The sequence below is a fragment of the Gossypium hirsutum genome, chromosome A06 (genome assembly GCF_007990345.1).
Source record: "Gossypium hirsutum isolate 1008001.06 chromosome A06, Gossypium_hirsutum_v2.1, whole genome shotgun sequence".
NCBI lineage: Eukaryota > Viridiplantae > Streptophyta > Magnoliopsida > Malvales > Malvaceae > Gossypium > Gossypium hirsutum.
Genome location: NC_053429.1, coordinates 16,196,079 through 16,268,167, shown reverse-complemented (window position 1 = coordinate 16,268,167; position 72,089 = coordinate 16,196,079). Strand labels below are relative to the sequence as shown.

At 32.7% G+C, this 72,089-nt stretch overlaps 1 protein-coding gene across 1 annotated transcript; it reads left to right on the top strand.

The window, feature by feature from the left end:
- Positions 1 to 30,576: 30,576 nt before the first annotated feature.
- Positions 30,577 to 33,616, top strand: LOC107962736 (pentatricopeptide repeat-containing protein At2g22070). Its single transcript, XM_041115213.1, has 2 exons — positions 30,577 to 32,815; positions 32,930 to 33,616. The coding sequence occupies exon 1, from the start codon at positions 30,708 to 30,710 to the stop codon at positions 32,793 to 32,795; it is 2,088 nt and encodes a 695-aa protein (XP_040971147.1). The 5' UTR covers positions 30,577 to 30,707; the 3' UTR covers positions 32,796 to 32,815; positions 32,930 to 33,616.
- The last annotated feature ends 38,473 nt before the right edge of the window (positions 33,617 to 72,089 follow it).

The window sequence follows — 72,089 nt, the reverse complement described above, 5'->3', positions numbered from 1 at the left end:
CGGCTTGGCCGATGAGGCACTATGTGCCGTACTGTACTGGTGTGATGGTTGGATTCGTGTATCCGTCAGTGTCCGAGTCATGTTAATAGGGGTAAATAAAAGTACTAAATGACTAGCTATTACTGAATAATTGATCGTTACTGAATAACTGATTGCTACTGAGCAAATGATTATTCCTGAATAACTAATTGCTACTGAATAATTGAATGTTACTAAATGAAACTGATAAATTGAATGACACTGAAAAATATTGACTGATATTGAGCTTGGATTATACGGGTTACTGAATGAAATGTAATAGTTGAATATTATTTACTGAAATTGAATAGTGAATAGAAGTGTAAGTGAGACATATGAATAGAAAATATTATTGTTTTAAATGATTTGTGAATTTATTTTGAAAAGCTAATCGGGTTAATAGATGATAAAGATTGAATGAGTTATAAAGAATTTATCCATGAAATGAATAATTGAATATTTATGATTATTATATGATTTTAAGTGTATGTTATGTTTATCGAAACCATTTTTTTGGAAACGGGAATCGACTTATTTTAAAAAATGAAAATGGGAGTTGCCACCAATCCTTTTCATTTAGGTGTGATCGGATCACCTAGAAATTTGGTTGTTTTAATAAAATATTTCGATTTATTAAAACAAATTATTTTGGTCTACAAGATTTGAGAAAATAGGTTCGGGAGTCGATTACGTGCGAGGAAGGATTAACACCCTCGTCACGCCCAAAATTGGTACCTAACTGATTAATTAATGTCTTAATGTCTAGAGTTGAAAAGATTTTAAAATGTGATCCCTTTTTTTTATCAATGTTTATTTTAAAAAGACTTGAGTTTAATTGAAACGAGCATCAAAGGCCAACTCGTCCCGAGATAACAAAATGCCACATCCCGTAAGTTAGGATGCGACGTTTGAACCCTCAGGACCAAGTTTGCTTTTAATTTTTATCGAAGCTTCGTGTGTTTTGAAACCTAAAAGGATATTTGGCTATTTAGGTTTAACGAGAAAATCGAAACCCCATAAGTTAGGGTACAATTTCTCAAATTCCCGAAACGCGAAATATTGCCTTATTTTGAGGATTTTCCTTTTGAATAATAACGAGCATGACGTTTAACGATATGCGTTTATTTTGTTTGAAATAAAAAATAAAACGGTCTATATTAGATAAATCCATTTGAGCTTAATACGCGATATGATTTAAACAAAATAAAAAAAAAGGTAATATAGAGCATGGAATAGTAACGCATGAATACAATATTATACAAACGAATGACAATAATATGAAAATACAAATGAACGAATTATAATACACAATGGCAAAAATCACACAACACATATTATTTAGATACCAACAATAATGATCAAAAGAATGAAATAAATAACATAAAGCCATTTAAAATAAATAATGAAACAACTTTAAATAAGTGATATATAAAAAATAAGTTTAAAATAGATATTATAAAAAGCAATTTAAAGTGAATAGTATAATACAATCTAAAATAATTAATACACAAAATAATTTAAAATAAAATAATGCAACTTAAAATAATAATATATAAAACAATTTAATATAAAACATAGAAAGTCTAAAATGAATAATATGTAAAAAAATAAATTTAAAATAAATAATATATAAAAATATATAAATCAATTTAATATAAGTAATATATGAAATCTTAAAATAAATAATGATAAAAGGTTTATAATAAATAATAAAAGAATTTAATATAGTTTACATATAAAATAGTATAACAAAATAACATATCAAAACTTAAAATAGATAATATATATATTAAATGGTTTAAAATAAATAACGTATAAAATATTTAGAATAAATAACATGTAAAAGAAATTTGGAATAAATAATGTATAAAAACCGTTTAACTAGAAAAATATATGTATATGAATAATCCAAAATAAATAATATATAAAAGTTTAAAGTAAGAAGATATATAAATAATTTCAAAATAAATAAGGTATAATAGTTTGAAATAAATAATATATGTAGAATTCAAAATGAGTAATAGTTTAAATATATATAATAAAAAAATGATTTGAAATAAATAATATATAAACTTAAAATGAATAATAATAATAGTTTTTTTTTAAATGAAAAAAATAAATAAATCAATCAATTAAACAGACTAAGGATTAGGCTGAAATAGAATTAAAATTTAAGGTAAAAATTGTAAATAATGAAAAGAAGGCAATCAAGGATCGAAATGAATCACGCTGAAACGACGAGGGACTGGCTAGGAAATATTCCCAGCCCTTATGCGCATCATTTCAGCAGGGACTCAAATGTAGTCAGAAGTAAATTATGCGGCTAGATTTATAAAAAATAAATAAAGTGAATGAAAGGGCCAAATTGAGGCGCGCACAAAGGCGGAAGGACCTCGTGCATAAATATCTCAAGAATGGGAAACACGCGAATCCTGGTGCTCATGCGGGTCGGGTTCGGGTTGGCCCCCCCAAAACGACACTGTTTTGGGCGTATGGGGGGCCTAATGAAACTACGTCGTTTTATGCTGCTATTTAAACCCATTTTTTTTATTTTTCATTTCAGCCCTTATCCCTTAAAAAAAACTGAATCACTCTCAACTCTCTTTCACCCTTCAAAATCCAGCCTCGGTCCAGCCGAACTCTAGCATCGGGCCACCGCCCGTACGCCGCAGTATATGGCGGCCGAAGTTCCAAAATGGCCCATTTTTGGCTGATTTGACCTTCTCAACCTAGATCCAAGGGTAAAATACCCAAATCACCCATTAAAAATCGAAAATAAAAGAAAAAAAGAAGAAAAAAAATATATGGACCCCTCGGTTTCCTATCAACGCCGACGATATTTTCGGTGAACCAAAAGGTTCGGCCACTCCGTTGCCCGGAGAAGGAGACTCCGACCACGGCGTTAAAGGTAACTAATTTCTTTGACCCCTTTTTTTATTTAAAAGATTTGTAAAAAAATAATAATAAAATAAAAGAAGCAAGAATACGAACAAAGAAGATCAAAACAACACATTTTCAAACTTCTATTTTGCTTTTTGATTTCTTAGTATGCGTAAAAAATAATACAAAGGACTTATTTCGACTTTTATAGCCGAGTCATAAACTGTTTGCTTTCATTTTTTTTTGTCATTTCTGCTTGGCTTCTTTCGTTTGCATGTTGCAGGTGGTTCTCAAAGACATCAGATGCGTGTGACGAAGCGGCGCGTGTGGTGGCCGAGGGTAGTGTGTGGGAGGAGTGGCGACTGAAGGCATGTGGCTAGGGTTTTTCTGCTGAAGGTGTTTAATTGTGGGCTAGGGTTGATTTGTTTTGGGCTTTGATAATTTGGGCTGGTGTGGGTTTTAATTGTAATTTGGAATTTTAAAATTTTGGGACTTTTTATTTATTTATGTGTTTGGGTTTCTTGATAGGCTGGACAAATTTGGGCCCGTACAATGTTATTAAGTGTTCAAATTATAGAAATACTACTGAGTTCATACTCAGTGTATGGTTTGTTTCCGTGCGTAGGATAAGTTAAAAAGTCAGATCGTTGAATCAGCATCCCAGGCCGATCCCAAACTGTAAGTGGAGATTTATGTAAACTATTGGTAATGGCATGATGTCAAAGTGGTCATTTTAGAAAAACTATTGTAAATGAAGTTATAAATGATAATGGTTGAGCACATAGTGTAATTAAGTTAGGTATAAAGATGCAAATTTGGGAATAATTATAAATAGGTTTGATTAGTAAATTATCGCTAGGTTTTGTCGATAAAAATTGTGGTACCAACGAAGGTACATTGGTTAGACAATTAAGATGGTCGATTTAATATGTTTTAGATATGTTTGATCATAATTTGAGTAAGTTAAAAGATTAGAAATTATGTTGTTTGTGGTTTATGATTTGCAAGGTTGGTAAACTTGAATTGTAAGACTCATTTTGAGTCCACACGGCTTGGCACATGGGCATGTGTCTTGGCTGTGTGAAACTAATTTGTTCATAAGTAATAAGTCTGAAAGTTACACGGGTAAAGGACACGGGCGTGTCCCCTAGACCACACGGGCGTGTGGGTACTGTTCGATAGGAAAATTTTGAAATTTTGAGAAAAATTCGTAGTGATTTTAAATTAGTCCCGAATTGATTTTACTGTTCATATTGGACTTCGAGGGCCCATTAAAAGGATGATACATTAAATTTAGGATAAGTGTAAACAATTATATTAATTAATGTCTATAATTGAACTGTATTGACTAATAATGTCCCGTAATCCTATTCCGGGGACGAATAAAGGTTAGGGGGTGTTACAATTATCATCCATTACAAGATGTATCATCCATGAGAATTACGCATTAACCAAAAATTCATCTATCATATTAATTTCTTAACTATTTAACTATTATGCATATCATCAAATTACTTTAGTAAGACATCCTCAAGATGACCATTCCCAATAAACACACATACATATATATATATTCAATATTTTTAACCTTAGAAACTGAAATACTATTAAGACACAAAATGAGCATTACATATATATATAAAAGAAAATTTTAAGTACATGCCAAGATCAAAAGAACATTTCACTAACATTTGAGTTCGGATGTCTGTTGGATGCTGAGTTGATGATTAAACCGCTAAATATCTAACCTGCACATGAAAAATAAAATCATATGTTGATGAAAAATAAAATCGTATGCTGAGTATAACTCAATAAATTTTCTATAATCAGAACATTAAACATAAAATAAGTCAATAAAATACAAAACATAAAATAAGTACTAATATGCAAAATGATAAATCAAATAAACCAATGTACTTATTCATCGATTACAATTAGTAATTTCTTTTTTACGAATACCAAGTCATGGTAAAATAATTTCATAAGACATTAAATAGTTCATTTCATATATGACACTTTCCATCATCATTTCCAATTTCATAACCTCATTCAACATAATTCAACATGATTTCCAATTCATTGCACAAGAACATATACAATCTCCTTTCTCATCCATTTGCTATTTCAAAAATTAAATAACTTACTTTATCATTCATTTCTCTATTAACTCAACTCAGACTCGAATAGATACACAAATTCAACCAACACATTAGTTTGGCACCCAGTGCCTCATTAAACAAATTTAACGCAAATAAATGTGTCCAATGCTATAAGTAAGTTGACACCCAGTGTCTCATCAGTTAAACTGAAATAAATTGACACTCAATGCCTCATCGACTCGTAGTTGAAGTAATCCTAAACTCTTTCTATCCTATGGCATGCCATCTATATCCGACTCAACCTAAATTGTTAATTGGGTAATCATTTCATATTTCAATACCAATCAATGTTTCAATTTCACCTTTATTCACAACATATATACATTGATTCAATTTAGTAACATCCACAATTTTTGCATAACATATATTCAGTTCATGCATTTATATGAAAGAATGTACATATATTTCTCAATTATATATAATTGAATCCTCATAACATCACTTGATTCAAATCAACTAAATTGAACAAAAAATCTCACCTCAATTACTTACCATGAACAATTAAATCTAAATGCATCCATTTATGATTTAGTTTGAATTATATAAATACAAATCGTAAACTCCGAGTTACTCGTCGATAACTTTGTCTTTCCCTTTCTTTTTCGAGGAATTCAGGTCGATATTAACTGCGAATTAAAACAAACATAATAATTTATCAATATACAACCAAATTCACATTCAATTTCTAATTTATGCAACTTTTGCATTTTATTTAATTTAGTCCCTAAAACCAGGACTATCATAACTTTCAAATTAAACTCCCAATTTTTTATACCATTTTCATAATACGTCTAATTTAACTTCTTATTTCACATTTCTTCCCCTACATTTTGAAAATTTTGCTATATGATCCCTATTGCACAAAACCAACAATTGACTTCACAATTTAGTCCTTTTCACTTCTAACCTAAAAAAATCTATCAAGTTAGTCCCTAAAACTTTAACTAATCAACAATGGTAACATTCTCAAACTTAAGTAGTACCGAGAAATAGGACATGGGTCAAAGTACTGACATTCCGAAAACATAAAAATTAGAAGAAAATAACTAAACTGTACTAATCAATTTTGAATTTGAAATTTTTGAACCAAAGGTCGAATGCTCCTATTCTTTTCTTCAGTTGTTTTCGGTTTGCATGAAAAATAAAATAAAGAAACGGGTTTTGTTTTGTTTTTTTTTTTTATTCCACCATCCATATTTGAATCATTATATTATATTAATTAACACAATAATAACTAAACTTTATAATATTTAAAATAGTAACCCGCCACTAGCAACATCACATATCTAATGGTTTATTTATTATGTAAGTCCTATATATTTAATTCTATTTATAAATCCTATTTTATTCAATTATACAATTTAATCCCTATACTTTAATTAAACACTCTTTCATCAAAATTACCTAATCGAAATTCAATTCACTTCTAATATAATTCTGTAAATATTTAATAAAAAATATTTATAAATCTGATTTACAGAAATGAGGTCTTGAAACTAAACTTTCCATTACCTTTAATTTTTGGGTCGTTACAATCTTAATATCAAAATTGTTGTTGCTACTCATTTGCTACTGCCTGCTCTCTCTCTTCTTCCTTTTTTCCAAAGGTGCTCTTCAATAACTGCCCCTATCTAGTTGTCTCCCTTCATATCCTTTAGGAAACTAACATCACAATAAAATAATACCATAAAAGATTAAAATAGGCACAAATGAAACTTATCCGAGGCCCAAGTAGAGAAATAATTTTGTTATAGCATAATATGAAATGAGCAATAATAGTTTTTCCAACACTGACTTTGGTTAAAATGAAAATATTAAAATACTCTCAAATAATATAATTTATTTTAATTATGAAAATATATTTTTATAATTTCCTAAACGAGTTGATACCTGATTAACTCTTGAGATTAACTCAATTAGGAATATTGTTAATAGTATACATAATAATTTTTAAAACCAATAAAAAATTAAAACCTGAATTCTTTTAATATGGAGTTTTTATAAAAGAAATATATATTATTGTAGTTTGTCCATGGAAAGTGTCCAAAATGGCCAAAGTAATAAAAATATAACAAGCAGTGGGATATTTGAAGTTATTTTATCTAACTGTTTCAATCATGACACCCCCCCCCTTCCCACCTTAATTATATTTTTAGAAAAGAAAATCAGGCCTTAAATTTAATATTGACTTAAGGTGCTCCTTAACAAATAGTTATTATTTTATTAGTGAGTCATAGACACGTTTGGTGTACTTAAATATGCGCTCCACCTTCCACAATCATTGTTAAACGTTAATTAGTATAAAAAAATAAAATAAAATAATATACTTTTTAAATAATTTTTTTATTAGAAAATATTTTAATATAAGTTTTGTTTGTTATTTATGATTAAGGTATCTTTTCCTATGAATTCAATATCCAAAATTTATCGGTTTCATGTATTAAAAAGCGATGGTTAAATTAAAGCGATAAAATAGAAAGTACAACTTTATTATTATTAAATTGGATAATTAATTTATTAATATGAATATGGATGGTGACCCATCATTATTAAGAAGAAAAATATTGCTTTACCTAATTCTGTTTGCTTCTTAAATTTTGTGCATCAAATCAAAATCATATCTTCATTGCAGTCAACATCAAAAGTTAATGGCCAATCAAATTTCCCATTTACTTTTTCTTTTATGTATAATGTCTCATCTAACCTTGTTTTGGCTGTCTAAATTATTCGCAAAATAAGTTTTTTTTTAATTTGATTTTTACATTGATTTTAAATTTAATTAGCTGGAAAGTTCTCTCTCCTAATGGTAGGATTTTTATTTTATTAGGGTTAGGGTTTTTATTAGAGTTTTGGATTTTAGGAATTTTAAAAGTGTTCAGGGTTTTTGACTGAAAAGGTGAAAATTCTTAAGTAATTTTGAGAGGCTAAGGATGTGATAATGCACCTTAGTACACATACAATTTATATGTCATTGTGGGATATGATCATGACCTCAAAAACCCATCATGGGAAAATCCAATTTTGGGGTAATAATGTTTGATACAATCAAGGGTCGAATTCAACGTGAAAGTCCCAGTTGACAGCCGTGATGCGATCACGGGTTCAGATATGATCTGGGGGCCAAGTGACGATCGTTACGCGGTCAAGAGTTCAAGATTTTTGGATACCCACAAACAATGTCCTATATATACCATACATAAGATTGATGCCATAATCATACGGAAAAAATCTAGGGACTTCCGGTGTAATCAACGTAATTTTTTCTCTATTTCCAAGCAACCAGTATATCTAACATTTCATTCTTGTCCGAAGGCCGACATTGAAGTTGACACAAGAGAGCTCTCAAGAGGAGAGCGGATGTTCCGACATAGTAAAGGTCAAACTCAAATCAGCGTGACAACAGTTATAGTTATTAATGGGTTGTGTAATAACGACAACTGTCATCGCTCTAAAAGGAGCATCACCTTTAATGCACTGTAGCAGCCGCTTCCATCTGAGAGCCCTCTTGCGTCAACGATGGTGCCGACCTTCAAACAAAAATAAAGGTTAAAGGTACAGGTTGCCCGAAAATGAAGAAAAAAAATACACCGATTATAGCTAGAAGCCCTAGAGTTTTTCCGTATGAATATGCCCTCAAACTTCTATATGGTATTTATAGGGCATCATTTTTAGGTATTCGAAAAGATTGAACTCGTAGCAACGTAATGACCATTAACTAGCTCCCCCATTATACCTTGATCCATTACTGCATAACAGCCATCAATTGAGACATTCACGTCGACTTTCACCCTTGACTATACAAAGCAAAATCACTCTATAACTAACTTATCTAGGATAGCCTTCAGAGGAATTGATCCCATCTTGACATGATATATGAAATGTGTGGTTTAGACTAATATCGCACCATCGACGACTCAAGAATACCTCGAACGTAAACAAAATATCCTTTGCGGATAGAATTTTTAAGATCAAGAAATTATTTGTAGTGGAGAAATATAAATGATTAGAGAGAAATTATATGAGTGAAGGATGATGAATCTTGGTATGTGAAAGCCATTTTATAGGCGCATGGAATGGTCTATTTGCAAAGGAAAACCTTCAAAGCGTGCTAAATCATATTTTAAATGTGTTGAAGTGTTTAAATCGTTCGAAATATTCAAAGCACCAAGCTTTTCGGCTTGGGGAATAGTAAATTTGTTAGAGAAAGCTCACCTAGCTAGGCTCACTTTCCTACCATGTTAGCAAAAAAGCCCTCCAGCTGGGTGAGCTTTCTCTAATGAATTTCTTATTCCCCGACATAAAGTACATTTTTATATGACTGTTGTACATGTTATTAAGTGCAGAATCTCGATAAAATTATTTGAGTTTTGAATGCGTGATTAATATTATTTGCACCATACACTATGCAATAAATGTGTGCATTCATAAAAATAATTCATAGCACGTATTCTCATTCTCTCTACATAATTCTCTTATAAAAGGGGTGTAATTTTCATAACATAAACACACATCAAGTTAATATCAAACAACTCTCTACTTTTCTTTTTTGAGTTTATTCATCCAAGCTGTGACCGATATTGAAATGAGCTGACAGTGAAATCCGTTATATACTACAACGATTAAATCCGTTATTATTCAAATGCATGAGCTACAGACTAGAATCAGGAGAAAAGTTGAGGGATCGAGCCGGGGAAGAATTACGAGGTTCTAATGTAGATTTCTTGCATATATTGACCCCTATAAGTATGAGCTATTCGATGTGATTAGCGAGACGTATATTGAGACGGTGATATCATCGCACATCTCAAGCAAAAATGTTGTTATTGAATTATATGTTGAGTTCGCAGATACTGATAGATCTGGCCCATCTTTGACCTTAAGCGCGACGAATACTGGTACCGAAGCTCAAGCATAAAGTCCTACTACACAGTTGTGCATGTTTTCTAGCCTCCTTCAAAGCGGCTACTATAATATTCCTGGAACATGTATGGCCAGACATTCATCAGTCTCCAGCATCGATTTAAACTTCGAGGATCAGTACCAGTCAGGGTATCAACATGAACCAAATGTAAACACTCGGGCTGGACAAATAGTGGATGACAGAACATTCTGTGATGACGTGATGAAAAAGATTCGATGAAGTACAGTGAAAGCGAACATGATGTATGTAGTGTACCACTCACGTTGTAACCTCGATTTTTGAGTCACCGAGTATGCTAGATCTAACCAAGAAATGTCAGGTGCATCATATCGTGTGAATCTCATGGAAAGCTTGTGATTGTAGGAGCTACCAAGCACTTTGGTTTCTATATGCACATATAATTGCCGCATGTGGGAACATACGGATTGAGTACGTGCCTTACATCAATGACGTCAACCGATTACAATGCATTCGAAATGTGTGGAGTTTTGAATTAACACTCCTCCTAGATGAGAGTATTTGGCTGCCTTGTACAGTGTGCCGTTCGAGCTAGTGCCAAACAAGGACCTACGTTGCGTTCCGAAAGGTCGCCTGAATTTCACCCAAATAAAGAACAATATAAATATTCGAGAGAGGCATGATCAATAGAAATTATGTAGGTATTGTAGAAATCTAGGGCAAACGAAGCCTACTTGTTCGCTATACAGGGAAACATTGGGGCCCTAGCATCGATAACATTGCTTTCAACTAAATTTTATATGGTCCTAAGTGTTTGTTGTATTTAGTATAACTATAAAGGTCGATGTTCCGTATTACGTTTGGTTTTAAGGACATGCAATTTATTTAGTTGTCGATAACAAGATAAATCCAAAAAATTTCATATTCAAAATAATATGTCGATAATAAAATCTGACATTTGTTATTTATCAATGAAACATAGATAATAATAATGATAAATGGTTTGTTTGAATGAATAACATCAATTTTTTTATTTATGACATTTTTATATTTACATTAAAAAAATTAAAAGAAAAAATACAATCTATGGTGTCATCGGGGAAAATGTGAGCCACAAGGCAGTAGATGGTGATCGCGTGGAGAATTTTTGCATACAACTAGCTGTGCCGCCGGAGGTGCATTCGGAGGTGTATCCGTAGGTACCGGCATATAGACTTCTTCCTTGTCGTCTTCATCGCCTGAGTATGTAACTAGTACGGCCCCCTAGGTAATGCTATCTTCGGTATCGATACTGTCATCATCTTCCTCTATGGTCGATTGTTGCATTGTTATCAAATGCCATCGTATATCTACCACTCCCTCATCTACTGGTTGTAACAATGAGCCATCCCCGTAAAATAGTGATGCACGCAGTGTTTGGGTCACTATAGGCGTGAAACCATAAAGTGCTCCAAATTTTGGGTATGTCGAAAAGGTACCGAGCATCGCCATCGCTATCGACTACTGTATGTGCGCTTGCATTGGTGATGGTGGGCACGTCGACGACTGTCCCGGCACAGGGTTTGGCATTGACATCTGAGTAGGGGTGTAGTTTGCGGGGGACGTCAGTGGAGTGAAATATGTACCTGTGGAAACAAAAAAAATAGCCACGTGTGGCGGTGGTTTGTAGTGCAATGGTAGTTAAGAATAAAACATAGGGTTAGTTAATTGAATGATAATACCTGGAGGGAAGTAGCCTGGATATTGCGTAGCCATACGTGACGCATCTTCTGTCAGAGTGGATGATAAACCTGTCGTGCGATCGCGTCCCCTCCTAATATACTGTGGCGAGCGATATGATCTCTTTGCCTGAATTTGTTAACTCATCTCATTCGATGATAGCAAATACGGTTTACCGATGGCTCTGAACCATGTCAAGTAATCATCAACTGTTGTTGTGTCCGCTGAGAAAATTTGTTCGCGAACGGTTATAGATTCTATCCCACGCTTCGATGTGCTCCCTATGCCGAACTGACCAGTTGATGTTGTCTTACCCTCGTATGCCCACCTTGTGCAGTTCCTTTGTGTTTTACAATAGCGGTGAAATTCATTGCCCCCACCCAAACTGCCTCAACACCCGGTCTGTTTCTTGTATTTTCATCATTGCATACATTATCAATGGCACCTTCGCGTCCCACATCTGCTAATTTCCCAACACTTCCAATGGAATGCATGATATGACATCGATGTCGACGTACGACATCTATTCAAACTGATAAGAAAAATTGTAAATATCGTTATTTATGAATTTTTTTACAAATCATTATGCAATTAATATAGGTTCGAAAGAATAGGTAACTGTAATGACCCAAAATCCACGGGCACCGGAAAAGTGAGTTATAGGGCCTCCGTCTTAGTGAAATAAGTTCGAAAATAATTATTAAAAATATTTATGAGCCTAGTGGTGTGTCAAATTAGGATTTAATTAGGTGAAATTAGCTTAATTTAGAATAATTAGCAAAAAGAACTAAATTGAAAAAGGGGTAAAAGTTTAATTCTAAAGTAATAGAAAATAAAAAGGATCAAAATGGCAATTAAGCCATTTACATAAATTGAGGCGGCAAATGGAAGAAAAATCAAGATTTTTCTTGAATGTATGTATTATATATATTAAAATTATTATTATTATGGTTTTATAATTATTATGATTATTTAATGAATATCATATTTTAAATAAATTAAATAGTTGATAAATATATGGTAATAAAATATACATGTGTAAAAGTTATATTGGTACATTTGTAATTTAAATACTAAATTACTTATAATTTAAGTAAAAAGATATTTGTTAATTAAATAATTAAAATTTTAAATTATGAGATTTTTGTTTGAGAAACAAATTAAATAATGACAAATGTAATAAAATTATTGGTACAAATGTAGAATTAAATATGTGTACAATTGTAAAATATGTAAATGATGTTAAAATAGATATTTAAAATAAATATATTATAATATATGCTAATTAAATAAGTAAAGCAAATAAATATAAAAGAGAAATAAAGAAACAAAAGGGAATAGAAACAGAATTGAAAACGGGAAGCAGAGGAGTAAAAGAGAAAGAAAAAGGGAAAGAAAAATAAAAGAGAAAATTAAGGATTTGAAGCTTGGTGTTAATTTGGTAAGTCAATTAAGTCCTTTTTAGTTAATCTTGATGTTTTAGAAGCTTTGAAACAAGATTTTGATGAAATTAAGTTGATAGTTCAAGAGTTCATATGTTTCCAAATATGGTTCATGTTGGACAAATTATGGAATTAGGGATTTAATTGAATGAATTCTAAGTTAGAATTGATTAAGGGGTTAAATTGTAAACTAGGCTATAAGTTTTATGTTGTAGGGACTAAATTGAAGAAATTTTGAAATTAGGGAAATATGCAGGAAATTTTATAGTTAAATATAAGTTTAGACAAAATTTGAATAGAAAAAGAGAGTGAATTGGATTAAGAAAATAATTAAGTTTAGTTAGGATTAAATTGGGAATAAGGTAGGAATTGTTTAGAAATTTAATTATTTATTATAATTAATGCTGTAAATAATAATGTAAATTACTATTATTTTCGTAGCCAACAAAGAACCTGAAGCATCAACATCAAAAGGAAAGGAGAAAGTCATCGAGGACTAAAACGGGAGAATTACGGTGTGTATTACTATAATTCGAATTTTAATTATTATTGATTGCTGAATTTTTAATTGTTATGTATGGTAAGTAAGACTTAAGGTAAGTATGTGAAATTGATATGAATATTGAGTGAAAATGAAAGTAATGCAAATTGAATAGAATAAGTGAATTATGAAATATGTGATTATTTGAAAAGTGTATTGATTGAAAAATGAATGGTGATTTGAATTGTGAATTGAAAGTGATATAGAATTGAGAAAGTGAATTGAATACCCTATTAACTAGTCGGGCTGAGTCGGATATAGTTGGCATGCCATAGGATTAGAAGTGTTCAGGGATGCTTCGACCTCGAGTCGATGAGACACTGGGTGTCACTAAATTTCTTCGGATAGATTCGATGAGGTACTGGGTACCAACTTTACTTTGGCTAGGCCGATGAGACACTGGGTGTCAACTATTACTTCGAACTATCCGATGAGGCACTGGGTGCCATATTGGTGTGTTTGGTTGGATCCGTGTATCCGCCAAAGTCCGAGTTACGTTAATAAGGTGAAAAATTAAAATGTGAATTTAAGGCATTGAAATAAAAAAAAAGAAAAAAAAAGAAATTGAATTATGAATAGAAATTGGAATTGTGATAGAAAGAGAAAAGCATGAGCTAAATGTTCATAAGTGGTTTAAATTCAAGTTTGTGAAAAATACATTGATTGACGAATAATTAAATTGAATTGTTATTATGAAATGATGAAAATAAAAATAAAAATAAAGTATGAATTAGTATTTAAGAAATTAATTGTTATGTATTTTAATATTTATATTTTTATTATTGATGATATATTTTGAATTATGGTAATACCACTGAGTATATCCATACTCAGCGTACGGTCGTTTCCGTGCGCAGGTTAGTAGAAGTCAAGTGTCTCGGGTCAGCATCCAGAACAATTCCGACTCCAACACAAATTTGGTGATGTATATTTTTCTTTTGGGTAAAGGTGGCATGTACATAGGTGTTGTTTAGTCACTTGAATATGTATATTACTTTGGGTAGTGAAGGATGAATTATAAGATTTAGATGGTTAAATGAATGAAGTTTTTAATCAATTTAGAATGATGCTATGATAGTTATTAAGTTAAAAATTATGTTAATGATATAAATATTAGTTATATGAATGTGAAACATTGGTGTTGGTTGTTTTGGTTTGAATTTGCAGGGGGTTTTAGGTAAAAATAAGCAGAAATGCTGCCGAAATTTTTTATAAAAAAAAATTCCCGGAATACCCGAACAAGTCCCGTTCTACTTTTAATACGTGTTTGAACTTCGAGAGTCCAATATAGGGACTTAATTATTATATTATACTATGAAAGTTATATTAATTGTAAATTATTCGTAAGTTGTCTAATATGTCCGGTAATGCCTCATAACCTCGTTTTGGCGACGGTTTGGGGTTAGGGGGTGTTACAGTAACTAACCTCGGTTTCTGACTATTGATCTAACAATAGCCTAATATCTTCTAGAACCTCGAGTAGTCCCACATAGCTCAGCCCATGGTTCCACCAGTACAAGCAATATGTTAGTTAAAACGTATAATAATAAAAATTATTGTACAAACTATGTATTTGTTAATAAATGACGTTTACCTCATCACCAACGGAAACATATATAGGTCGGTTACCTTGAGATGTAGAAACAGTAGTCGCCACTATGCCTACGACTGCAGTAGGAGCAGACAACCATTGATTGATGCCGACTTCAGTTGCGTGGCCCAACACATCTCTCAGTATAACATAGACAATATGACAGATCCCCAACTTAGTTTCTCACAGTCATTAAAGTCTACTAATAGTAGCCATCTTACGTGCACCAAATTTCAAGATTTTTCGGGCATTAAAATGCCTCTAATTAACCTCATTATGTATGCTCGAGCGTATTATTGTATGACCTCATTCATTCAGTCTTCAGGGAGCTCGTCAAAATTATCTTTCAACCAGTTTATCGATATTTGACCACCTTCAAACTTGTCTGGAACTTTTCCCAACAATAAATGATAGAGGGTCACTTTGTCCGGAACGATCCCAGATCCTGTGATGACTGGCCCATCCACTGGTAGACTGAGTTGTAGCGCTACATCTTCGAGTGTGATTGTACACTCGTCATATGAAAGGTGGAAAATGTGTGTTTCGAGCCACCATCTTTCCATCAATGCGCTGATTAGTTACAAATCAAGTTTGTAGCCCTCAGACATGTGAGACACATGTAAGAATCCTGCCACTTGCAAGTGACCACGAATTTCAAGAATCGTAGGCTTTCCTATATTATGGATGAAGCCCTCCAGAACACGATCTATAACACCCCAACCCGTATCCCTCGCCAGAACCGAGTTACAGAGCATTACCGAAGTTTACAAATCAAACAGACAGAAATTTCAACGCTTTATAAAACATAACATTCATGTCAAAAACCAATTAAACTCATACACACTGTCCCTTATTTGAGCCCTCGAGGCCCAAAATATGCATTAGAAAAAAGTAGGAACTAATCTAAAAACTCAAAAAATTTTTCGAAAAATATTAATAATTTTCAAACCTGCAGGGTTCACACGGCCGTGTGGGCATTCGAAATAGAGACACACGACCATGTCCCAGCTCGTATCCATGCCCGTGTAACTCTCTTACTTGGGTCACACGGCCAATCCACACGCCAGTGTGCCAGGCCATGTACCCATTCAAAAGGGCCTCGTATGCTCATGTGCTAGTCGTGTGTCTCACACGACCGAGTCACAAGGCCCTGTGTCTGGCCGTGTAAACTCAGAATGTACCTTAAACAACAAGTTTACCATTCCCTATAGGCTTGGACACTAAGTAATTCAAAAAACCATTCGTTTAACCAATTCAAAACACAATCAAACACATTCAAATCATGTCAAAACAATCATCCTAGGTGTCTAACCAATGTACCCTCATTGGTACCACATTTATATCATCAAAGCATTATTCAAGTCCAAATAAGCATACATAGTTTAATCCATTTTGACTAGTTTATGAACACTTAAACATCAATTTAATATGCCATAATAAATCTTAAGAAACAAAAACATATTTATATGTATAAAACCAACCAATATTAAACTTATAATCTCATTTACATTCAATCCACAAAATAACTATTATTTAGACACCCTAGGTACAAGCCGACAGAAAAGGTAAACATCACCACATTTGAGTTCGGGATCGTTGTTGGATGCTGAATCGGCAATCAAAAGTTAAGTACCTAACCTGCGTACGGAAAGTAAAACCGTACGCTGAGTAAAACTCAGTGATATTTCTATAATCCGAATATTTAAAGACATAATAATAATATACACATATTAGTTATAAGCACAATTGACTAATTAAAACCACATTGATTAATACAATGACATTAGCTATTTAATACTCAATTCATAAATGCACCATTTCATACCAAACTCAATTCTCATCACTTGCTATATAATAGCTTTTCACAATTTGATCCACATATCATTTAATCAATAACATTATCTATTCCATATCCAATTTATGTATCTCAATTTCATGTTTCAATTCACTATCCCATTTTTAGTTCACATACAATATCATCCAATATCAATCATAGTACTATTTTATTTAATTACCCCTATTAAGATGACTCGGACTTAAACGGATACACAGATCCAACCAACACACCAGTTTGGTACCCAGTGCCTTATCGAATAAATCCGAAGTAATAACTGCACCTAGCGTTATATAAATTTGGCACCTAGTGTCTCATCGGTTAAACCAAAATAAATTGGCACCCAGTGCCTCATCGACTCAAATTTGACTAAATCCCTAAACTCTTCCAATCTATGGCATGTCATCTATATTCGACTCAACCCGATATAATTAATAAGTTTAATTTCACTTTCCAAATGCAACCAATATTCAATTATCATATTTGCACACATATATTCATTTCAATTAAAATAATCAATATATTCATAATATATATATCAATTCAATCCATTCAATCAACTTCTAATTCAATTCAATGTCAAAATGTCAACTACTCACCTCAATACTTACCGTATGCATTAAATAAAAAAAATACAACAATTAATAACTAGTTTCGGATTATAAAAATACAAACCAGGAATTTCGAGCTATTCCACGTCAACTTTATCTTTCCCATTTTTAGTTGAGGATTTTGGTACGACGTTAGGTATGGAATTAAAACAATTAAAATTCATCAATACAACACAGTTCAATTTCATATTGAATATTTCAATTTTTATTCAATATTTGCCTAAATCTCAATTTAGTCCCTAAATCGAAACTAAATCTTTTATTCTTCACATTTAATTCTTTATTTTCATGCAATTTCCACTTTAAACTAAATTTAGCTCCCTATTTTCACTTAAATTCCTAAATTTTAAATTTTTTACAATTTAGTTCCTATTACTCAAAATTTACAATTTATTCTACAATTCACTCCTTTTTCATTTCTAACTTTTAAATCTATCAATTTAATCCCTAATACTAAAATTATTCAACATTTAAAAACTCAATAATTGCTAAAATTTCGACAGAGGGTGGGTAGTACTAAACACTGGGATTCCAAAAACATAAACATTACAAGAAAAAAGGGACTAAATTGAATAACAAATTGAGCTTGGAAACTTTTGAAACCCCTAAACCTTGTGTCTGTTTCTTTATTCTTTTCTTTCTTTCTTTCTTTTTTCTCAATTTTGATTTTGCTTTTATCTTTCTTTATTTCATTTACTTATTTGTTTTATTATATTTACTTTATTATTATGTTATATATATTTTAACTTTAATTTATTAATAATATATATAATAATTTTACATCTTATGCCGCGTCACTAAATAAAAAATGGCATAATTTTTCTTTAGTCCCTTTAATTTTTCTTTAATCTATAATTCAACTTTCACCCTATATGCAATTTAGGTCTTATACCTAATTATTCTTAATTCATGAAAATTTACTTAACCAAAACCTAATTAACTACACCACTAACTTCGTAAATATTTATTATTTACGAGTCCGATTTACGGGAACGGAGTCTTGAGAATTCATTTTCCGACACCCCTGACTATCGAGTCGATATACAATCATCTGCCTATTTACACCAAAAAAAATAAAATTATAATAAAAAATTAAATTTAACATTATTGAAATTAACGAAATTTAAATTTTGGCCTTACCATTATTAATTGGGTGGCGGAAATATGCTTGTCGTCGAAACAGATTAAGAAGGCGGCCATTTGTGATAAATCAATTTAAAAGAATAAAAATGATATAATTTAAAAAATAATATTTTTAAATAAAAATATAAAAAATTATTAAAAACGAGAGAGTTGAGAGACTTGAGAGGGTTTGAGAGAATTGAGAGAGTTGAGAGAAGGATGTGAATAAAAAAAATGAAATTTGAGGGGTATTTATAGGGTAAAAAAAGTTACCGTTTTTAGGGTTTTAATGTTTTTACCGTTAGCGGCAACTTTCAAAAAGTCGTTAGGATTACGCGCGTTCCAATAAAATCGGCCTATATACTTAATTAAATTTAAAATCGGTGTAAAATCTAAATTAAAAAAAAAGCCTATAGTCGTTATTTTGCCCAAATTATATTTTGTATTAGTAAAATCAATATTAAATAAATTAGCTTATATTTTCAAATTGATTTTAGTGTTTTGGCTTTTTTAGGTGAAATTATAAAATTCCACTTTTCTTTCATAACGAGGTTAAACAATTCACATTAAAATACAAAAATTAAATATATATTTTTCTAATATTTATATTAGATATACTTTTTTTTTAATTTATAGTATATAGTTTATTTTTGGTTTAAGGGTATATAAACTCCTGAACTTAATGAAAAAATTAATTAAGCTCATTTGCAAAAAACACATTCAGTTAAGTCTTTAAATTCTCAAATTGCATCAATTAAATACTTTGACCAACATTTTCCATCTTTGATTGTTGCAATGTTGATGTAGCACTCTACATCAGCAAAAAATTTTAAAAAAAAATTAAAAAGAAAATTATTTAAATTCTTTTACTAGTATGAACTTGGACAAATGGTTATCTAGAGATTTATTTCAAATTTAATTTTTATAAAATGATAAAAAAAATATTTTTTAAAAACTTATAAATGTGTAGAGCATTATTAAAATTTATAAAAAATATTAATAAAATTTTAAAAATTAAAAAATAATAAAAACTATTTAAAAGTTATGTCTAGAATGAATCTGAACAAGCATATGTCCAGAATCATTCAAAACAATTTTACTTATCATTTTTTTAGTTTTTCTCTAGTCATGTTGTGGCCCGTGTGTGTATATATATAAATGGTTTACCACGTGTAGGATCAAATTTATGCCCGGGACCAATAAGCAGAGCCCAGAACACCAACCATCCAATTAGCACCCACTAAACTGACCACTAACTCCATCACCCCACTAAGCCACCTCACTAACTCTATCACCCTACTAAGTTACCCCACTAACTCTATTACCCTACTTGCAACCATGGAAGGAGGCAATCAGTTGTAAAATTTGGCTATAAAAGCCATTCAAAACTATTGTAAAGAGGGGTTGGTTTTTGGAGATTAATCAAAGATCAAAGCAAAAGAGGTTTTTTTTTGTCTATTCTCGTTTTAAGTTCTTTGTTTGTCTATTTTTTTCATTTCAATTTTATTTTATTTTTTTATACGAAAGTAAAAATAAAGGGAAGAAGCTTACCCATTTTAAAATTACCGAAAAAGGGTTTTTTTGAGGTTCGGCTGCCGTGTACGGTGGCGCCGATAGTGGCTCATGGGGGTCTGGTGATCGGAGCAAGGTCGGACTGATGGCCGGATTTAGATGGGAGGGGAAGAGTATTATTATTATTATTATTATTATTTTATTTTATTTTATTACTTTTACTATTATTTTATATATATTTATTACCATTATTTATTTATTATTATTAGTAACATATTGTTATTATTATTAATATTATTATTATTATAATGGCACTATATTAATTAGTTTTGTACTGTTATTACATTCATCACTTCTGTTATTACTACTGTTCTTAATTTTCTTTATGCTTGCTATATTTTAGGTATTAATATATGTTATTAGGGTTATTATATTGCTATTTTCATATTGCATGTTATCATTTTTTTTTAAGTTTCAGCCGCCCAAATTCATTTTATTCAAAGATTTATCCTCGATTGTTTTCAAAATAAAGGCAATGTTCGATATTTAGGATTCACGGGAGGATTGTGCCCTAACTTACTGGTTCCAATTTTCCTCGTTGAATCTAAATAACCGAGTACCCTTCTAAAATTTAATTGTATGAGGTTAGAATAAAAAACCTATTCTTAAAAATTCGGGATGTTACACCCTAACTCACTGGGTGTGGCGTTGCGTTATATTGAGGATAATGATTTCCAAAATCAAGGCAATATTCGGTATTTGGGAGTTCTGAGAGATTGCGTCTAACTTACTGAGTATCAATTTTTCACAAGGCTCGGATGACCGAATACCCTTCTCTTGAACCTCCTTACATGAATTGTAAAATCGAAGACCAACTTAATTCCGAAGGTCTGAAATGTTGGACCCTAACTTACTGGGTATGGCATTCTTTCCTTCGAAATGAGTAGGTCTTTACATTTTATTCGAATAATCCCGATTTTCTTTCAAATAAAAGGATCGTACTCTAAAATCTTTTCAAATTTCGACATCAAAACATCAACTAATCAAATAGGTACCAATTTTTGGGCGTTACGAGGGTGCTAATCCTTCCTCGTACGTAACCGAATCCCGAGCCCATTTTCTCAAACTTAGCAGACCAAAAAGAATTACTGTTTTAATAGGCCCAGATGTTTTATTAAAACGATTGATTTTAAGGTGGTCCAATCTCACCTTGGAAAAGATTGGTGGCGACTCCATTTTTGTTTTTAAGTCGACTCCCGTTTTTCAAATTTAAAATGGTTTCGAAAGCTTGGCGACTCCGCTGGGGACCATAAGAGAGTCAAGCTGCAAAATTGATTATTTTTTGTCCTTTTGTCGAAAATTTAAAATTTAGTTTTTAACATACGACCATTTTACTGCATTCGTTTTGGTTCAAGTCCTATAGAATACTTTTGCATTGCATTGCATGACCGTTGTGGTCACACCTTTTAAGTGGGAGTGAGAAACTATTTCCTTCGTGAGGTTTTCACCTCCGTGCAGGATAGTAGATCGTTTTTGGGATACATCCATACCTATGTCTTCGTGAGGTTTTCACCTCCGTGCAGCCATAGGGAAATGTATTCCCCTCAACTGAACTCAGTCCATATGAGCCTATAATGGGGAAGGATTGAGGAATCTGCTAGTTCAGGTACCCTTTTCTCTAGAATCGAACCACATATAGAGAGACTTAGGAGCCTACCTTAGGTAGAGCCATGTCCAAATTTAGTGGTCACCCGAATAGGTGCTTCATTTGTTATTTTTTTTGCTTATGTACTAACGTGTTTTGTTTTTGCTTTGTTTATGACTACATTGCATTACATCATTATAGAAATGAGGTGTTGATTCATATTCGATTGTTAAATAGAACAGTTTGTCATGAGAAAACGGATTTCTTGATAAAGTGGATTATAATACGGTTGTCTGAATATGGTCCAAGTAAGCACAAAGAAAGCTGATAGTTCGTGGAAGAAAACAAGACTTTGCCGAGGATTTAAGCTGATGAAGATTGTTTGAGAGCCACTGCATCCCGACTTTCTTAAAGAAGCTAATGAACATTACAAGAATAAGTAAGTATTAGGTCGTGGCCCGAATCAAGCAAAAATGAGCTAGTGGAGGCATCTATTGGAAGTTTGCGAGATTTGACTTCTACGAAGAAAGGAAATTGGTGTCTTCACCTGGAACATGAGGGCAGGGCCACATTTGTAATCCGTTTTATGTAAAGGAATTTGTTTTCTAGAAAAGTTGTTCCAATAGAATTGAATTCAGAATCAACGTCTTTCTTTCTTTTGCATTCATTCCATGCAAGATATGATGAACCAAGTGCTAGAGTCTCAAAGGAATATGATGAACCAGTTGTCCCAATTACTGACTAAAGGGCTAGAAAAGAGGGAAACCTCCATAATTAGTGTTGGGGTGGACAATGAGGAGCCTCTCTATCCTCCGGGTTTCACTCCGACAAATACACAGGCATGCGCAAGGTCTACCAATTATCAGAGCTCAACAAAATCAGGCCAGTACCTCAGCACCAGTGAATTATTTGATAGGCTCAGACTCCAATCCGGGGGGCAATCCAACTACCTTTGTAGTCCCTGATTTGAACAAAATAGGAAAAGCAAAGATGGAATTGCCAAAACAACTCGAGGATCGGTATCAGTGGTTGGAGGAAAAATTCAAGGCGATGAAAAATACTGATGATTATCGTAGAATTGACGCCAGGGACCTGAGCTTAGTTCTAGACTTAATACTTCCCTACAAATTCAAAATGCCTGAATTTGAAAAGTATAACAGGACTAGCTGTCCAAAAGCTCACATCACCATGTTTTGTAGACGAATGACTGGGTATGTCAATAATAACCAATTACTGGTTCACTGTTTCCAAGAGAGTCTAGTTGGGGTAGCATCCAAATGGTACAACCAATTGAGCCGTACCCAGATCAATTCATGGAAAGATCTAGCACAAGTTTTCACGAAACAATATAGTTATGTGAGGGATATGACTCCTAATAGGATTACTTTACAAAGCCTGGAAAAGAAACCAAATGAGAGTTTTCGGCAATACGCCCGAAGGTGAAGGGAAGTTGCCATACAAGTTCAGCCACCTCTCCTAGAAAAAGAGACTACCATGATTTTCATCAATACTCTTAAAGCCCCGTTTATTAACCATATGTTGGAAAGCACTACTCTGAGCTTTTCAGATACGGTAATGTCTAGTGAATTGATTGAAAATGCAATAAGGAGCGAGAAGATAGATGCGGGAGAAAGCGCCAAGAGGTCAACCCAAAAGAGAAATGAAAATGAAGTGAACATCGTGAGCATGCCTTCCAAATTGGTCAATGTAGGCTAGCCAAGAGTTGTAACCACTAGCTATTTATCCCAATGACATATCGCTGAATCTGAATGATATTTCTCAAGAGGGAACCGGGAAATGAAAATTTCCAAACCCTTATATACTTGGGAGTGTTTTGAATAATGGGTTTATGAAAGAGATCCCTGTATTTTTAGAGCTAATCTAAAGTAATGTTCAAAATACGCTTATTGCTTTAAGCCTAGGGGCAATAAGAACCCTTTTGTGAAATAGGTTTGTGTTCAAAGCCTTTATTTCAATCAAAATGCATCTTTTTGAGTAAATGTTCTTTCATTCATGACATATTATTTTATTCTTTGGACTCTATTTTGAATATGTTTTATTTTTCATTCATGATCATGCCATATCCATAACATCCTTAGAATAATTTGTTCTTTGGAAATATGCCTTTGTACCTACAATAGGTCCCCAGATATCAACGACAGGAGTAACACTGTAACTGACTCCCTTTTGGGGTGAGATATGTGTTTAAGCGGATCTTAGGACTTTGAAGATGATAGAGATTGTAGCTTATCTCTTTATTTTGTTAAGGATGGTAAAATATGAATAATAGACCTTACTTTACGAAGAGTCAATGGACATTGTGAGCAGGAGGCAAAGATTGGAGTCTGGAGTCATCGTAAAGACAAAGCGAATCGTCATTGAGTTATTCCAAGAATTCAAAGATGTTTTCTCATAACCATATCAAGATATGCTTGGAGATGCAAAAAATATCTATATGGGTGTCAGAAGGACGTATGTTAATGGCTTCACGGTAGCCACACTAATAATAAGGTTTGGGTACTATTGAGACAAGATCCATGTGCCTCATTTATTTCTTCACAGACTTTCTCTATGTGGGGCATAGATGTTATCAGGTCATTCTCGACTAATATACATTGATTCATCTTGGCAGTCGTCGATTACTTCAAGAGGAGGGTAAAGGTTACTTCATATGCCAATGTTACAAAGTCATCAAACCCCCTAAAAAAACAAAGTGAAAGGCGACCGAAACTTATAAAGATTAGCGTAAAGAAGTTATAATTTACCCTCTTTGTTTATTGAACGTCAACCAGGACTCGTTGGGGCAACATATTGCTCATTGATTTATGGGATAAAAACGGTATTGAAATCGAGATTCCTTCTCTCCCAGCTTTGATTGAGTCAAGAACTGGATGAAACAGAAGGATTTAATGAACTTAATTGAAGAGAAGAGGGTGAAAGTTACCCGTCATGGTCAAAATATACCAAAAATAAATGATGTGAGCTTACGATAGAAAGGTTCGTTCTAAAGAACTCCGCAAAGGGGATCTGACATTGAAGATTTCTATACAAAAAGACTTCATAGGAAAGTGGATCCCAAATTGGGAAGGACCTTATGTAGTAAAAAAAAGCCTTTCTTGGAGGAGCATTGATATTGACCGAGACTGATGGCAATAACCTGCCGAATCCGGTGAACTCAAATTTAGTCACAGTTAACAGTTTCAAAAAAAGGGAAAAATACAAAAAAAAGAAAAAGAAACAGGAGAGGCCAAGGCGAAAACCCGCAAAGGGCTCCTTGAAACCTTAAAAAAAATAAAAAAGAATAAAAAAAACACAAAAAAAGAAAAGAAACAGGAGAGGCCAAGGTGAAAATTCGCAAAGGGCGCCTTGAGACCAAAAGGGATTTGAGTTGAAAACCCGAAAAAGGCGGCTCGAATTTAGATCAAAGTGGGACATACAGTAGTCTTGCTATGCTTAAATTAACAATGAAGAAGTATGCTATGTCTGGGGGCATCGACAAAGTGCTCTCGATCCCTTTAATATAGATTGAGCTCAAAGTGGTCCTCAAGAAGTTGGTATAGAGAAGCTCAAGCTGCGATATCTGGGGCACCTAGTTTTTAGTTTACCCATTTTTGGATGTCTTATTCTTTTCAAGATACATCCCAATAAATTTCCTTCTTAATTACATTTTGCCATCATTGGTTAACTTACTTGCTTCGAGCTATGCTTCTAGTCCGTTGTTATGATATTTTTCAAGCATTTTGCATTTAAATAATGATTAATGGACTAATAACACTTTCATAAAAGGAGTTTCGCATATTACTCTATAAGTTTCTAAATAATACAGGAGCCTGAAACGGGACTATTGTTTAAAACTCACCAAGTTTAAGGGTTGGAAATATTTAAGTCCAAATTGAAATTATCTCATTAGGTTTTCTGTCAAAGGTATTGGTTGAGCAAAAAGGAAATTACATTGGTGTTATAATCCCGACAAAGATTGTAAAGAGGATTATTCTCGAGAAAAAGAAAATGATATTCTGTATTCATGCGGATATCAGGCATATACATCTGTTCATTACATCCAGGGAATAGTGTAACAAATTAAATTGATTGAAGATGATGAAAATCCTATACCTCTGAGTTGCAACAGGATGGATAGGAAAAATCAAATGATTACTCCCCTGAAGTTACAGTGGGAAGTATAAACTTTATGTCTCAGAAGGTACAGTGGAAGAGACTTTGAAACTGTAGTAGGGCAAGCTAGTTGAGCAAAATGAGTTGTTTCTCTGGGTTTTCGTTGGAAATGCTAGTTGAGCAAAAAGGCAGCGTAATACGACAATGATAAAACTCTGATGAATAACAAATGATGATACTTTAAGTTTTTAAAAAAAGGAATCATTCTCATGACATTTTTACATTCATATAATTCATAGCGCATTTGATTAGGGGCATCTAATTTATTTTGATTATAGCATCTTAATCATTTGGCATAAACATAGGCATATTAGACCAAGTCCACAAGGCATGTTCCCCAGAAGACAGTGTAGCGACATCGGTGAAGATACAGGTTTTGTCTTTCTGAAGTTGCAGGAAGCAGGCCGAAGATTTCAGATCTTATCTCCATGTATCGGCTATGGTGTAGATCAAAAATGGCGAGTCTTAACTCCATGTATCGGTTATGGAGCAGATTTTATCCATCAGCCTTATCTCTCTAAAGTTACAGAGAGCAGGTTGAAGATACAGGTATTATCTTTCTAAAATTGCAAGAAGCAGATCGAAATTTACAGATCTTGTCTCCATATATCGGTTATGGAGCAGATAAAAAATGGCGAGTCTTATCTCCATGTATCGGCTATGGAGCAGATTTTAGCCATCAGCCTTATTTCTCTGAAGTTGCAGAGAGCAGGTTGAAGATACAGGTCTTATCTTTCTGAAGTTGCAGGAAGCAGACCGAAGATTTCGAATCTTATCTATATGTATTGACTATGGAGCAGATCGAAGATAGCGAGTCTCATCTCCATGTATCGGCAATGGAGCAGATTTCAACCACCAGCCTTATCTTCACTGAGCAGGAGTGGAGCAGGCTATATACTAGATCTTATCTTCACTGAGCATGAGTGAAGCAGATAAAATTTTGGCAAGTCTTATCTCCATGTATCGGCAATGGAGCAGATTTCAGCCACCAGCCTTATCTTCATTGAGCAGGAGTGGAGCAGGCTAAATACTAGATCTTATCTTCGCTGAGCAGGAGCAGAGCAGATCAAATTTTGGTGAATCTTATCTCCATGTATCGGCAATGGAGTAGATTTCAGCCATCAGTCTTATCTTCACTGAGCAGGAGTGGAGCAGGCTATATACTAGATCTTATCTTCGCTGAGCAGGAGCGGAGCAGATCAAATTTTGATGAATCTTATCTCCATGTATCGGCAATAGAACAGGTTCCAATCATCAGCCTTATCTTCACTGAGCAGGAGTGGAGCAGGCTAAACATACTAGATCTTATCTTTACTGAGCAGGAGTAAAGCAGATCAAATTACAGCAGATCACATCTCCGTGAAGCAGCAACGGAGCGTTTTGAAGCAATAAGGTGCGGTGGGTTGCGGCAAAGAAGACAGGACTCAGCCAGCCCAGACAAATTTGGCCCTTCTAAAATTTTTGCTCTATTCTCGTTACACGACAATGAGCAAAGAGGGGCAGCTGTAGGACCAAATTTATGCCCGGGACCAATAAGCAGAGCCCAAAACACCAACCATCCAATTAGCACCCACTAAACTGACCACTAACTCCTAAACTACCCCACTAACTCCATCACCCCACTAAGCCACCCCACTAACTCCATCACCCTACTAAGCTACCCCACTAACTCTATTATCCTACTTGCCACCATGGAAGGAGGCAATCAGTTGTAAAATTTGGCTATAAAAGCCATTCAAAACTATTGTAAAGAGGGGTTGGTTTTTGGAGATTAATCAAAGATCAAAGCAAAAGAGGTTTTTTTTGTCTATTCTCGTTTTAAGTTCTTTGTTTGTCTATTTTTTCATTTCAATTTTATTTCATTTTTTTATACGAAAGTAAAAATAAAGGGAAGAAGCTTACCCATTTTAAAATTACCGAAAAAGGGTTTTTTTGAGGTTCGGTTGCCGTGTACGGTGGCGCCGATAGTGGCTCATGGGGGTCTGGTGACTGGGGCAAGGTTAGACTGATGGCCGGATTTAGATGGGAGGGGAAGAGTATTATTATTATTATTATTATATTTTATTACTTTTACTATTATTTTATATATATTTATTACCATTATTTATTTATTATTATTAGTAACATATTGTTATTTTTATTATTATTATTTTTATTATTATAATGGCACTATATTAACTAGTTTTGTACTGTTATTACATTCATCACTTCTGTTATTACTACTGTTCTTAATTTTCTTTATGCTTGCTATATTTTAGGTATTAATATATGTTATTAGGGTTATTATATTGCTATTTTCATATTGCATGTTATCATTTTTTTTTAAGTTTCAGCCGCCCAAATTCATTTTATTCAAAGATTTATCCTCGATTGTTTTCAAAATAAAGGCGATGTTCGATATTTAGGATCCACGGGAGGATTGTGCCCTAACTTACTGGGTTCCAATTTTCCTCGTTGAATCTAAATAACCGAGTACCCTTCTAAAATTTAATTGTATGAGGTTAGAATAAAAAACCTATTCTTAAAAATTCGGGATGTTACACCCTAACTCACTGGGTGTGGCGTTGCGTTATATTGAGGATAATGATTTCCAAAATCAAGGCAATATTCAGTATTTGGGAGTTCTGAGAGATTGCGTTCTAACTTACTGAGCATCAATTTTTCACAAGGCTCGGGTGACCGAATACCCTTCTTTTGAACCTCCTTACATGAATTGTAAAATCGAAGACCAACTTAATTCTGAAGGTCTGAAATGTTGGACCCTAACTTACTGGGTATGGCATTCTTTCCTTCGAAATGAGTAGGTCTTTACATTTTATTCGAATAATCTCGATTTTCTTTCAAATAAAAGGATCGTACTCTAAAATCTTTTCAAATTTTGACATCAAGACATCAACTAATCAAATAGGTATCAATTTCTGGGCGTTACGAGGGTGCTAATCCTTCCTCGTACGTAACAGACTCCCGAGCCTATTTTCTCAAACTTAGCAGACCAAAAAGAATTATTGTTTTAATAGGCCTAGATGTTTTATTAAAACGATTGATTTTAAGGTGGCCTAATCTCACCTTGGAAAAGATTGGTGGCGACTCCATTTTTGTTTTTAAGTCGACTCCCGTTTTTCAAATTTAAAATGGTTTCGACACCAAGGAAAGGGTATCGCTAGATCTATTGGGAATCATTCTCAGAGAACCTCATTAGAAGAGTGTTCACAAATTTGAATTCCAAATTTTGATTGGTGTTCTTCGTTAGATTAATTTGATGATGGTGAGTTAAAATGCAAAAATTAACAGTTTAATTAAGGTGATGTATTTCTGAATTACTTCTAAATCATTTTAATGTTATACTTACTTTCAATTTATTTTTCTCCTCTATTTGAACTTTTTTCAATAGTCTTCCTTGGTTTTATAAAATCTTATTCTTCAAACAAAGACACTTTTATTCTTATTTCTAAAAATAAGATTATTTATCCAAATAATCATATAAAAGATCAATTCAACCCTTCACCTCTCTTGTAGTTTTCTCTTTCCTTTTTTTATACATGTTAAGACTATCTTTTACATTTTCTTATATTGATATTGCAATATTCATTACCATCTCCGTTGGACTTAAAAGAGGTGGACCTTTTTTATTATCCTTGCAATCATCAACTTTTCTCCCCTTCTTTGTTCTCATAGTAATGGTTGTGGGAATTATTTCATTTTCTCAATTTTGAAAAATAACTACGTCAACTAGAAACCATAAATCGAAATGTAGCATCTTGACATGTTTTCATGCTCCCAAATTATTAAAATTCATTAAACTTCAGTCATTAATCAAAATAATATGTTAATTGGTTTCCATATTGATTGATGGCTTCACTCTAAAACTTTATACATATATGTTGAGTGTTTTTGTGTGTCTTCCTTTCAAGTAAGTTAATTTTCCTATTTATATGATACGATTCTTGGATGTAACGTCTTACGTAGGTTTTCATGTATGCCAACACGTACTTTATTCTAAGATTAACACGTATTCTCTAAAGGTGAGTTCACTTGCATGATGATGCGAAGTCACTACGTGGGAACTCGTGATGCGAACTATGCAAGCAATCACTACTAAAATAGAGAGGATCAAGTCAATCCCAATCAAATAAACGAATAGCGGATGGATAATGAGGAACACCATAATAATATTTTATTAAATCAAAATTATGAGAAATTATTTCTAATAGTTTTGTGGACCTACCATACCAATTTAGGCTTCCATATTGAGATCATTATTATCTATATTAAATTCTTTCATAATTCTACTTAAATTAGCCTTAAAGATATTATCTATAGTGATAACATCATTATTATTGAATTGTGAAGACAATTTGTATTACAAAATCATGTTTTCGTCACCCGAATTTAAAAGTTCTTATTTATCGAAACGAATCTTCTTTAAAAATTTATATATCTAAATAAACAATTAAAGTGGCCAAAATTAATTCCCCAAACGGTCCACGTGAACTTCATAAATTCTCATTTAAAATTACGCAGTTTTCCCGCCTAGGTATTTAACCCTCATTAATTGAAAACTGTTACCCCATAATTATAAAAATGAAAGTCAGGCAAAGGCTTCGCCAAGCAATTGATTCGTTATACGCCGGTGGCCAAGCGACGGCTGAAGCCTACACGCCGCTCGTGCTCGAATGCGTTCGGGTCAACGATGTTGGTCAAGCCAAGAGATTGCAATCTCACATGGATCTTCACTATTTTATACCCAATGATACGTTTCTACATAACCGTCTTCTTCACATGTATGCAAGATTAGGGAAAATTTCAGATGCCCGAAACCTGTTCGATAGAATGCCCCAAAGAGATATTATCTCCTGGAACACAATTCTTTCTGTATATGCCAAATCAGGGTCTGTTGAGAATTTGAGAGCACTGTTCTATAAAATGCCTTTTCGTGATTCTGTTTCATATAATACTTTGATTGCGGGCTTGGCTGGAAGCGGGTTTTCCAGTCAGGCGCTTGAGGTTTTTTTGAGGATGAACAGAGAGGGATTTGAGCCAACAGAATATACTCATGTGAGTTTGTTGAATGCGTGTTCAAGGTTATTGGATTTAAGGAAAGGGAAACAGATTCATGGTAGAATATGCGTTGGTTTTTTGGGGAGGAATGTTTTTGTTTGGAATGCTTTGACTGATATGTATGCTAAGTGTGGCGAGATTGATAAAGCAAGGTGGCTATTTGATAGAACAGATAATAAAAATGTAGTTTCATGGAATTCATTGATTGCTGGTTATTTGAAAAACGGCCAACCTAAGAAATGTATTGATTTGTTTCAGGAGATGCAACTAGGTGGTTTCAAACCTGATGATGTCACAGTCTCGAATGTTCTTGGTGCTTATTTTCAAAGCGGATTGGTAGATGAAGCAATTGAGGTTTTTAACTTGATTAAGAACAAGGATAAAGTATCTTGGACAACAATGATTGTTGGTTATGTTCAGAATGGAAAGGAAGAAGATGCTCTGAATTTATTTGCCAAGATGTTAGCAGAAGGTGTCAAGCCAGACAGTTTTACGATCTCTAGTGTGATTAGTTCCTGTGCAAAATTAGCCTATTTGTGTAATGGTCAGGTTGTCCATGGAAAAGCCATTCTTTTGGGAGTTGATAATGATTTGCTTGTGTCTAGTGCTCTTGTTGATATGTATTGCAAATGTGGAATCACTAAGGATGCCTGGATTGTTTTCGATATGATGCCATCCAGAAATGTAGTTTCTTGGAATGCCATGATTAGGGGTTATGCACAGAATGGACAAGATTTGGAAGCATTGGCCCTTTATGAAAAATTGTTGCAACAAAAGTTGAAACCTGATAGTATTACGTTTGTGGCTGTTCTATCTTCTTGTAACCATGCAGGTTTAATTGAAGAAGGACGCATATATTTTGATTCTATCAGTAAACGGCATGCGTTAGTACCCACTTTGGATCACTATGCATGCATGATCAATCTCCTTGGCCGTTCAGGTTGCATGACTGAAGCAATCGATCTAGTTAACAATATGCCCCATGAGCCAAATTCCTTAATCTGGTCAACCCTTCTCTCTGTCTGTGCAATAAAGGGTGACACTGAAAATGGGGAGATGGCTGCTAAGCGTCTCTTTGAATTGGAACCCCTTAATGCAGGACCTTATATCATGCTTTCTAACATGTATGCCACCTGTGGAAGATGGGAAGATGTGGCATCTGTGAGATCTCTCATGAAAAGTAAGAATGTCAAGAAGTTCGCTGCTTACAGTTGGATTGAGATTGATAATGAAGTTCACAAGTTTGTCGCAGAAGATGCAACTCATCCCCAAACAGAAATCATATACGAAGAACTTGGCAGACTGATTAAGAAATTGCAGGAAGCTGGGTTTATGCCTGATACAAAGCTGGTTCTTCATAATGTGGAGGAGGAGGAAAAGTTTGCATCCATTTGTTACCATAGCGAGAAACTTGCTCTTGCATATGGATTGATTAAAAAGCCCCATGCAACAGCACCGATTAGGATTATGAAGAACATTCGTGTTTGTGGCGATTGCCATATGTTTATGAAGCTCGTGTCTAAAGTTATTGGGAGGCCAATCATCTTGAGAGATTCAAACAGATTCCATCATTTTGTTGGTGGGAGCTGCTCCTGTAAGGATTACTGGTAATAAGCAATCCAGGGAGATTAGTAAGTCACCTCAGCTTTGCAAGAAAAGTCCCATAATTTTTCTGGGACTATTTTAATCAGAAGTACACTTGCCAGTATTGCTAATGACTGATTTCCATGTTAATGGTTGTTAAGCATTATTTCCAGGGAACAGAATAGACTCGTTGTCTTACTCATTATATCTGGAAGATAGCAACAGCCAAAATTGAGAACAAGAACAAAAATGATGGCTCTAAGTGCTCCTAATTACTCAAATGCCTTCTAGTCTTTTGCATTTTCAGGCAAGGTAGACTAGCAAGGGAACATGCTGAGGATTGAACAAAGGATGCAGAGATCTTTCGGTGTATGGAAAATTTTAACAGATTCTGATCAAGTTATGATGGGCCTCTGAAAGTATTTTGGGATGCATTTTAGACAACTCCACATGAAAGCATGGACTGGATTTGCCTATTTTGGTAGAGCACTAGTGAACCAAGCCCCAACTACGAAGTCTCTGAAATCAGTTAACTTTAGGTACATTTTCGAGTCTTTGAAATATTTTTTCGGGCCTCTGAAAACTCACATTCGTAGGCAATGGGTAATTGCGCTACTAAAGTCTTGTATTGTTATTATCTTGACTGTTGAATAGCAATGGTTTTTCCAATTTGATGCCATACTAAGCAGAGCTTTTGTGTTGTTTAGTAAGTACTGAAATAGCTTTGGGCTCTTGGATCACAATAAGCGTAGTTTTCTTAACTTTTCTCTTTGGATTGTGACTCCAAAGTTGCTTGGATTGGGTCAAGAATTCTCAAAATAATCAAATAACTCGCTTAAATTCCTTCACTTTCACGGGTCACTTTCTGATTATCACCGTCATCACCCCTCTTTTACCTGCTTAATTCCCACTTCCTGGGCAAAGCATAATTATAGCAATATCCGAAAATATTAGACCAAACATAACTCTCTACTAAAATTAGTCTATTTAAGATAATGTTTTAAAAGATTGAAATTCTACTATTAATCATTGTATTATGTGTAAGTTGTGGATTTCATCTATATATTTTAATATAGTTATTTTTAGTCTTGTACTTTTTAAAATTTGAAAGTCCAAATTTAACTCAAATGGTAACCGTTAATTCATTAAGTTGAAATATTCTATTCTCAATCTTATATAGCAAATATATCATCATATATATAGTGTCACTTTAGCTTGTTACATAATTCTCCCAAAAAGATCATGTTATTTTAATTAATGAATTTCAAGGTACTGTTTTGAGTTAAAATTGAAATTACATAATTTTAAAAGTATGAGATTAAAAATAATCAAATTGAAGTATATAGATTAACTCACAATTTGCACATAATACGAGATTAATAATAGAATTTGACTTAATTAATTTTTATAATTGAAATTTTAAAATTTTAAAATTATAAAAATTAAAATTTACTAAATTAGAGTATAAGAATAAATCATACGCAAAATTTGACGTTTTGAAAGTGAAAACTTCCAAGCAATGGTAATGCGGGAAGTAACGAATGTACTATAATGTAGAAAATGAAATGGCAAGAAGATCACATGGGATAAAGTCAGTTCCTGCGTGATGTATGTTGTCTCCTACTGTACCACTACTTAAAGAAAAACATGAGATGAATTGGAATCAAACTTGTATTCATTTCAACCATACAAAATTCCTTGGTTTCTTTTATTTTGGATTGCAGATATTTGATCCATCTTTGAAAAAAATCTCATGAAACCCTTGTTTCACAACAGAATCAAAATGTTGTTCCCGACCAAAAATATATAAATAAATAAGCGACAACCCAATTTAGACTGTTTTAGGAAAGAAACAGGTATTTTACTTTAAAAAAAAAAAAGAAAAACCCATTTTCAATATTATTTATGGAAATGGACAACTTAAAACATTATTTATTAAAATGATTCAAAAAACATAAAACGTTTGGAAGCATTTTCAAGGGTGTCAGCAAAAACGCGCTAACATTGACACGCTTTTGCCCATGCTCGAATTAAATTTTCAAAAAAAGTTATCTTTTAAACATATTACAAAAATAAATCAATTTTTAAAAATTTACGAGAATAAGCCTTTATAAAGATTTAAAGTAACAACACCATTTTTTTTGTACCACTAATTAATATGAAAATAAAACTTACAAAACAGATCTTTATATAGATCCAAAGTCTCAATTCCTTCTTTTTTTTTTAAGCAATGTGGGATATAAGATATTTATACATATAGACTCATGAATAGGTTTGTAGCTTGTTCTTAGACAGTATGGGATTCTTTCCTCTTTCAACTAACAACATAAAATTAAAGACTACACTATATTTTATATTTTTTTTTACTTATAGAGTTTTAATTATTTTACAAAAAGTTAACATTTGTTACATTATAAATAAAATTTTTAAACTCTATAAGTAAAAAATTATAAAATATAAAATGAGTATAGTAAAATATTAAAAAATATATATTTAAAAAATTACTAATAGTTGAGTAATTATTTTGTAAGTTTTTATAATTCGATAGCCAAAAAATCATAGTTAAGTGACTACTAATGTAATTTAATCTAGATATAAAAATATGAAAAATAATAATTATATTTTATGTATATTATATATTTCTATAATAAAAACTTATTTAACATAATTGTATACTATGTTTAAATAGATTATCTATCTAGTCAAAATACATCTGAAATAAATTTATTAGCATTCATTAGGTGATGAAAATTAAATTAAAATTAGGATTAAAAAATTAATGAGTGTCGTAAAATATTTAAAAAATGTTTAAAAAAAGAGATATTAATTTTTTAAAATTATAAAAAAATACTATTTAAATACCAAAATTAATCAGACATTCATAACATAAAATAAAATGAATAAAAAAAAATTAAAAGTATAACTTTTAAATTGAAATAATGGAAAATTATTTTAAAAATTAGAATTGCATGGATATTAACTTCAAACATTTAAAATTGAATAGAAACTTAGTGTATATAGAAGTTTAATATGTGCAATTTGTTCTTTTTTTAATAGTCCTTTTGAATTAACCTGATCATGGCCAGAAGGCCTCCCTCGAAAAATGAGAGGGTTCGGACAAAAATATAAGCCCGAAAATGAGCTTGGACAATTTTTAGGCCTATATTTTGGGTCAGACCTGAGCCTAAAAAATGGGCCTAGAATATTGTTTGGGCCCGGCCCGACCCGGCCCATGATCAACTCTATTTTTTATATACTAACAATTCTAAAATGCAACAAGAAGGTCTCAAAAGATAATTTTATAATATGAGAAAATGTTAACAAAATATAAAAAAATAGAAATTGTTTTGTAAAAAAATTATAAAATATAGTGTAACATTTAATCTTATGTTGTTAGTTAAAAGATGAAGGAATCCTATATTATTTATGAACAAGTTGTAAATCTATTCATGACTCTATATGTACACACAGAGGCGAAGCCAGAAAATTTTTAGGGGGGCCAGATGAAATTTTAATTTTTTATAGTTTTTATCTTTATAATTTGTAAATGATTAAATCAAATTTTTATAATTTTAGGGAGGCAAAGTGCAATTTTACCTTTACTAATTTAAAATTTTTAAAAAAATTTAAAGGCCTAAAAAATAATTTTACATTTTAGGAGGGGCCAGGGCCCACGCCAGCCTCCTGACTTTGCCTCTATGTACACATATCTCACATCCCATATTACTTAAGAAAACAAGAGAAATGAGACTTTAGGTCTATATAAAGATCTGTTTTGTAAGTTTTATTTCCATATTAATTGATGGCACCTTAAAATAAAAAAAAATGGTGTTACTACTTTAGGTATTTATAAAAGCTTATTCTTGTAAATTTTTTTAAAAAAATAGTTCATCTTTGTAATATTTTTAAAATAGGATATTTTTCTAAAAATTTAGTCCGAACATAGGGTAAAGTGCATCCACATCAGCACGTTTTCCTTTAAAAATACTTTCACGTAAAGAAATTTTGAGTTTTTTGAACAATGTCAATAAATAATATTTTAAGTGACCCTAAGGTTAAAAATAAATTATTTTTAGTAAAATACCCCATATTTTAACTTTTTTTTTTAAAAACTTTCTTTTTCCTAAGAAAAACAAGACCGCCCCACTTGACTATCCATGAGAGGAATGCGGGTGCTGTGCTCTGCTCACCATGTCATCTCCTTTTTTCTAAAGCTTTCAACGAAAATTTTCATTTTAGGTGAAAGATTTTCTGTCGTAGACTCTGCGGACGCCGCAAATCCCCCCTGCTCCCTAATCCTTGAGCTTTTCCTTTAATATGTTATTAATCTTATTAAACATGTCAGACCTCTGACTTCATGATTGTCATTTTCCCAAGAAAATATAATTTAAATGATTTTTAAATGACAATGGGAAAGTTTATTATAAGTCGGCAAATTGTAATAGGTGTATGATAAGGGACCTAGTAGGCTATGTGGTTGCCATAGAAGACAGGATGGGAAGTGGCAGTCTATTACATATATTCAGCTTTTATTTACTTTAAACTTTTCTGGGTACAGTTTCTTTGTCAAAATTAAAGAGGAATTTTCAGCAATGGGGGTCCATTGAAGTACATTTTCCATTGCAGGTGAACGACAAGTATTTTTGTTTTTGGCCAATGATGAAGGACAAGTTTAATGGGAGGATTTTCCTATTTCAAGTATGCCTGCCTCGCTATCCATCATTTTCCAACTACAGTCAGATCATTATCTGCTCAATAAAAAATTGAAAATGATTTATTTTGTTTCGTATTTTAAAATTGAATTCTTATGTACCTTAATAATCTCATATTTCTAACTTCATTAAAATTTTATAATATATAAATTATTTCAATACTACCTTTTACTTAATAATCTTATATTTCTTTAGTTGTGAGATTTTACTATAGGATTCTTAATTTCTAACATTACTTTGAGTCACTAATTTTATATTTTAATAATATCAATATTTTAAAATATAGAGGTAATTTCAATATCATCTCTACCTTAAATAATTTTGCATTTCTTCATTAATGTTACACTTATGAGTAGAGAAAGGAAGAAAATAAATAACTTTTACTCAAATGAAGAGAAAATTGATATTTATTCCTCATAGTCTTAGCCTTTTATAGTAAAAAAAATAAATCAAAGAAAAATATCTTAACAATTAGGCAATCCCTAATAATTAGAGATACTTTGTTATTGACTAACAAATCTCAACAATCCCTCCATTAAATTGAAAGTACACTTTTAGTTTAATACATACTTACTACTTGGCGCCATCTTGATTTGTCAAAGTGAAAACACTCAGCATTTTTTTTAAACTTGATAAATGATGCCAGTAACATCCCGTCCGGTGAAGCCTTTGTGTTCGAATATTGTATATAGAAGTAAAGCTTTGTAACACACCTAACCCATATCCGTTTCCAGAACAGAGTTATGGAGTATTACCGAACTTTGCAGATTAATTACGAACATTTCATAATCTTTAATACATATATCATAATCATTCATAAAACACTCATATGCTCCATTATATAGGCCCTCGAAGCCCAAAATAGGCGTTAGAAGTAAATCGGAACTCGACCGGAGACTTGAAGAATTTTTTCGCAAAATGTCAAAAATTTTCTTAGAAATAAGGGACACACACCCATGTGGCCAGACTGTGTGGCTCACACGGCCAGGAGACACGCCAGTGTCTAAGGTCGTGTGGGCATTCAATGTGAGACACACGGCCGTGTCCCAGCCCATGTTCTTACCCGTGTAACTCTCTGACTTGTGCCACACGACCAACCACATGCTCGCGTGCTAGGAGGCCTTTTGCAAAATGCAGAGGTCATACGAGCAAGCCATACGCCCGTGTGCTAGGCCGTGTGCACCAAGTCACACGTTTGTGTGCAAAGTGTAGGGGTCACACTGCCAAGCCACACGCCTGTGTGCTAGGTCGTGTGCAAGAACCTGGGCATTCTGTTTTGAAATTTCAAAGTGTAGGGGATACACGGCCAGACCACATGCCCATGTGCCAGGCCGTGTGTCACACACGGCTGAGACACACGCCCATGTGGACGAAAATAGGTCATTTTAAGGTAACTTTTCTCACCATTTTTAACATAAACCTGCATACAATAATCTCATATACCATATATCCTAACCATGCGACCAATGCAAGCCAAAACATTTTCTCAACATAACATAATTTAACATCTCAAACATTTCCATTACTTATACTTACCTTTTTAACTCATTCCATAGATTTATCAAATTCTATTTCTAACTACTTACATACAAACATTTAAGATTCACAACCATATTTCAATCTATTTCATTATCAAACCAACTCTATACATGCCATATAAACCAAAATTTATATTGTAAAAACTACCAAATTAATTTGGATAGTGTGGCTTGATGTGTTGATCCGATCCTCCGATCTCATGCTAATCTACAAAGAACATTAAACAACACGAGTAAGCTTAATGAAGCTTAGTAAGTTCATAGGCTTTAAATATAAATCTTATCGAACATACTAAATAATTCATTTAGATTAAGCATTTCACAACATTTCTTACCAACCATAACTTTGATTGATGAATTCACATAATTGTGCTCAATATCAATAACTATTTAATTTATTTTACATTAACCCATGTAATACTTACCAATCCTTGTCAAATTAGAGAACGTCTTACGGATTTGAGTACATCGTTTTCTTGATGCCATAGTCCAACTATGGTCTTACACAATTGCCATGGCCCTGCCATGGTCTTACACTCGTAATGTCATAACCTAGTTATGGTCTTATCATTAGGATACCATAGCTCAGCTATGGTCTTACATGTATACATATAATGCCCTGGTCCAACCATAGTCTTACGTTCAAGGTGCTATAACCCAGTTATGGTCTTTTCATTAAAATGCCATAGCCCAGCTATGGTCTTACATTTAAACATTGCCATGATCCAACCATGGTCTTATCTGTCAATTCATCTTGTGTCACGAAACAATCGTACCCATTAATTTGAACTTTCAATTCAATTTTCATACTTTTACAATAACCATAATTCAATAATAAAAATATGAAATAATATATTATATATTCCTAAATTAACAATTAATCATGAAAGTTCAACCATATGAACTTACCTGGGGTAGTTTGTAGAAGTAATAGAAATTTAGGAACTATTCTGTTAATTTCCCTATTTCATGTTTTTCTTCAGGTTCTTGATATATAATATAAAATTATTCATTCATCAACATCAAATTCAATTATAATTCACTTCACAATTTATGCCCTTAAATTTTTGAAATTACACATTTACCCCAACTTTTACAATTTTTACAATTTAGTCTCTTATCAAATTTCCCACCAATTGAGTTAATTTTTCTCAATTAACAATTTATTCCATTATTCTCAGCTATTTTACAGCCTTTGATTCGTATAAATCTAATAGCAAACCCTAATTCTTTTATTCTTCACAATTTAGTCATAATAATCAATTTCTATTAAAATTACTTAATAAAATCATCATATAATAAAAATAAAACTTTAAATCCATATTAATTCATTATAAAATTCCGGAACTCATCAATGGTAACTTACAAAATCACTCATGAAATAAAAAACTAATGAAATAGACAATTGGACCTAATTGTAAAAGTCTTAAAACATAAAAATTTCAAAGAAAAAGCAATAATTGAACTCACTTGAAGTAAGAATAAGCAAAATAAGATTCTAAGGATCTTTTATGGTGTTTTTGGTTGAAGAAATATGAAGAATTTTCTAGAAACTCTTTTAATTGTTTATTTATTTGTTTAATTTTGCAAAATTTATAATTTTGTCCCTAGTTCACATTATTTCCTTACTAATTTCCATATCCCTGCCGTCCAGCCTATGTAATTTTGGCCCAATTGCTCTTTAAATCCTTCTTATTTATTATTTGAGCTATCTAGTCATTATTTCTTTAATTAATAAGTTTTGTAATTTTTTTAATTGATTAACTATCAAGACGTTAAAATTTTCTAACAAAATTTTAATATTAACCTAATAACACTCCGTAAATATTTTGATAAATATTATGAAATTGAGGTCTTGTTTCCTCGTTTTCGAAACCAATTAATCTAATAAATATTTCTAAAACATAAATCACTAATTCAAAAGTCTTCCTAAAATCACATTTAACTCATAAATAATAAATAATAAAGAATTTTAAACTCACTCATCGGATTTAGTGATCTCGAATCACTGTTTCTGGTACCACTAAAAATTTGGCTGTTACAGGATTTTAAAGTAAATAAGGTGTTAGATTTAACTAAGTATATGAGTTTATGGATGCGCCTTCGGGTGAAGTCTACATTAGGTGAGTTTAGTGGTTTGGTGGACTCTTCTGAAGAGTATACACCACCCCAACGCCTTTAGTGTTAAGACCTTGATTGGAAAAGAACCGTATGCTTTATTATTATTTTACTAGGTTGAACAATCTGGTTAGACAAACAAGAATTTGGTTAGTATAGAACTAAGTTTCTGTAACCTGTCAGATCCGTATTTATAAAGAGAGTAAAGTGCTTAGTTATAAGGAACGAGAAATCATACTTATGCACTAAGTTTTCCTTCCATGTATATTTGTATAAAGTAAGCTTTGACTTCTTGAGCAAGTTTTATACTTTCTTTGGCAACCATATTTTCTTCCAAAACATTCTCTGAAATTTTCTCTCGGAAAATCCTAGACTTAAGACTTGCTTGAATATTTGGGTTTGCTGTACTCAGTCAACTCCACCATTTTTTGGTACATGGTAAATATCGATTAAAATCAAATTATTTTCATGGTTATTTACGAGGCCTTAGGGTTTATGCTTTAGGGTCAGTTTGTGGTATAAGCGAGGAAACTTCTAGACTCTGGGTTTCCTATTAATGTTCTTATTTAACTTATTTAGTTTTTCTATTAAAATGATTTGATAAGTTAATTCTTTATATTATAGCTCAAGAAACTCCTAAAAACCCTCGTGATAAAGGCAAGAGTCCTACTGTTTGATTATGTTGATTTTTCTGGTGAGTTCCTTCTTGCTTCCATATGTGTGTATAATGTTCTCATTTATGTTTGACTGAGGTAAGCATTTTTATCTTGTAAGATAATATGTTTGTGTATGGGTACTAAAGATTCATGGTTATAAGTTTGAGTTAGTTGTTTGAGTAAATGGAGTAAAGGCCTTTCTTCGTGGTTATGGCACCACCAATTGTTTCTGGAATGAACAAAATGAATTGACTTATGAAAATGAAATCATGGTGTTGTCTAAGCATTGAACTGGAAGATCACGATACATGGAAAAAGATCATTTGGCCTCTGGTAGAGCAAGAGTTACTGTAAACCTGATTGGCAAATCATGATGGAACGAATGAAATAAATGCTAAGACTTGATCATGGACTTGGGTATGGCTAGCATGAAGAAGGTTGTTTGCAAGGTTGCATGGGCATAGTGTCTGTGCCAAAGGAATGATGTGTGTAGTAAAGTCTATATGTGTATGGTATTCGCCAATGGGCGAATTGTGTGACTTGCTAAGTTGGAAAGGTTTATTGATGTCATATATAGCTATTGAGATGTTTGCTCTGGGACTAACTAAGTTATTTGAACTTATTTAGTTACCTTTCCTTCTGAGGACCGCTGATGAAGTAAAAGACTTCTCGAAGACTATGCCTAATGACATCTTTTATAGTGAGATTTCTAAGTGTTTTGTACTATGTATGGTATGGGGGTGGTGTCAAGATGGTGTCATTTCGAAGAATGAATTTTGTATTTTAAAGCTATTTTTTCGAAATCGTTAGCTCAATAAAACCTTAATGAAGTGATTATGCTTTTGCAAAGTATTTAATTATTTACTTTGAATGATTAATGATTCATCTAATTATATGTATATGTTTACAATGCTTTAGTTAAATATAGGTTTACACCAAATATGGTTTTAAGAGCTTCCAATGAAGTTTCTATGCTATACATTTTTTCTTGGAAATGTATAACCTTCTTTATCTTTAACTTTGTACAATTCATAGTTATTTGAACTGTATTTTTATGAAGACCACGCCTATACAAGTTTAAAAGAAAGGATTTTTAAGGTAGTAACGCGCCAATCTTGGGTCTTCCTTAAGGATTAAGTTTGGGGTGTTACAATGCCAAATTGAGAGATTTGGTATATATATCAACAACTTGATCCCCACTTCTACAATACTCTAGCTCAATTGTTCTTTCACTCTCAAGGTCTGGCAGAAAGTAATGTTTTACACCAATATGTTTGCTTCTTCCATGTAGCACATGATTTTTTGACAACTTGATGGCTGAGTTATTATCACAAAATATTGTAGTGGCTCTTTCTTACTTGAATTGCAACTCCTCAAGGATTCTTTTAAGCCAGATAGCTTGATAAGCACAAGCAATAACAACAAGAAATTCAACTTCTATACTAGACAATGTGACAATGGATTGCTTCTTAGATGACTATGAAATACCCCATTTGCGAAGCATAAACACATAGCCTGAAGTGCTTATTCTATCATCTTAGTCTCCTATATAATCACTATCAGTGAAACCAATAAAATCTAACTTTTAACCTTTCTTGTAGAAAATCCCAAAATCCTTGGCTTCTAACAAAGGATTCTCTCGGCACTTAACATGCGATTTTTAGTTGGGCTTTCCATGTACCTACTAATAAGATTCACATAATACAAAAGGTCTAGTCTTGTAGTAGGTAGATACATCAAATTGCCTACATTTTTCTTGTAAAGTGTGTTTCCCATCTTCTTCCCATCTCTTTCTTTATTTAGTTTTAAGCCAAATGTAGTTGAAGTATTAGTAGAGTTGCAATTTTTCATCTTGAATCAAACCAAAATTTCTCCCACATATTTTTTTTTTGGTAAACAAAAATTCCACCATCAAATTGCATCACTTCTAGGCCAAGAAAATAGTGTATCTTTCCAAGAGCATATTGAATTTGGTGATCTAAGTGTAGTATTTTCATTTGTAAACTTGTAATTTTTTGAATAGGTTGAATAATAAAACAAATTCATAGATTACATTAATATTTTGTATGATTGTCCTTATATGGTTTTTGCACGCACAGCAAAATGGAAGCAAATGTTGCTCATTGGTTGTCTAACATTTAAACTAATACTAAGCAATATTACATGGCTGGATCGTAATATGGAAAGATAACTTATATTAGTAGACAAACTTAAACATGTCCTTAGTCTAATTGAAAATGAGCAAACTAACTGAAAGACTAATATGTCATCTATCAAGTCCAATTTGGGAGATGCTTTCTCTTGGGCATCGGAGCAAATGACCCCTAGAAGATAGAAATATAGATGTGACTGATTGGACTGACAATTCATCGGACTGAACCTAAAAAGAATAGATCTTGGATCTGTTTGTGGATTTATTCACTTGTGAGGTTCATAGTGTAGCATACCTAAACCTAAAGTGGATGACGGATAATGTGTCACATCCTAAAAATTGGGTTAGTAGAATCGGGTTATTAAATTGAAAGTTTAAGTCATATACCGAAATTAGGGTCGTAAATAATTTATTAAAGTATTAAAATAACATAATCAAATTTTTATCTTTATTTTTATTAATTGGCTTTAAACGGAATTTAATTACGATGTCTAATTTAAAAAAAATTAATTGAGTTTGGACCTAATTGGAAAATAGAAGAAACAAGGAGTGATCAATATAGCAAATTGCCCAATTTTTAAAAATTATTTTCCTACATGGAGTCACCACTGTCTTCTTCCCTCTCAAAACTTAAATCCATTCAAAATTTTGTCCAAAACATAAATTAGAGAGTTTCCTACAAAATTAACTTATCCTTTTAGATTTATTAGCCTTTGATCTGCCACAATTCGTTGTAGCATATTAGGCCTAATTCTATACTTAACAAATAGGTCTTATAGCAAATTAATATAGTTTTTATTAAGTTTCCCTTCTTACGACCTAGTGAATAAAATGAGCATTTTTATGTGTTTTATGACCTTCTAGGCCAATTTGGGCCTAAAGGGATACTAACATATTGATTAAGTGTGAAAAACATCATTCGTGGGCAAAAAGATAGTGCATTGCTTTTGATGTTGCAACATGGAGCTGGGATGTCGTAACACAGCAAGCAGAATACCTAAGGAGCAGTCTGTCGAGGATGTCGCGACGCAGTCCTAAAGACACCATGAAAAAAGCAAACTATCTTCTGTTGGGAAATGTGCCCATATTGTAGTAAACATGTAACTATTTTCTATTTATTTGAACGATGAATAAATAAATAAAGTTAATTTCACATTTCACTATTATGTCTTTTGTATTTTCTGTCTTTTATATTTTGCATGCATAACAAAATTGTGGCAAGAAAATATTATCTTATTGATTGTCTAAGTTCAAACTAAAAACAAGTGACATTGTAAGAACGTTTACATTGCGAGAAAGACAACTTACTTCAGTAGATAATCTAAATAAGTCTGTAATCCTGTAAAAGAATCGAAGTGAGCATTTGATTCAAATACTAAGAAGGATTATTATGTTGCCTACAATTCCAATTGGGGAGATGGCTAGTCTTGGCTATTTGAACAGTTAACTCTACGAAGAGAGACATAGATATATTGTAGTTGACTCCACGAGCATATGAGGGTAACATACACATGACGAGCTCATTAGACAAAGCAGTTAGATGAATTGCTTTCGTAAAAAGTATACAGTAAGGAGTTTTCAATCATGGTACCTCTTGTGGAATGACTCCATGATTAAGTAATTGCAAAATATCGGAATGATGCTTCTGGACAAAATTGCAATCACTAGAGCTTAATTGTATATGTTTGATTGGTCCTTCCACTGGCTCAACAAAAGCTCAATTGGACTCACATTTGAATCAGAAAAAAATTCTAGGACTTTGGGAATAATTTAATTGATATGATTTATTCGATGTGGAATTAAATTAGGTGGTCTTCAGAATTGTTCAACTAGAGAATTTGATTAAAGAATTTTATTGAAAAATTAATTTGGAAAATCTAAGTGATTTTTAGAAAAATTAATTTTGATCAAATAAAATTAAATTAAACAAATCAATTAAAGTTAATATGATATTTTTTGTAAGTTAATTTTCAAGTCAGACAATTGACTCAATGGGTAATTGAACTTGAAAATTGGACCTGAGATTGTAAGTTGGGCCCTGAAGCCTAAAACCAAGACCAAGACCCAAAAACTGGTCGAATTGAGCCCGGGATGTGAAACGGGGCTGATGGTCTAATTGGTGGCTAGACCGAATCGGTTGCATCATCAATAACCCGAAAAATCGGCAATAGCCGAACCGACTCGAGGTGTTGTAATGGTGTCACACCTACATCACCAGACATGGCAGTGCCGGCTGCTGCGACAGCTGCTAATCGTTGGTGGTTGAGCAGCGAAAGAGTTACACTCCTACTGGAATTCTACTAGAGAATTTGATTTCAAATTAATTATTCCAAAAATAATATTATTTTAATAGTTTAATTTTAAATTAAAATTAAAATTTATCTTAATAGTATTTTATTAATTTAATATTAAAGTGATTATGTTAATATTAAATTTAATTTAATATTTATCTTATAGATGAACATTCTATTATTTTAATAAGATTTAATATTAAATTTAATCTAATATTTATCTTGATAAATATTATATTAATTTAAAATTAAAGTGATTAAGTTTAATCATAGTTGAATTCTTTAAACTCTCCCTATATAAAGAGAGCTTTGAGTCATTATTTACACACACTTGAATTCAAGAGAAAGTTGTAGAGAGAAAATTATTTAAAGAGATAATTCCAAAAAATTTCTAGAGATATTTTTCTGATTTACAGCTTGACCAAAAGTTTAAAGAAATTACAAAATTACCCCACTGGTAATTTTTGTGAGAAATTTCTGATTCAAAGCGTGTCTACATTCGGCAGATGTGAGCTTAAGGATAGCAAAGAAAACTACTCGATTGGCGCGCTCATTCTAGACGAATCGAAAAGGTACAATTTTGATTAAGTGTTTATTACTTTAGATATCACCACTTCAGTGTTGTGATACATGATTAAGGGTGTCGCAACACAGCTGCGAAAATGGCAATTTAATAAGAAAGGGTGGTTTTGTCTACACAACCTAAATTAATATGCTTAGCCGTCCTTACTTGACCTAATTAGGTTATAATACATGTAATTTATAAATAGTAGCTCATAACAACACTTTGGGCAACACATGGGGTAGATTGATTCTTAGGTTTTTATTTCATTCTTAATTTTTGCTTTGTTTACGTTATGTTCTTGAAATCGAAAGATCCTATTCCAAAGTACAACTTTTGCGAGCGGAGATTGTTCCAAAGTCATGCTTTCATCGATAAATCCATGAGCATCTATTTCCTTTATTCTATTCTTTATATCTATTTCTTTAACATTGTTAGTTGAATGGTTGTGCAAATATTAGAATCAATTTATACTGTATATATTTTTTTGCATGTTTCAACTGTCTTAACCGAATTAATTGATTGAAGGTAGATTTTAATTTGGATTGGTTGGATCTGGTTGAGTGTAATTAAACCCTAGAATTGACGACCCTAAGAAGTCATTTAGGTAGGAATAAACCCGAAATCGGTATTGCTTACCAAGCATCACTCAGCCAATCAGTGGTTAGGGAAGGAAGAACTTAAACCCTATGCTTGATGACCTTAGGAAGTCATATAGGTGGGAATTAACTTAAAATCAATATTGCCTATCCATGAAAACCTTACCCTACCCTAGTCTGAACTGTGTCATCGAAAGATGAGTAGTTTTTGTCGACTAATTAGGTTAGTAGAAGGCTGAGAAGACCTATTAGGATAATTAGTAGTCAATTATTTAAAACCTCACATCAATAATTAATTAGGTAAAATAATTGGATCTAGGCTGAAGAAATTCGCAAATTGAAACAAAAGATAGGAAAAACCAATACATGAACTTAGGAGTAAATTTAGGTTTAGTTCAATTCATTTAGTTTATTATTACTATTATTATCATCCTGCTTCCAGATTAACACTACTAATTCGTGACTCAAATAGTATAGTAGTTATTTTTGGTAATTAGCTTAATAGCAATTTCCCCCAAATTACAATCTCTTAGGTACGATCCTCGGAGTAATTACCTAGTTAGTTGTAACTATATTATAATCTGACCCGTATACTTGCAGAAACCACCTAACTCTTATATTTGGTTGTAGTATTCACACTATTAATGTTAGTAAGTCTGGAGGCGGTCAAGTTGTCGCCATTTTTAGGGATTGCGATGGTGATAATTGTTATCAAATCAATTACTTTGTAAATAATATTAGTTAAAAGACATACGAGTTATATAGTGTTTTAATTTTATTTATTTATTATTCCAATTTTACTTTCATTTTAATTATTTATTATTTTTTTATTTTCCTTGTTGATTAAGCAAATTTAATCATGAATGCAATTAATAGTGATTACAATTGGTATGAAGGCAAGACATGGGATAATATATACGACGATGTAAATCAAGTTGGTTAGATGGAGATTCGATGGACCAATGGAGTTCGGACAGAGAATGTGAAAAGGAAGGGTATTCATCTAGACCTTTGTAGGAGTTAGATGATAAAATGACTGATATGTTCGAATACCAAACAAAGTCTCTTTCTAATCTACAACAGATATCGTCATATGAAATAATTAAGCCCAACAAACCTTCAGCCCAGAACTTAGATGCACACATGGATATATTTGATGATGACAATAACTGGTATGAGTTAGATGAGTTGTCCTGTTGGTATGACAATTGGCACACTAATGAAGGACAAATTTGGTTGAACGAAGTTGTAATATCCCGTTTTTCAGTGGCGATGAAAATAGTGGTTTTGGGACTACAATTTTGATGTGTGAGATTGTGTTTTATTATTTAGTTATTGTTTGAGTTGTATTAAATTTTGGTGATGAAATTTTAATGTTTACCTAGTTTATTTAAGAAAAAGGACCAAATTGTAAAAGATGTAAAATTAGCCATAATTGAGTTATAGTGATTAGATGGCTTAATTATAAACTAAGGGAGGATTTATATGGAAATTATGCCATGTAATATGTTAATGGACGGTAATGGGTATTGAATAAGCTTAAATGGATGTTTTATTAAAGGATAAAAAGGTAAATTAATAATTAAGATTAAGTAAATTAGGTAAAATAATTATCATCTTCTAAAATTATCTTGCTCTTCGCCGAAAATTAGAAGAAATACCATTGTTAAACCTTTTGCTTCAGTCAAGCTTGTTGTTGAGTGCATGGTATGTATTTGTTAATCGTTTTTAGAAATTTTTATGTTTTTGTGATCGTTACAACTAGGTCCAAGTAACCCATAGCTTTGTTTTTAAAACTGTCAAAGATTTTTAATGTTTCCATTGATGAATCCTTATTAGTTTGAATGATAAATGGTGGGTTTTAAGTCTTGGTTGCTAATTAGAAGTGGTTTATTTAGTAATTTTGATAGTTTTTGAGTTAAAGATTAAATTATTAAATATTAAAATTTACATGGTATTCTCATGAACTTTGAGTTGTTATTGATTGTACTAGTATGGTAAAATATTTGGCTAACTGGGTATTTGGAAATTTTTTTTTGAAATTTGGAGATTTTAAGTTTTAGGACTAAATTGTGAAAAATGTAAATGTTTAAGAAAAATATGTAATTAATAAAAAGTTAAGGTCACATGCATTAAATTGAGGTTAGTTGTATGTGAATTTGATGAATTGAATTGAATTATTATAGATCAAGAAACGAGTCACAAAGATATTAATAGAGGAAAAGGAAAAATTGTGGAGTAGTCCCTGCATTTTAACCGGAAGTGAATAGTGGGTAAGTTCATAGTTATTTGGTATTTAATGTGTTTCACTTGTAATTTACATGGTTATTATATTGTTAGTTGATCTTTTTGTATGTACATGTGAATATAATTTAATTAATTATATAATTGTTAGGAATGCAAGTATCACATATATACATGAAATTAAGAAGTGGATATTAGTAGTGTTTCTTGTATATGAAATGAATTGTATAAGACTGTAATGAGTTCTAATATGTTTACAAAAATGTTGAAGTGGTTTTATTGCACCTCGGTGCCCTAGTAAACACTTCGGTGTCCCTGTTTGCACAACTGTGCCCCTGTAAACACTTTGATGTCTTTGTTTGCACATTCGTGCCCCTGAATGCACTCTAATGCCTTGGATAGCACATTCGTGCCTCTAACAGCACTCTGGTGCTCCTGATTGCACTCTGGTACCCCTGTTTTACATCTATGATACCCCTGAAAATGAATGAGGTTCGAGTATGTGAACCAGGTAATGATGAACTTGATTAAATGATATAAAGAATTACATGGAGTTGACATATTCTAGTTATGATGAATTCTTGAAAACTTATAGACAAAGCAATTGAGAATTTTAGTTATCATGTTATAATATTTAAGTGATTCATTTACTAAAAGTAAGTCAAGTAGAATTTACACTATGATCTTAGTAAGCCTTTTAAGCTTAATGATTTTTATCATGTCATTTTGTAGTTAATGATTGCAGAGGGCTTGAAGGATCGACATCAAAGCTCACGCTATCTATTTACTTTTGGTAGCTTTTATATCTCTTTTTGGGTTGTGGCATGTATATAAGTTTTATTGTAAGAAAGTTAACTTTAAAAGTTTAGAAGATATGAAAAGTTATTTAGTATTGGTGATTATGTTATGTGATGTTGAATGGTAAACTTTATTAGTATGTTTAAAAGATAATAGTATGGTTATGAATGTGGATTTCAGGTGTGTTAATAGATAAAGTTTTGGTGTATTGTTTGGTTATAACTGAGGTACCTATAAATGGTACATTGGTTTGAAGTTTAGGTTATTGATCTTGATATGTTTTAAGTGTAGGTTTTTCATATTTTGGTCATGGGATGGTTTGTGTTTTTTGTATACCTTATTGGAAAAGTTTTGACTTGATTTTAGCTTGTTTAAGTTTGGAAGCATACGTGCTGTCACATGGCCATGTGCCACACACGGTCACCCCACACGGGTTCAGAATATCGAACCTTAAAACGGTATTGATACTAGGGGTAAGGTATTGATACAATGAGAAAGGTACTGATACTTCAAGTAGGGTATCAATGCTTTGATCTCTAGATATTATTCTACATTCGATGAAATGTTTGAAAAGTTTGCAAATAGGTCTTAAATGGCTTATAAACTGTTAAGAGAGCTAACTAAAGCTCGATTAAAGCTTGGAATAAAATCAGAATTTATATTAATTGTAAAATTTTCTGTTAACTTGATTAGGAAGAATTTTTGAACAAAAATTTCTCTGAAGTTGATTCGGCAATGAATGTAACATTCCAGTGCCTATACTCATCGAGTGGGTCAGGTATGTGGGTGTTACAATAACTTTTGTATTATGTTAGCCCTAGTTTTTCAAACATTTTTATATAAAAAAGTCAAACTACACACTCTCACTTAATCAAATTTGAAATTAAATAATAAGATATTATAGAAAAATTCAAGTGTTTACAAACTCTGAAAATGATCAAACTTATAAAAATAATTTGAAAATTCTCACTTTAAACCATTTTTACAAATTTTGGTGACTTCGACTGATACACGTGTCAACTTGTATCAATAGAAGCAATTTAATAAGCTTTCAAAATTCCCCTCGGATTTCTACCGGTACAAAGGAAACATTTTATCGATACAACTTGGCTTCTACTGACACAAAGGTATACTTCTACTGATACAAGGTAGTTAGTGAGCAATTTTTGATTCCCCTACACCTTCTACTGATACAACTATCAATGTAAGTCACTCACCTTGAAACATTCAATTTCTACCAATATAAGCCAACTTCTACCGATAGTATGGGCTCCAACAATCACATTTTTAAAGAGTTCTAATGGCATAAGTCTATTTGTAGTGATACAAGTTGCTTACAGTATGCATTTAATGCTCAAATTTATTGTTGCAATGACTTTAATTTATTTCTAACGTCTCCAAACGCCCCCAAAGTAGTTAGAAGACATAAATACAAGTCAATAGCTCTATATTGAAGACAAGAAACAAGTTTGCGAAGTTAGTTGTACAAAAATCCAATCTTTTCATTGTTATTATTATTGTTTCTCATACACACACACTTGGGCAACAACTTCTTTCATTCTATCAAGTGTTGTACTATATTTTGAAAGTGCTTAATTATTATATATCAACCTTCTAGAGGTGATATTCCTTTCTCAATTTCATTTCCCATCTTTGTAAGGTTTTGCTTAAGGTTTTCTATTTTTTGGGTAGAAAACCTTAAGGGAAGTAGCTCTATCTTGCCTATTGAAAAGATAGTGTTTGTAAAGGTTAAACCTTGTCCTCAAAAGTTTACAAGCTAATGAATTTGAGAAAATCCTTTGTTGTGGTAAGTTAAGGTAGTGGAGGTTGGAAATTGGGGCTGCACCACTCTAAATCCTTGCATTTCTCTAGTTTTCCATATTTTCTTAAATTTTTTAAAACACCAATTCACCCTTTCTTGGTGTATATTGAGCCTAACAGGTTAACTAGATTGAACCCGACTCTTATACCATTATTACACTCACGAGTAGAGAAAGAAAGAAAATAGAAGACTGGCTAAAATGAAAAGGAGCTCAATTGATGATATATTCATCATAGTTTAATCTTTTTTTAGGCTTTATATTAGCTAAAAATAGTAAAAAGAAACAAATCAAAGAAAAATATCTTAACAACTAGAAAATATCAAATAATTAGGGATAATTTGTTATTATAACAACCTATTTTCCAGTGGTGTCAAAAACAATAGTTTCGAGATCACAATTTCGATTAGTGAGTTTGTAATATTATTTATTTAATATTTATGAGTCTATTGTAGTGTTATATTAAAGTTTGGTTCAATAATTTTGATGTTTGGTTGGTTAATTAGGTAAAAAAGATTAAATCATAAAAGCTGAAAAAGTTAATCATTATTAATCAAAAGGTTCTAAATAACTATAGAAGCATGATTGGATTACATTAATTGGTAATTAGACCATACTAGTATATAATGGACGGTCTTAGCTTGGTTATTAAAGAAATTTTAATTAGCATCAATGGGTAAATTAGTAATTTGATAAATAATGAACATAAACAAAAGAAAAACAAAACCATTAAGCCATTTTCATCTTTCTTTTTCATATTTCCATATCCACCATTGTTAGAAAAGCTTGGAGTGTTTAGGTCATATTCTTCCTTGCATTTAAGTGAATTTGACTTTTGCTTTTACTGAATTTTATGTTTTTGGAATCATTGTAGCTTTAATCTCGCTAACCTAGGGACTAAATTGTAAATATGATAAAGGTTTTGAAACTTTCCATTAATGAGTTTTAAGTGTTCTTGAAGTTGGTTGATAGACTTATGAGTTTGATTGCTAAATAGAATTATTTTGTAAAGTCATTTTAGTTAGTTTTGAACTTAGGGATTGAATTGATAAAATATTGAATTAAGCAAGGAATTCTTCTAAAAATTCGGATGTTAAGGGGCTTTTGAAGGACTATAATAACTGCAAAATTAAGGGTTTTGGCCTAATTATGAAAATATGCAAATTTTGATTTTAGGGACTAAATTGCATAAAAGATAAAATTTTAAGATAATTTTATAAAAATAAAGTATTTGAACTCATATGATGAGGTAATGAATAAGTGATTAAATGATATGGTTATGGAATAAGGCCCGTATGAACTTAGTGAATGCTTAAGATACAATTGACATGTCATTAAGGTTATTACCGTTTCGGTTGCTGGTCTTAAATGTTTTACTGATGGCTAAGATCCTGTATTTGTTGTGGAATCTTCACAGCTCGTGTGACCAGCATCGTATAATTTATCATCCCGACCCACAACTCGTGTGAGCATTTATAGTCACAGCTTGTGTAAGCTTATTCCGGCATATCCAACGTTATTTCATTGTGGCTCATCGGGTGAAAACTGGACTTATATAAAAGGGTCCATTGTCATGGTAATTGGTTACATGGTTTGAGAAATGGTTATATGATGAAATAATTTGGTTATGAAATGGTAATGTACTAAATGTGAAAGATGATATTTTTACTATGTGTCATTACTTGTATATGATTGCTAAGTTTGGATCAATTATACGTTTATTTCGGAAATTACTAACTTGTGAGATTGTGATTTGCATAGGCTAATTATGAGCTTATACCTTTGCTTAAGAATTGGTATAATCCATGCTTAATTGTTGTTGTTGTTTTTTTTTTAATTTGGTAAGTTGAGTTAATTTTTATATGAACTTATTAAGCAATGATTTACTTACGTTTGTGGTGTTTGATTCTTTGTAGATCATCGGAAGTTGCAGTCAGTTAGAAGTTAAATCGGAGCTCACATTATCCGTTCAACGACTTGATAGAATTTTGACCATTTTGGGTTAGGTTATAAGTGGCATGTAGCAAGTGTTTTGATTTCATATGTAAATATTCAAGTTATAGTATGGTTTTGAATAGTGTTGTGGTATTTTGGTAAGTTGGTTCTTTTGGTGTTTAAATATGTACATGTATGAGGATGTTTTGGCCATGTTTTGTTATGTTTTATTTTGCTGCCTGATATGGTGAAATGGTTCAAGTAATAAGCATACGTTTATTGAATGAATGGAGTTGAATGGTAATGAATGTTAGTTGAAATTACTTGAATTGAGATGCCAAATAAGTTTAAAGTTAGAAGCATATTTTTATTTATTAACCATGTTTTTTAATTTTAAAAAAATAAAACCAAAAGAAATCTTAGTTTTTCTTTTTCTATGCTAATTACATATTTATTTAATATTTAATATTTCATTATTGATAGATTGGGTAAATTGAAATAATGATCAGAATTTATAATTTAAATTTTTTTATACAATTTCTTACTCAAGCTTTTGCACAACTTTATATATATATATATATCTAAGTAATTATAATATAGAATTAAACTATTAAAAAGTATAACACATAAAGAATCTAAAAAATTAGATAAAAACTTATATATAATATATGCACATGTTAAGATTGAAAATCTATATATCATCATTGTACATAAATACTCAAAAATCTAAAGATTGATTGATTAGTAAGATTTAGAGTTTAACCTTTAGTTTTTGGCTTTCTAAAGTTTGTGTATTGTTTAATGTAGGTATCTACTTGAGAATGTATAAAAAAATATAAAAGATGAAGCAAATGAGAAACATGTGAAGAAAAAGGATAACCATAGGTAGTTGCTTTTATCTTTTGTTTTTTCTTTAAAGTTTATCATTTTCACCACAAGAGGAAAATAAATAAATGAAAGAAAAAGAAGAGCATGAAAGTAACACTACTTTTAATTTTATTGAATATAAACTTCTAAATTTTGAGGAAAAACCAAATATAAACTTCCAATTTTTATGGGAAAAAACAAATACAAACTTCCAAAAGGAATTAATGAATAATCTTATACCTTTTTTTTTCTATTTAAGAGAAATTATAAATGTAATCTAAAAAATATAGGTTAAAATATACTACAAGCCCCTACATTATTCATAAATTAAGAATTTAATCTATGTACTTTTATTTTCAAGAATTTAATCTTTTTATTTTTCAGATTTTAAAATCAAGATTAATTTGTTAAAAATATAGATTATAATATTCCAAGAATTTTGAAATCTAAAAGATAAAGAGGTTAAATTCTAAATTTACAAAAAGTATATGGACTTATGGCATATTTTAACCAAAAATATATTATCATATTAATAAAAATTATATGTAAACTTGGACCTAATTGTAATGTTATACATTAGGTAAATATATATTTTTGACATATTATTTTGTGTGAATCTAATAATGATGATGAGTATGAGATAGTGCAGTTATAAACTCTTAGACAGCAAAATTCAAATTAATTAGAAAGCAATTAAAAAGGAGAAATGGCGCTTTCATTGCATTTTGAGTTTAATCATAGATGCTTTTTTTGCCTTTTTTATATTACAAACTCCCATATGAATCAATTTCCACGTTTTAGTGCTTCTGTGACTCTTAAAATATGGATTTTCTAAATTACTTTTATACTATGTTTAAATAAAAAAATTTAACAATTTTTAAATATTAATCTATTAAATTCAACCATTCAAAATATTAGTATTTATAATTCTTTTGTTTGGATAATTAATTAATTTTAAAAAATTATGTTATTGAAATTTTACAAATTACAAACTAATTATAAAATAAAATATATTCCCATATTTGTAAAAAATTATAAATATTTTAATAAATAAAATAAGTTTAATATATACTAGAATTGAATAAAATTCTTTTTTTGAAAATATTTTGACCATGTGTGTTAAATTAAATAAAGTTATGATAAATTTTGAAAATTTTAGGTGAAATTTGAAAAAAGAAATTGAGCTCTTGAAATTACTCATAAATTTAAAATTCTCTAATATATTTATCTAAACAAATAAATTTATTTTTAAAATTTTGAAAATTTGAATACAATTAAAATTGCTCTTATAGGTTCTTCACCCCAGACGTCGCTTAAGGTGGCTGCTAGTTTCTTTTTGGTACATTACAAATTGCCCAACATAAAATTTTATAAAAAAAATTAAATTAATTTTGGTAATTATGGATAATTTAAATATAAAATTAATTTTTAAATTTAAGATGTTATTGTATTTTTGTTTAGAAGCTTGTCACATTTAATGATTATTTTATAAATTTGAGAAATAGAGTCCAATTAGAGAAATTCAGACTTACCCTAAATTCTCAAATTTTTTTAAATAATTTTATTATATATTTTGATTATATCTGCTTTTTTTACATAATGCTTAGAATTATTAATAGTCTCTTTCCAAAGCATAAATAGGAGGATAATATATTTCATTACGCTAAATCTACATATTCCTATATTAACAATAATACCAATATCAATCGAGTTAATACTCAAAATTATTAAATAAAAAGAAAACAAATTTAATAATCTTTGCTTTTATTTAAAACAAAAAGCAGGTAATTATTGATTTTTAGTCAAACTTAAGGTTCTAAAACAGGACCTACTACTACTATTACTACATTATTTTGATCTAAAAAAAGATATGAATGATTGAAGAAAATTCAAAGTAGCAACTGTCCATTAAAAGCCCAATTTTGTTCTGCAGCTTTTAGAGCCCAGATAATGAATACCCAGAACGAGTCGTCCAGACAAGACAGCCGCAGATCTTGAAAATACAAAAAAGCAAACCAAATGGGACACTTTCGGGACACCGCCGGCAGCACAGTGAACGGAGGAAGTTGGTGGGTTCAGTAGAATTTGCACGTGCGGTGACCAAGGTTGTGCCGACAATCATGTTTCATTGGTCAGTTGTTTGATTCTTTCAGCGCCCCACACCGCTCTTCTCAACTCTGCCTTTTGCAGGATATTCGAGTCATTTTAGACAGTGACAGCGTAACTGTCTTTCACCGCCTCAAAAAGCGGTTCCTCCGTCTCTCCTTGTTGCTTCATCCTGTCCCATGTGCTCTTCTATAAACACACTTCAAAGTAATTTGTTTTATACACTGCTTTTATTTAATGATAATTTTTCTCTCACGGGATTCCTTTCCAATTAATTGAGTGGTGCAGTGGCAAACAAAAATTCTTATTTAATCTTTTATTAAATGTCTCAAAATTTTTAAAAATTTTAATTAGCTCCATAAAACTTAATACCAGCATCCGCAACTACTGTTGTTACCTATTTTACCAGAACTTGGATTGTAGAGTCTGTACCTTGTGTTGGGTTTCAAACCTCAATTACCACTTATAAATAACGGCAGTAATGTGGTTTATAAGGTTAAAATTTCTTGTTAGGGCCCTATACTTTGACAAGACTTGAGATTTAGTCTTTGTATTTAAAAAATAAAAATAAAAAACTGACTTCTTTTAACTTTTTTATTTAAAAATATCAGTTTAGTAATTAAAATTGTAAGTATTTTTTTTATCAAAAATTGTTAATTTAGATTTTTTATTAGGCTCTCCTCATATAATGAGGTATATGATTGACATAAAATAAATATGTTAATTTGATAATTTTTTACAAAAACTACCAACAACGATAATGATTAGACTAATATTTTATAATTGAAAACGTAAAAGGGCTGAATTTTTAACTTTTAAAATATATAGACCAAATCTCAAGTTCTATACAGGTACTAGGACAACAACACATTTTAACCATTTTATAATTTCAATTTTCTCTCAAAATTAAAATCATTAATCACTTCATTAGTTTGCTGAAAAAATCTAAATTTATGTGTAAACCTATAAATTGGTATTTAAATTATGTCCCTTTTTACATCTCGGTACTCTCTTTTTGTCACAAATGGTATCTAAACTACTTTCTGCCTAAGTTGGTATTTCCATTAGTCAAATGGTTAAGTCTATTTTAAGAAATATTTTAACCCAAAAATTAATACCTAAACTATGTTATTTTCTCATTTTGGTACTTAAACATTTTTTTTGTCATAAGTGATACCTAAACTAATTTTTTTTCCTCAAGTTGACACCTTTGTTAGTTCAATCATTATTCAAATTGTTAAGTTTATTAAAAAAGATAATCAATTAAAAATAGCCATGTAGTAAAAATACAAAAAAATATTTTCTTTATATATATCTATTTAAAAATTATTAAAAATAAAGAAAATTGATTCAACCAGTTCAACCATTTTTTAAAGTTTGATTTAATTGATATTTACCAGTTGGCAGGTTAATCGAGTTAACCACTTTCTCTAGAGTGGTTCCCCAATTGGTCCTCGATCCAACTGAACGGTTTGGTTCGGCTCTGAAAAATTGATTTTGATTGACGAAAGAATTTTTTCAATCGCATCAAGTCGAGCAAGTAGGTAGCGATATTCGAAAACAAAATTAATTGCTAATGTCTCGACCTCAAGAGAGCCAATTTCGAGCACTACAGGTATAGTTAAACATTATAAAGGAAAAGGAAATAATAAGAAAAGAGAGAGAGAGAGAGAAATAATGTAAAAATAAAATAATTAAAAATTATTTTTAAAGTTTATATGATGTGGCAATCTATTATTGGTTAGAAGTTTTTTTAATGGATACAGTATTTTGGTATGAAATGGGTAACAAAATAGTTTCAGTACCACTTATAACAAAAAAAGATTAAGTACATATAGTTTAGGTACTAATTTGTGGGTTAAGTCTTTTTTTTTTTCCAAATAGACTTGACAGTTTTGACTAATGATTTGACTATCGGATGTACCAAGTTAAGAAAAGAAATTTAAGTATAAATTATGATAAAATAATTTAAGTACTAAGATAAAGAAAATGATATAATATAAATACTAATTTATGAGTTAAGCCATTTTTATTTAATAAAAAAGTGTGACTTGAGTTTTATTTAAAATTTTAAATAAATAAATAAATTGATAAATCTTGTAGAATTTTATATTCCACTGGCAATGTAGTTAATAAAAAACCTTAAATAATTTTGTCACATATATCAATTTAAAGAGGGCACACCTTCATAAAGTTAGACAGGGACGTTTGTGAAATAATGAAAAGAGCAGTCTTCCGGGAACTTAATGCTTTTTAGTAGTTAATCAATTGAATTAATTACAAATTACTTAAATATGCTTAAATTAATATATAAAATTATCCCAACAATAAAGATATATCGAATCAATTTTAAAATTTGAAAGAACAATAACAAATTTAAGCGTTGACTACTCTCTTACTTTTATTTGAAAGAACAATAACAAATTTAAGCGTTGACTACTCTGGTACTTTTATTTTTCATACTATTTTAGGAGCAACAACAGTCGTCAAGGTGTGTTTGTATAATAATAAAATAGAAAATTTAATTTAAAGTCTACTGATTTAATAATATTATCTTATTACCGATAAGTATTAGGTATAATGGTAAGACACATTATATTTTTAATGAAGATGTTAGTTCAAATGATTTTAGATGATATTTTATTTGCAACCAATGGTTTTGTAACATCCCTAACCCGATTCAGTTGCCGGATCCAAACTACAATATGTCATAATAGATTGTCATAATAGATAATGAAATATATAACATTCGAAAACACATTTAAATTTAAATGATTTCATGGAAGCATCACAAATAATCATATTTCATATCAATTGTAACCAAACTAGACCTCAAATGGACTTATAGAAGCATTTAAATCAAACCAAGAACATGTAAGGACTTAATTGTAATCTAAACAAAAAGTATAGAAATTTCAAAAAAATAAGTGTCACATGACCGTGTAACAAATTGAGGCCATGTGTGCCAGAGTAACACAGCCATGTTGTTAGCCCATGTAACAAACTGAGACCATGTGAAATGAAGTCACACGGTCGTGTCCTTGGATCGTGTAACAGACTAAGTGTAACACCCCAAACCCAGCCTAGAAGTTTAGACCGAATTCGGAATGTTACATTGACCACCGAAGCGATCGTGAGAAAATCTTACAAAAACCAGTCACTCTTAATTCAATTTTTGAAAACATTAATATCGAGTATATAAAACCGGAATAATAAAACAATTAAGTCTTAAAGCTAAAATAGTACTACAAAATTAAAACTTTACATTTCAACTAAATAACAAAATAAAAATTCGAAATCACAAACTAATGGTTTATACTGCCTGAGTCCTCCGCATACCGATCCCAGCATCCAAAATTCTAAAGTGTACCTGAAAGGGGAACCAAAAGAGAGGGTAAGCTATACGAGCTTAGTGTGAGATTAAACCAACTAGCTACCGAAGCAGAAACAGATATAGTAAACTTGGAAACAGTTCAGCAACGGACCATACTTACAGAGCGACTATAACAAAATAGACCATATGTAACTTTACAGTCATATGGCTCTGTTAGACCCAATAACGAAAATTCTCAGTAAGCACAAACTAGGCCTAAGCCCTTTTCCAAAATCAGAATCGGTTAGGCCTTAGCCTATCACACAAGGATCCTTTAGACACGAGTGTCTTTCAGTCAAATAATACAATCAGACTTTTCAGTCAATCAGACAGTCAAATATTTCAGTCAAATAGTCAAATATATACTGCAGTCACAGAATCACACAGATGCATATGAGTGCAAATGAGTTATAAAATAACCCACCTATCCAACCAACACACCATCTTCGTACAACCCTACACATCTTGTGGGGATTTAATCGACCCACCCATCCCTGCACTCCGAACAGGACCTCAAAAAGCCCATCCAACCTTATACACCACAGAACGTCATCCCGGGTTGCTCGGCAACGATGATCATCAATATTGTCCTCGACCCTCAGGGTATTGGGACCGCCCACGACCCTATGGGTATTAGGGCTATCAGTAAGCTGTACGGTGCCGTGCAGATCGCGGTACAAACATACAGTATAACTGCCAGATCAAATATGTTACGCAGCAACGCTAGCGTATAAGTTGTACTGTGCTATGCGGTGAACCGCGGTACAGATGTGCAGTATAACTGCCAAATCAGATACTGGTACGTAGCGTAGCTAACGTATACGCGGTACAATATAAGGCAGTAAACCGCTATACCGTTATCAGTAATGTCCACAACCCTTAGGGTATTAGGACCGCCCATGACCCTCTAGGTATTATGGGCTATCAGAATGCAGATAAACTGCCAAATCGTAAATCTCCCTTCTCTTCAACATCCCACCCAAAAGCTTTGTATATAGATGTATGTATGCAGATGTATGTATGCGGATGCCCCAACTCAGAATACCAGTTCCAGACATTTAATCAGAATAACCATTCAATTCAGTCAGTCAATACAGATTCAGCCATCTACACACACTTATAACTCGAATTCAGTTTCAAGCTTGTCACACAACCAATCACATATGACACACATATCAAGTCTAGATCAGATTCATAACTACCCTCAGTAAAGCTCAGTCGAGGGTTGGCACCCAGGGAGTCACAATTACACTTAAATCAACATAATACAATAATTTCGCAAGCTAGAACCACATGGCCGTGTGCCCCGGCCGTATGGAATTGCCCAGGCCGTGTGGGTGTCTACACGCCCTTGTGGAGACCTCACACGCTTGTGTGAAGGCCCCACACACCCGTTTGGAGGGGGCACATGCCCGTGTGAACAACTCGTGTAACTCACTGTCCAAAAATGCTAAAAACTAAGAATAAAAGAGACACGGTCGTGTGGAGTTCTCACACGCCCTTGTCTGACACATGCCCGTGTGGCCCCAAAATTCACCCAAAACCCTAATTCCCAAACCCACACGCCCATGTACCCAAGGGACACCGCCGTGTGAAAGAAATTAGACAGAAATCCTCAAATCGCACATAAATTTTACCCGGAACCCTAATTTCCAAATCCACAAGGCCGTGTGCCATGGAACACGCTCGTGTGGCCATTGGGGAGGTCATGAAACCACCCCAAAACAGTCCAAAACCACCGTTTTAGCCACCAAACTTGTCCTTAACCTTTGCCCTATCAATAACCACCAAAAAGTGACGATTTCTCATCATTTTCATCGACTAAAAACTCAAAATCTATGGGTTAGCATTCAATCAAGAAAAGCCGAAAACAAATGTTCGCAAACAAAATAAACAGAAAAGGAAACTGTAAACAAGGTTCAAATCCCACACCTGATATGTGATCGAAGATGACGACAGAGGAGCGGAATTCCGCAATTAGTTAGCAATCGATTTCATAGAAAACAAAGATAGCCAAAAAGAGAAAATCGAAGAAGAAGAACAAAAAAGAAAAGAACTTTAAAAAAAAGCCAAATAAAAATAAAAACATATAATAATAAACCCATAACAAAATAATTATTTAACCTAAAAACAAAAAGAAATAAATAAAATGTTTTTCCAAAATGCCCATACAGAGACTCGAACTCAGAACCTTGAGGTATGCTAACACTCACTCAACCACCGGACCAACAGGCCTATTCTGCCACTTAAATGTGCAGCTAAAATCATACGTGTAGCCTTATCACTGTCCCTATGTTAAAATCCCAAAACTTCTAGGCCCAAAATTCGGGGCATTACAACTTACCCCTCTTTAAAGAAATTTCGTCCCCGAAATTTCCAACTAACAGAATAGTGGTATAACACGAATTACACCACTACACTCCCGCTGCGTACTCTACTCCTAAAACACTATCACACCAAACTTGAATTTGGACCCTCTCACATACACCCAAAACACCTAACCACTGAAGCAGATACACATACTACATACACAGTTTCTATACTCAAATCAACGCATCTAAACATACCTGACTCAAAATTGCCAAGGACAATCTCGAACCCGATGATCCTTAGATCCGTACTTGAGACACGCTCCTGACTTCTTCTAATAGTCGCCCGCATGATGCCTCTTGCAATACTCGCAAGACGATATGCTCATACTACTATCAGCACCACCAGTACTATCACTCAGGCACATCTTAACAAGCTTCACAAAACGAGGCTTCAACTTCAAAAAACTGCGATATCTCTTCTTTCCACAATCCAAACATCTAGTCTGAAGTGTTTCACTGATCTCTCCTATCCTAGCCTCAAACACTCCTTCTAACACTTCCCTTACTAATCGGGTTAGTGCCTCAGTACCAATCTTTGGGTTATCGCCACCTAAAGTCAGTGGACTCACACTGTCCTCCAACTCCTGAGCAGCCACACATGCTGGAGGAGCAGACGACTCATCGCGATCACGCTCACCTTCAAAAGTCATATTTAAAGTAGGCTAACTTAGGAGACCTACAATATCAGAACACAAAAACAGCTGTAATAACAAAGTCTACATTTCTAATTACACAGCTCCGAATTTTACTTGGACCAGTATCGGAGTTTCAGACAGTTCACGTTCGCAAAAAATTTTTAAAAGCACACTCATTAAACTTTTTGTGGTAAAGTTTTTTTTTCAAAATTTCTTTTTAAACCAACACGTACTCACATGAAAATGTAGGAGTATAGGCCGAGTTTTTTTAAATCTGGCTCTAATACCACTAAATATAACATCCCAAACCTAGCTTAAAAGTTTAGATCGAATTTGGAATGCTACATTGATCACTGAAGTGATCGTAAGAAAATCTTACAAACACCAGTCACTCTTAATTCAATTTTTGAAAACATTAATATCGAGTATTTAAAACCGGAATAATAAAACAATTAAGTCTTAAAGCTAAAATAGTACCACAGAATTAAAACTTTACATTTCAACTGAATAACAAAATAAAAATTCGAAATCACAAACTAATGGTTTATATTGCCTCAGTCCTCCGCATACCGAGCCCAGTATCCAAAATTTTAAAGTGTACCTGAAAGGGGAAACAGAAGAGGGGGTAAGCTATACAAGCTTAGTGTGAGATTAAACCAACTAGCTACCGAAGCAGAAACAGATATAGTAAACTTGGAAATAGTTCAGCAACGAATCATACTTACAGAGCGACTATAACAAAATAGATCATATGTAACTTTACAATCATATGGCTCTGTTAGACCCAATAACGGAAATTCTCAGTAAGCACAAAGTAGGTCTAAGCCCTTTTTCAAAAATCAGAATCGGTTGGGCCTTAGCCTATCACACAAGGATCCTTTAGACACGAGTGTCTTTCAGTCAAATAATACAATCAGACTTCTCAGCCAATCAGACAGTCAAATATTTCAGTCAAATAGTCAAACATATACTGCAGTCACAGAATCACACAGATGCATATGAGTGCAAATGAGTTATAAAATAACCCACCCATCCAACCAACGCACTATCTCCGTCCAACCCTGCGTATCCTGTAAGGATTTAATCGACCCACCCATCCCTGTACTTCGAACAGGACCTCGAAAAGCCAATCCAACCTTATACACTACAGAACGTTATCCTGGGTTGCCCGGCAACGATAATCATTAATATTGTCCTCGACCCTCAAGGTATTGAGACAGCCCACGACCCTTTGGGTATTAGGGCTATCAGTAAGCTGTACGATGCCGTGCAAAAGATCGCGGTACAGACATGCAGTATAACTGCCAGATCAGATATGTTATGCAGCAACGCTAGCGTATAAGATGTACTGTGCTATACGGTGAACCGCGGTACAGATGTGCAGTATAACTGCCAGATCAGATATTGGTACGTAGCGTAGCTAATGTATACGCGGTACAGTGCAAGTCAGTAAACCGCTATACCGTTATCAGTAATGTCCACATCCCTCAGGGTATTAGGACAGCCCATGACCCTCTAGGTATTATGGGCTATCAGAATGCAGATAAACTGCCAAATTGTAAATCTCCCTTCTCTTCAACATCCCACCCCGAAAGCTTTGTATACAAATGTATGTATGCAGATGTATGTATGCGAATGCCCCAACTCAAAATACCAGTTCCAGACATTTAATTAGAACAACCATTCACATTCAGTTAGTCAATACAGAATCAGCCATGTGCACACACTCATAACTCTAATTCAGTTTCAAGCTTGTCACACAACCAATCACATATGACACACATATCAAGTCCAGATCAGAGTCATAACTACCCTCAGTAAAGCTCAGTCGAGGGTTGGCACCCACAGAGTCACAATTACACTTAAATAAACATAATACAATAATTTCACAAGCTAGAACCACATAGCCGTGTGCCCCGGCCGTGTGGAATTGCCCAGGCCGTGTGGGGGTCTATACGCCTATGTGGAGGTCACACATGCCCGTGTGAACAGCCCGTGTAACTCACTGTCTAAAAATACTAAAAATTAAAAACAGATGAGACACGGCCATGTGGAGTTCTCACTTGCTCGTGTAGGACACATGCCCGTGTGGCCCGAAAATTCACCCAAAACCCTAATTTCCAAACCCATACGCCCGTGTACCAAAGGGACACGACCATGTGAAGGAAATTTGACAAAAATCCCTAAATCGCACCTAAATTTTACCCAAAACCCTAATTCTAAAATCCACAAGGTCGTATGCCATGGCATACGCCCGTGTGGCCGTTGGGAGGTCACGAAACCACCCCCAAATAGCCTTAAAACCACCGTTTTAGCCACCAAACTTGTCCCTAACCTTTGTCCTATCAACAACTAAGTGACGATTTCTCATCACTTCCATCAACTAAAACCCCAAAATCTATGGGTAAGCATTCAATTAAGAAAAGCTGAAAATAAATGTTCGCGAACAAAATAAACAGAAAAGGAAACTATAAACCAGGTTCAAATCCCACACCTGATATGTGATCGAAGATGACAACAGAGGATTGAAATTCCACAATCAGTCAGCAACCGATTTCATAGAAAACAAAGAGAGCCAAAAAGAGAAAATCGAAAAAGAAGAACAAAAAAGAAAAGAACGTGAAAAAAACAGAAAAAAGCCAAATAAAAATAAAAACATATAATAATAAACCCATAAAAAATAATTATTTAACCTAAAAACAAAAAGAAATAAATAAAATGTTTTTCCAAAATGCCCAAACAGAGACTCGAACTCAGAACCTTGAGGTATGCTAACACTCACTCAGCCACCAGACCAGCAGGCCTATTCTACCACTTAAATGCGCAGCCAAACTCATACGTGTAGCCTTCTCACTGTCCCTATGCTCAAATCCTAAAACTTCTAGGCCCAAAATTTAGGGCGTTACACTAAGACTATGTTACCCTGAAACCTCCTAACTTATACAGAGCACACGGTTGTATTGTCTTCCCGTGCATGACACATGGCCGTGTATTTGCCCTTATGAGCAAATATGAACCTTAACAAGCAAGTTTCCTAAACCCATCTTTTACTTAAACCATGCGTGTGCAATTGCCAATTCATAAACTTGTTTCAAATACACAAAATCATACTAAAGATATAATCAAATCCTATTTCTAACTAATATGCTTCAAGGCATCTCAATCACATTCAACACCAAGTGTAATATCTTAATTCATCCAACACTTAATATCAAACATTGATTCCAATTAACACCACCCATACATTAATGCTCATTTCATTCACTAAACTCATCAAATAAACATTTGACCATTCACCATCATAAACATTTACCAAAGCTTATAACATACTATATAACCTTGTTATAAGTTTACCTATTTATGCATCTTATACATTTTCCACTTATAAACCATCATCCAAGATAACTAATCCATTAAGAAAAACCTATAAGCATGCCATATCATGATTATGAACAAGTATTTCACACATAACATAAGCATTATCATCTAAAATGACACTTGTAACACCCCTTACTCGTATTCCGGCTCGGAACAGAGTATGAGGTATTACTAAGTTTTTTAAAAAAAAAATTTCGACAGCATTTCTGCTTAATTTTGCTTAAACCTCCTGCAAATTTAAATCACAATCCAATATATATATATCAACCAAACTCATTTATAATAATACTCACAATTTAACTATTAATGAACACCACATTTTAAATCAAACCATAACATATATTTACATGATGATTCCATATTTCATAGGTCGTCTATACATGCCATAATTTTCCGGAACGATAGTAGCAAAATACCCCAAGTGTGAAGGATAGTGTGGATGATTGTCTGACTTCGTTCCAAATTTCCGAGTTGTCGGAAGTCACTATAATCAAGGGAAAAATAAAATCGAGTAAGCATATAGCTTAGTAAGTAAACACATGATAAATAAGTAATTACTCACATAACTACACCAAAATATAAACTTATTCATGAATAACTTCATTGTTTAGGCAATTTCCAGCAAACTGTTTTTCTGCGTCATAGTTGCTAATTTATTTTTATCCGGAGCTACAGGGCTCCAAATTGAGTTTCGTAAATTTTCCCTGAAACTAGACTCATATACCATTTCACCATAAAAATTTCAGAATTTTTTACCCAGCCAATTAGTACAGTTTATTCATTAAAACTTCCCCTGTTTCACTGCCCAACGGTTCTGACCCTTTCTCAAAAAAATTCACTTAACTCTCTGTACAAAATTTTAAAAATGGTTTCGCTTGTTTCTATCAAAAATAGAGTCAATAAGGAATCCAGGAATATAAATTTCACACCATAATTATTTTTTTACAATTTTTGGTGATTTTCCAAAGTTAGAACAGGGGATCCCGAAATCAATCCAGCCCTGTTTCAGTAAAAATTCAGATATCTCCAAAAATACAACTCTTTTGCTTATTCTATTTATTTCATATGAAAATAGACACATTCAGCTTCAGTTTCATATATTATTCAGCTTCCCATTCATTTTCCACCATTTATGGTGATTTTTCAAAGTTACCCATCTGCTGTTGTTCAACACAGTTTATAACTAAATCGTTCTTTTTTTCGTTTTTGATATTTTCTCCCATCTCATACATGGATCGATTTAGTATCCAACTCAATATTTGCCCCATAAAAATTTCCACCATATGGCAATATTCACCTTCCACACTTTTTCGTTGAGCACTCGGAATGTTAACCGTTATTGGTGGATCTCGCACTTAGCACCACCACTTAATCGGGGAATCAGCACTTAGCAACCCCTTGGGGGAATCAGCACATAGCAACCCCCTTTTTATTTCAGAGATACAATGGATATCGCACTTAGCACCACCAATGAACCGGGGAATCAGCACTTAGCAACCCCTCGGGGGAATCAGCACATAGCAACCCCCTTTCACATTTCAAAGATACGGTGGATATCGCACATAGCACCACCAATGAATCGGGGAATCAGCACTTAGCAACCCCTCGGGGGAATCAGCACATAGCAACCCCCTTTCACATTTCAAAGATACGGTGGATATCGCACATAGCACCACCAATGAATCGGGGAATCAGCACACAGCAACCCCTTTATGTACAACATACTTCGGCTTATTCCGAGTGTTCAACCCATAAATCATATATTGCAACTCTTTACCACCTTTCCCGATTTAACAACATTTTTAGGATATGGCCAAACATTTATTTTAATTCCAAATAAATCTCAACATATATCAATTAATGTCAAAATAATACATCAAGTCACGTGTTTACTTACCTCGGTGCAAAATATCGTAATTTTGCACTTCACTCCACTATCTTTTCTTTTCCTCGTTTGAGATAATCTTCACGTCTTTCTTGATCTATAATAGCAAATTTAACTCATTTAATGTTCACATTCATTAAAATAATCCACCACCCAACTTTTTGAAAAATTACAATTTTGCCCCCAAACTTTTGCATAATTACACTTTTGTCCCCAAGCTCGGAAATTAAACTTCATCACTTATTCTTAGGTTTTATGACATGCTGAACATTTTTCCCTTCTATGGCAACATCAAATTCTCACTCTAACATACACTTATGAACAATAATTATTTTTACCGATTATGCCTATTTACCCGTTTTCGCTTAAAATCGCTTAGCAAAAGTTGTTTAACATAATTTATAGCTTCATATTCCACCATAAAACAGCAAAATAAACACATTTCACCTATGGGTATTTTTCCAAATATGAGCCCTAACACGAATTTTTGCTAGAATAAGCTAAACCGAGTTACGAGGATTCCAAAAATGCGAAGAACATTAAAAACGGGGCTAGGATGCACTTACTATGAGCTTGAGAAAGCAAAGAAACCTTAGCTATGGCTTCCTTCAAATTTCGGCAGCAACTAATGAGGAAGATGATGATTTTTGTCATCTTTTTCCCATTTTATTTTTTATTACCAAATGACTAATATGCCCCAACTTAAAAAAAATCTATTTCTCTCATTTCTTATGTCTATTTTTGTCCATCAACTAACTAATGGTCTAATTACCACATAAAGACCTCCAATTTAAAATTTCATATCAATTATATACTTCTACATATAGAACTCAACTTTTGCACTATTTACAATTTAGTCCTTTTGACTAAATTGAGTGCCCAAACGTCGAAATTTTCGAACGAAATTTTTACGAAAATTTTCCGTGAAATTGTAGACCATAAAAATATAATAATAACCATATTTTCCCTCGTCGGATTTGTGGTCCCGAAACCACTATTCCGACTAGGCCCAAAATCGGGCTATTACAACTCTCCCCCCTTAAGGATTTTCGTCCCCGAAAATCTTACTGGAAAAGAGATTTGGGTACTGTTTCCTCATAATTTCCTCTGGTTCCCACGTAGCTTCCTCCATCCCATGTTTTTGCCACAGTACTTTTACTAAGGATACACTTTTATTCCTTAACTGCTTGACTTCCCGAGCCAAAATCTTTATTGGTTCTTCCTCATAAGTCATATCTGGTCTGACCTCAATCTCTGTAGGGGAAACTATATGTGAAGGATCCGAACGGTAACGTCGCAACATCGACACATGAAAAACATTATGTATCTTTTCCAACTCCGGTGGTAAAGCTAACCGATATGCTACAGGGCCAACTCTCTCGGTAACTTCATATGGTCCAATAAATCGTGGACTTAGTTTGCCTTTACGACCAAATCTCAGAATCTTCTTCCATGGAGACACCTTCAAGAACACCTTATCACCTACTTGAAACTCAATTTCTTTTCTCTTTAAATCCGCATACGACTTTTGCCGATCTGAGGCAACCTTTAAACAGTCACGAATTATTTTCACCTTTTCTTCAGTTTCTTTCACCAAGTCGACTCCATGAATCCGGTTCTCACCGAGCTCAGTCCAATATAAAGGAGTTCTACACTTACGCCCATATAATGCTTCATACGGTGCCATTCGTATACTTGACTGATAGCTATTGTTATAAGCAAATTCAACCAATGGTAGATATTTCTCCCAACTGCCTTTCAATTCTAAAATACAACACCGGAGCATATCTTCAAGAATTTGAATCACTCTTTCCGATTGCCCGTCAGTTTGCGGATGAAACGCAGTACTGAAATTCAATTTTGTACCCAAGGCTTCCTGCAACTTTATCCAAAACCTCGAAGTAAATCTCGGATCTCTATCCGATATAATAGATTTAGGCACCCCATGTAATCTCACTATTTCAGCAACATATAATTCTGCCAACCTGTCAAGTGAGTAATCAATGCGTATCGGAATAAAATGAGCCGACTTTGTCAATCTATCAACAATTACCCAAATAGCATCTTTCTTCTTTGGAGTTAAAGGCAATCCTGTCACAAAATCCATCGTAATACTATCCCACTTCCACTCTGGAATCGTTATCGGTTGAAGTAAACCCGATGGTACTTGATGCTCAGCCTTCACTTGTTGACAGATTAAACACTTTGATACAAATTCCGAGATATCCTTTTTCATGCCTGGCCACCAATACAACTTCTTCAAATTATTATACATTTTCACACTACCCGGATGAACTGACAAGTCACCACTATGTGCCTCACATAAAATGGTCTGAATTAACTCATCATTTCTTGGTACACATACTCTATCCCGGAACATCAAGCAATCATCTGAACCAATTTGAAAATCTGAGTCAACACCTGCTTCACACTGAGCTCTCTTGGCTTGCAATTTACTGTCATTCTTTTGAGATTCCCGAATTTGCTGAAGAAATAATGGTCTAGCTCTCAATTCAACCAACATTGAGCCATCATCAGATAAAGTTAACATCGTACCCATAGCTCTCAAAGCAAATAAAGATTTTCTGCTCAAGGCATCAGCAACCACATTAGCTTTCCCGGGGTGATAATCAATCACTAGCTCATAGTCTTTGATTAGCTCGAGCCATCTTCGTTGCCGCAAATTCAAATCTTTTTGGCTCATCAAATACTTCAAACTCTTATGATCAGTGAAGATTCGGCACTTTTCACCATACAAATAATGACGCCAAAATTTTAAAGCAAAAACAATGGCAGCCAATTCTAAATCATGCGTCGGATAATTCTTCTCATGCGGTTTCAATTGTCTCGAAGCATAAGCTATTACTTTGCCCTCTTGCATTAACACACACCCAAGACCATTCAACGATGCATCACTGTAAATTACAAACTCCTTCCCGGACTCAGGTTGCACCAACACTGGCGCCTCAGTCAATAATGCCTTCAACTTTTCAAAACTCTGTTGACATTTATTGGTCCATTCAAACTTGACATTCTTCTGCAGTAACTTATTCATAGGAGAAGCAATCATCGAAAATCCCTTGACAAAGCGTCTGTAATACCCAGCTAAGCCCAGAAAGCTTCTAACTTCTGTCACATTCTTTGGTGGCTCCCAATCAACAATTGCTGAAATTTTGCTTGGATCAACCCGAATACCTTCACTTGAAACTATATGTCCCAAGAATCCAACCTCACGAAGCCAAAACTCACTTTTGCTGAATTTAGCATACAATTTCTTTTC

Coding starts and splice junctions, on each gene's coding strand:
- LOC107962736 (XM_041115213.1), top strand. CDS start 30,708: ATGAAAGTCAGGCAAAGGCTTCGCCAAGCAATTGATTCGTTATACGCC.